This window comes from Hemitrygon akajei, unplaced genomic scaffold (assembly GCF_048418815.1).
Source record: "Hemitrygon akajei unplaced genomic scaffold, sHemAka1.3 Scf000066, whole genome shotgun sequence".
Lineage (NCBI taxonomy): Eukaryota > Metazoa > Chordata > Chondrichthyes > Myliobatiformes > Dasyatidae > Hemitrygon > Hemitrygon akajei.
The window spans coordinates 3204189-3276277 of record NW_027331952.1 but is presented as its reverse complement, the minus strand read 5'-3'; the positions used below and the strand labels follow the sequence as shown (position 1 = coordinate 3276277).

General features: G+C 43.6%; 3 protein-coding genes, 2 non-coding genes and 1 pseudogene across 6 annotated transcripts; 3 read left to right on the top strand and 3 right to left on the bottom strand.

Moving 5' to 3' along the window:
• The first annotated feature begins 9438 nt into the window (after positions 1-9438).
• trnal-caa (transfer RNA leucine (anticodon CAA)) lies at positions 9439-9552 on the top strand. The gene is made up of 2 exons: positions 9439-9476; positions 9518-9552. It is a non-coding gene; the product is annotated as a tRNA-Leu (tRNA).
• Positions 9553-10836: 1284 nt separating this feature from the next.
• On the top strand, positions 10837-10947 carry trnal-uaa (transfer RNA leucine (anticodon UAA)). Its single transcript has 2 exons — positions 10837-10874; positions 10907-10947. It is a non-coding gene; the product is annotated as a tRNA-Leu (tRNA).
• An 8693-nt stretch (positions 10948-19640) lies between these two features.
• Positions 19641-46761, bottom strand: LOC140721962 (uncharacterized). 2 transcript variants are annotated; one of them, XR_012097511.1, is made up of 3 exons: positions 46632-46761; positions 23096-26716; positions 19641-21017 (listed from the first exon to the last, which is right to left on the bottom strand). XR_012097511.1 is itself a non-coding variant. In XM_073036787.1 (2 exons), the coding sequence occupies exon 2, from the start codon at positions 26359-26361 to the stop codon at positions 24262-24264; it is 2100 nt and encodes a 699-aa protein (XP_072892888.1). In that variant the 5' UTR covers positions 26362-26716; positions 46632-46761; the 3' UTR covers positions 19641-24261. The 2 variants fall into 2 exon arrangements, 1 of the variants encoding a protein (XP_072892888.1); XM_073036787.1 differs by having other exon boundaries at positions 19641-26716.
• On the bottom strand, positions 33274-46769 carry LOC140721964 (uncharacterized). Its single transcript, XM_073036790.1, has 2 exons — positions 46632-46769; positions 33274-36239 (listed from the first exon to the last, which is right to left on the bottom strand). The coding sequence occupies exon 2, from the start codon at positions 35844-35846 to the stop codon at positions 34221-34223; it is 1626 nt and encodes a 541-aa protein (XP_072892891.1). The 5' UTR covers positions 35847-36239; positions 46632-46769; the 3' UTR covers positions 33274-34220.
• Positions 46770-55038: 8269 nt separating this feature from the next.
• Positions 55039-62847, top strand: LOC140721967 (uncharacterized). The gene is made up of 2 exons (XM_073036794.1): positions 55039-55126; positions 59011-62847. Exon 2 carries the CDS (start codon positions 59417-59419, stop codon positions 60806-60808), a length of 1392 nt encoding a protein of 463 aa, XP_072892895.1. The 5' UTR covers positions 55039-55126; positions 59011-59416; the 3' UTR covers positions 60809-62847.
• Positions 62848-70891: 8044 nt separating this feature from the next.
• The window catches only part of LOC140721983 (uncharacterized), a 1614-nt pseudogene continuing 416 nt past the window's right edge, over positions 70892-72089 (bottom strand).

Sequence of the window (72089 nt, the reverse complement as noted above, 5' to 3'; positions counted from 1 at the left end):
CCTCAGGGCAAAAGATACAAACGCCTGGAAGCACAAACCATCAAGCTAAAGGACAGCTTCAGTTTCTCTGTTTTCAGCCTATTGAACGGTCGCCCGGAGCGATCGCATGCTCTCTGGTAGTAAGGAGTAGTGAATTTATCTTCGGGGAAATTGACTTCCAGCATAGCAGAAAATATGGGGCATATAAATTGAACAGTACCAGGAAGTGAAACTCTATAACAAGCGACCCGAGCCACAGGCGGTAGGCGGAGAAAAGTGGCTCTTGAAATGTTTGCCTTGCTGAACCGGATGACCTTTGATCACGTGCTCACACAGAAACGTGTCACATGTGCTGTTAGGTGCAAGGAAAGCTGCACCGACCCACATTGCTGACGAGTCGAGGAAGACAATTCACCAGGAGGAATATGTTAAACAGTCGGTGGATAAGGTTTAGGCAGTGGGGGAAGGGGTGGATCTGTTACACTTTGGGTGAAGATGTTGGCGTTCCGGGGCACAAGGATGTTGGTGTGCTGTTGGACATTTGGTGACGGAACTATAATAACTGAGTGTGCTATAGATGAATACCTGTTTGATTTACAGCAGACGTTTGGTCGCGTACTTCAATGTTTGTCTACAAAAAAAAAAATAATGTGCATACTCGTAAACAGCTTTGTCTCTCCCACTTACTGATTCGGCGAATCTGCTTCCCTGAATCAATATCCACACATCCATCTCTCAAAAGTCGATCCACGTGCCCACCACTCGCTGTGAAAAACAGTCTCAGAGATCGCCTTTAAATTTACTTTCACATTTAATGCATGCATCTAGTTCGTATTCCGACACAGTGAGCAAAACGGATGTTTTCTTTTTCTGCTGATAAAACTTCACTGTACCCTCACTCAGCATCGGCCGCTCCAGAGAAAACAGAACATGTTTGTTCAACATCTCCTAATGACACACATCCTCTCATCTGATAGATTGTTTCTTCACCCTCTCCGGATCTTCCACTTACCTCCTGCAATGAAGCAGCAAGTTCTGCATACAACACTCCAAACACGGCCTGAGAGAGTTTTAGAAATCTTCAACTCAGCTTTACAACTCTTGAAACAGTGCCCGGGGCAATGATCAAGCAGGTCACAGGGCTTCTTTACCACCTATTACCCTGCACAAACATCTCCAAGGACCCGGTGAGCATCTGGTGAGGGAACCTGTACAATTCTCATTACAATCAATATAATCAATGAAGATTTGACCTGCGGCCAATCCGGACATCGGCAGATTGGAGAAAAGGAGACTCAAGAATTCCATCGTCCGAGAAGCAAATGCAAGAGTGGTCGCGGCAGCGTAATGAAGCTTTGACCAAAGCCCTATCTGGAGTAGAGAGGGCCTCAATCAGATTCTCCGCAAGGGGATAAAAACGCAGGAGCGATTCTACGAGGGTAATATATTTTTGACGAGTGACCAATAGGCGGTTGGGATTAATTAATAAGAGCAAATTAAAAGAGGTCAGGGGCAAGAGCAGCGGATATCGTCTGCTTGGCGATAGTCGGTGTGGTGGTCTTAAGGGTTTAACCGAGCCTTCAATGAAGAGAATTTTAACTCAAAGAAAGCAAAAGAAAGAAAAGCTCGAGGTTTTATTGTCACTTCTTTTCTGTATATCTGCTCAGCTATGTAGAGATGACAGTCAGGATTGTGCAATGCTCCCCTTGTGGGATGTAGGAAGACAGTAACACCTCTAGATTCGGTACCACTACAACTTCGAGATGTGCATCCAGCTGCAGGTTCTTCCAAACCGTATTAAGAAGATGGAGATGGTATTGGATGAAATCCGGATTATACAGGAGGCTGAATGGGTGGTAGATAGGAAATATAGAGAGGAAGTTACACTCCAGGTGCATAACACAAAGCACATGAGCGTCAAGACAGGCTAAGATATTAAGGAGCCAATGCAGAGTACCCGGCGGTCACCCTCCTCCCCCTCAACAACAGGGAATACTACTTTGGATACTGTCGATGAGTATGATTTAACAGAGAAATGTTACTGTGGTCTCGTCTCTGGCGCTGAGTCTGCCTCAGTGACTCAGAAGAGAAGGGGAAATAAAGCTACACTACCGTGACAGGGGATTCATTAGTTATGGAAACAGGAAGTAGGATTGTGAACAAGAACAAGTTTCCCGGATAGAGTGTTCCCTACATTCTCTCAGGATCAGGGTCTTCTGCATTCTAAAATGGGCGGCTGAACAGCCAGATGTCGTGTTCTATCAGGTCAATGGCATAGGTATGGCGATTGACGAGGTACTGCAGAGAGATTTCAGGGAATTGGGTGCTAAATTAGAAGGCAGGACATTCTGGATTGTGATATCAAGTTTGCCACGTACTATGAGGCAAGAACAAGGAAGTTTATACAGTTTAATGCTTGGCTGTTGAGATGGTGTAGGGCCGAGTGAATAAGATTGCTGGATCTCGATGGCTCTCTTCCAGAGAAGGTGGAAGAAAGGATCTTATGTGAAATGGATGGTGTTCACTTGAACGAAAGGGGTCTAATATCCTAGAAGGAAGGTTTGTTTGAGGGTTTTAAACTAGAGTTGCAGGGAGATTGGAATCAGAGTGCCAGAGCAGTTACATAGAGGAGAGGTTGTTCAGACAGATGTTGGGAAGACCTCAGACGATGTCAGGAATTAAAGTGTTGAGGATGGTGCGACAAAAGCGAACATGGCGAATGCAGGACCCTAAGTGTTGTAGTTGGATTCTGTGCAGAAAGCGGAATAAGGTAGACGAACTTGCAGCACAGTTACAGCTTGATGTTGTAGGCATCACTGAATCGTGACTGAAAGAAGATTATAGCTGGGAGCTCAATGTCCAAGGGTACACATTGTCTGGAAAGGATAGGCAGGAGGGCAGATCGTGCGGCGTCACTCTGTTGGTTCAACATGGTATCATTAAAAAGAGGGACATAGGGTTCCATTGTGTTGAATTATTTGTGATAGGGCGAAAGAATTGCAAGGTTAAAATCAAAACACTGCTAGGAGTTGTGTACAGACGCCGAAACAGTAGTAATGATGTGGCCTACAAATTACAACGGGAGGTAGAAGAGGCATTCAGGAAAGGCCATGTTACAATTGTCATGGAGATCTTCAATATGAGTGTAGATTGGTGGATATCAGGTGGGGGCTTCATTACGGGATCTATAATTTCTAGAATATCTACTAGATGGCTTATCAGAGCCCCTCGTGTTTGAGCTCAATGGATCGGCTCTTCTGGACTGGGAGATGAGCATTGAACCAAAATTGATAAGAGAGCTCCAGCTATCAGAATCCTTAGGAGAAAGTGATCATAACATGATCGAATTCCCCCTGAAATTTGCGAAGAAGCTAGAGCCAAACGTATCAGTATATCAGTGGAGTAATCGGAATTACAGAAGCTGAGTGAGGAGTTGGCCAGAACTGATTGAGAAAGAAAAAAAAACACTGGCAGGGATGACAGCTGAACTGCAATGCCTGGAATTCGCGGAAACAATCTGGAACGCACAAGATATATACATCTTAAAGAGAAAAAAATATTTTAAAGAAATGATGACACAACCATGGCTAATACCACGGCAGAGGATCTGAATGCGCATTTGGCATCAGTCTTCACAGTGGAAGACGTCTGCAGTGAACTGGACAGTCAAGAGTGTCCTGGAAGTGAAATTTGTGCAGGGAAAACTACGACTGAGAAGGTGGTCAGGAAGCTTCCTCGTCTGTGGGTGGATAAATCTTCTGAACTGATGGAAAGCACCCTCGGGATCTGAAGGGAGTAGCTGGAGAGATTGCGGAAGCATTAACAATGATCTTTCAAAAATCGATGAATTCTGGCATTGTACCGGATGACTGGAAATTTTCAAATTGCAAATGTTACTCCCCTATTTAAGAACGGTGGGAGGCAGCAGAACGGAAACTATAAACCAGTTAGCCTGATATCGGTGTTTGGAAAGTTGTTGGAATCGATTGAAAGGGATGAGATTACCGAGTATCTAGAGGCACATAGCAAGGTAGGCTAAAGCCTGAAAGGAAAATCCTGCCTGACAAACCTGTTGCGATTTTATTAGGAAATTACAAGCAGGGTAGTCAAAGGAGATGCAGTAGAAGTGGTGTACTTGGATTTTCAGAAAGCCTTTGACAAGGTGCTACACGTGAGGCTGCTTGACAAGTTAAGAGCCCGTAGAAATACAGGGAAGTTGCTGAAGCCAGGGAAGCATAGGTTGGACAAGAGGGCACGACTTCAGGATTGAAGAATGTCCATTTAGAATTGAGATGAGGACAAATTAATTTAGCCAGAGGGTGGTAAATCAGTGGAACTTGTTGCCACGAGCGTCTGTGGAGGCCGGGACATTGGATGTATTTAATTCAGGAATAGATAGGTTCATGATTAACTAGGTCATCAAAGTGTATGTGGTGAAGAGACAGGGAAGTGAGGATGACTGAAAGAGTTGGATCAACCTATGATTGACTGGTGTAGCAGACTCAACAGGCCGAATGGAATACTTTCACTTATATCTTATGGTTTTCTGGTCTTAATACGGGATTTCAAAACGAAAATAAAAAGCAAAAGAGAGGGCGAACAATTGAGCAAGATTACTGGGAAGTTGGAGCACTCGAAAGTGATTATGAAGGGAAAGATCGAGTACGAAAGTAAGATACCGAATAATATTAGTAAGGACATCAAACTCTTCTTCATATATAAAAGGTAAGAAAAATAGCGACACTGGACATCAGATCGCTGAACAACGATGCTGGAGATGTAGCAATGTGGGACCATCAAATACCGGAAGAACTAAATAAATATTTTGCATCAGCCTTCGCTGTGGAAGACACTAGCAGTGTGTTGGAAATTTGAGGTGTCATGGGTATGAAGTGTGTGAAGTTACCATGACGGGAGAGTAGGTTAGTGAGTAACTCAAATATCTGAAGGTAGATCAGATAGAACATACGGTGTACACGCCATAGTTGTGAAAGAGTTGGCTGAAGACATGGTTGAAGTATTATAAATGATCTTGCGACAACCACTCGGTCTGCAATGTTTCCGGAAGACAGGAAAATTGTAAATGTCACTTCACTCTTCAAGCAGGGAGAGACAGAAGAAAGGAAAATCTGAGCCATTTTGGTTGACCACAGGGGTTTGGAAGATGTCCGAGTTAATTATTACTGATGATGTCTCAGTGTACTTGGAGACACATGATAAACTAGGCCGGAGTCAGCATGGCTTCATCCAGGGAAAATCTTGCCTGAGAAATCTAATGGAATTCTTTCAAGGGAGAACAAGCCGGACAAATGAGATTTTCCGAATGGTTTTGAGAAGGTGCCACACATGAGACTGCTTGACAAGCTACATGGTAATACAGTGAAGGTTCTAGCATGGACAAAGCAGCGGCTGATGACTTGGGGGGGGGGGGGGGTAAATAGAGCGTTTTCTGACTGGTAGGCGTTGTCCAGTAGTTTTTAACAGAGGACTGTGTTGGGATCTATTCTTTTTTGCGTTATATGTCATTGATTTAGCGATGGAAATGGTGGTTTTGTTGGAACAATTGAAAAATCCTATGACTTCCGTAGCTCTGCCGATTAACGCACACTCTGTAGTTACTCGCTTTATCCTGATTTCCGTTCTGCAAGATGGAGCAACATAGCTATTCCCCTGTCCCACAGAGTCCTTGGCAATCCGGGGTATTGATACATTGGTTAAGACCCAGCAATCTCATCTCTGCCTCTCTATCCTCAGGTAAATCCCATCAGATGCTAGAGTCCATGATTAATATTACAAGTCCACTTTTATTTTAACTCCCTCTTTATTTTGTATTGTTTATTTGAATTAAGTTGACTTGATTAGTGACATCATTCAGAAACATGAGGGTAAAATTTTTTTCGAAACGTCTTCGTATAAATGAGCAACTTGCAATTGCTGTAATTTCTAAGCAGAAATATGTATGCCAGGATAATCATTATAACATAGAAATACAGTTGGGTCAGCATTAAGTAAACCACCTGATGGCCTGGTGGAAGATATCCCGGAGCTTTTGTTCGCGGCATTTAAAATGTGGTACAGTTTCACGGATGGTAGCAGCCGGAACAGTTTGTGATAGCGTGACCGGGGTCTCTTATGATCCTTCGGACCCTATTTACACACCTGTCTTTGTTTACGTCCTGAATAGTGGGAATTCCATATGTACAGATGCGCAAGGATGTTAGAGTCCTGCGATGGAGCGAAGTACAGTGTGCATACCAGGCAGTGATGCAGCCAGTCAGGATGCTCTCAATCGTGCCACCATGGAAAGATCTTAGAACTTGGAAACCCATACCAAACTTTTTCAAACGTCTCAGGTGAAGGAGGCGCTGTTGTGCCTTTTTCACCACAGAGCTGGCGTGTACAGACCACTCGAGATCCTCGGTGATGTTTATGCCGAGGAATTTGAAGCAGTTCACCCTCTCAACACCAGATCCATTAACGTCAATAGGAACTCAAAGTGAGAAACAATTCCACTGGTCAAATCAATCACTATGCCAAAAATCTTCTGTTTGGGCTTTCCCGAAGTTTCGTACTCCCCTCTACTTCTGGTGATCCCGATGGTGAATCCTCACTCTGATCTTCAACCCATCAGCGAGCGTCTTGGCAAAGGATGGGATTATAAGTCGACACTGAGACCCGTGTTTAGGAAGGCGGTAAGGAATAATTGTTAACATAATTAGCAAACACAGTAACGCCTCCAGCCTGGTTTTCATTTGAACATTCATGTTTTATTCAATATTTCTAATCATTTATCAATTGTATAGAACTCAATTTTTTCCCGATTATGGTGTGTGGACCAAGGTCCACAATATACACTATTGGGCTGCTTCTCAAATAAAACTATTGTATGTTTGCATGAATTTTGTGTATTAGTGTTTGTAAAAGAATGTCGATTTGAAACAGTGCAAGCCGAAGGAGAGTGATCATTCACTGAGTACATGTACAGACATTTGGCTCATTTCTGAACGCGTCCCACTTACCAGAAAACGTCCGTCCCCAACCGACACTTGTTAAGTGTTTTTGACACCGTCAAAACTGACCTTTCTCCAATGCAAATTCTCAACGCACGAACGACAACGAGCAAAAAGCTCGTTTACATATTTACATTGAAACCAATGGCATTGTGATCACGAGTTACAACGAGTTCGTTAAATCAAGCTTCTATCTCTTGCCCCGACTCATTAATTTCATAATAGTACATCAAGTATCGCACACGCTCTCGGCAGCTCGTAAACACACAAATTTAAAAAAAAATCCTGAACACATTGGACGATCTCCTACCCATATAGTCCTTTAAAAGTGTGGAATTAACAATCAACGTGCAGAATGTTAAAAACACCTACTCTAGCAACCGTACTGATTTGCAACAAACAGCGATATCTCCTCAACATTGGCCGTCTAAATACGATTGACTATTGGGTGGTTAGTAAACTATCCCCATTAACGTGATCATACCTTTCCTCTTTTTCAGTTTCACTTATAAAACCACAATAGTTTAATTCTTCATCTGTGCTGACTGAAGTCAGCAGTGACATTTTCGCTGACTATTAACGCTACTTTTCCTGCTTTAGTCCATCCCACTCTATCACTCTGAAACAAAGGAACTCAGGGTTACTGAAATGCCAGACCAGATTCTTCTGCAACCAAGTCTCATTAACGGCTAAGTTACCATGATTCCAGGTTCCAAGCCAAGAGTTCATCGAATTATTCTCCGATACTTCTGCTACTGAAGTATACGCAGTGCAGGGCACTAGTCGTACCTTCCTGCCATTGTGTGAGATCTTATCAAAATGTCGGTACAATCTCTCCACTAACTGTTCTGGCACGCTCCTTCCCATCTCCCGGCAAAAGTTGTTTAAACTTAATCATGCAGCGCTAGCTAACCTTCTGCAGGATATTAGCATTTCTAGTTCAAGTGCAAATCGTCTTTATCAATGGGTCTCAGGTTCCCTGGAAGAGAGATCAATGATCGAGAAATCGTATGGCCTCCCTCCTGCACCAGACCCTTAGCCACGTGTTAATCTGCATCATATTTCCTTTACTGGCCTGATCAGGACACGGCACGAGTCGCTGTCAGAACCCCGAAGATCCTGCCCTACACCTCAGCACCTAAATCTCTGAATTTCCATTGCAGAAATTCGTCACTGTTCCTGCCGATGTCATTGGCACCGAAATGGAGCCAACCCCTGCCGGCTCACGCTCCTACTGAAGAATGTTCAAGCCTTAATCCAAGTTGTCCCGGACCCTGGCACACGGGGGGCAACATACCATCCAGGAATCTGTTCTTCCCTTACCATTCTGAGTCACAGACCATACTCAGTGCCAAAGATCCGACCTCTATGTCTTTCCCCTGCTGGATCATCCAACCAGAAACGGAATCCAGGTGTTGCTGACGGTGATGGCCATAGAGATAGTCTGCACTGGGTCTTTAAAACCTTTTTCCTCCAGACTGTCACCCAGTTTTCTGTGTCTTGCACCCTGGCAGTCCTACCACTCTATATGTTCTGGTCCATCACGTCCGTGGCCCTGAAAGAACCGGAGTTCATCCAGATTCAACTCCAGCACCCTAGGACGGACTGTTACACGCTGCAGCTATGTGCACCTCCCGCAGGTGTCGTCATCATGAACTCTGGAGGCCTCCCCGTCTTCCACATCCCGCAAGGAGCCTTTTACTTAGTCGATGGCCTCCAGAGCCTGCCCCTGCATTATTTTAATGCATTCTGTGGTTTTAACACTGGATCAGAGAACCTGAGCGAATTACGTTCTCTTAAGCGTCTAATCTCTCAGAAAGGCCACTGCTCTATCGTCCAAAACACCCTGATTCTGTCTCCTCTCTCAGATTAAGCATTGACCTACAATCCTGAACAACATTCTGACTCATAACTCATCCATGATGGAATGATGAAGCAAACCCAGGAGACCGAACAGCCTTTCCGCACGATGTCTCATGTTCTTGTGAACCTTGTCACATCTTCGCTTTCTTCCACAATCATCAGATTATTGGGCCTTATAGTCTACTTATCAACATCCATCTGTAAAGCAGCGTTGCCCGGTATAATTGAACAACCTGTGTTCAGTTTCTGTTGACATTGTTGCGATCAACTCCCACCCAGTTTTCAGATTCAGTCTTGTCTATAAACGTTTATTTCTCTGCTTCCCTAAATGTAAAATTATTGAGTCTTCCAAGCGTTCTCATCCATCTCAGCAAACGTCCTTCACAAATTCTTGCCGAGACGCATCTCACGAGTCTTCGATTTGTATTTGTTTTACAGCTTCACTCTCCACAGAAGTTGCCTAACCTGAGAAAATTGTAACATTCTCTCTTTCATTTCAGATTGGCAGGATGATATGCGTGATTGTGTGTATATAACTGCTCACAAATCAGGCATTCATTCCGTTCTCAAACTCAACTCAAAAGTGGTCAGGGTGGCCGAGTGGTCTAAGGCGCCAGACTCAAGGAATGAAAGTCCTTCCGATAAACGGGAGTGTTCTGGTCTCCATCTGGGGTCGTGGGTTCGAATCCCACTCCTGACATAATTTCTGCAAACAAACCCTGGGTTGTTGAGGTGGATTAGAAAAACGGTTGGAATATAAGACTATGTTTTTGACACTGTTCATCGCATTACAACAGATCACCGTACACCGAATTGTGGGTAAGTGATTTATTCAGAAACAATTTTACGGTGAAGGATCTCGTCCCGAAACGCCGACTGTTTACGCCTGTCCACAGATGCTGCCTGGTCTGCTGAGCTCCTCCTGGCATACTCAGCTCTTCAATATAGTTTCTAAAGTGAAATGACTGGTTGTCGGAATATTCAATGGATGGGCGCGTAGTGTACACTATCACCTTTTGATCAAAAGTCCGGTGTCGGATGGGTAGTAACTGTTCTTGAACGTGGTGGTGCGAGTCCTGAGGCTCTTGTACCATCTACCCGATGGCAGCAGCGCAAAAAGAGCATGGCAGGATGGTGACGACCTCTGACAGTGGATGCTGTTTTCCGATGACATCGTTTTAATTGGATCTGTTTAATGTTTGGGAGTGCATTTCCCGTGATGGACTGGGCAGAATTCACTAACTTTTTAAAGATTTTCCTTCAAAGGTACGGTATTTCCGTACCACGTCTTGTTGCAGACAGACAATATACTCTCTACGACACATCTATAGAAGCTCATCAAGGTTTTTGATGTCATGCTGAATCTCCGCAGTCTCCTCAGAAAGCAGAGGAAAGAGTTATACCAACAATTTAAAGTTACTGACGCGCCCCGCCTCTGATCCTCCAAGGAGAACTGGCTCAAGGACCTCTGGTTTACCCTCTGCTGAAGACAACAATCAGTCCTTGGTCTTGCCGACATAGAGTGGTAGGGTGTTGGCATATCTTGTTTAAAACGATCCCCTCTTAGTTGAATTGTATGCCCTAAGAGGGGATCGTTTAAAGACATGTAAACCCTGGAATGGAGATAAGTTCTGCGTGCTCTACCATTATCTATGCCTCAAAATCTAAGAAACGTCTATTAGATTCCCCCTCACCTCTGATGCTCCAGAGAAAAATAAAAAGTTTGCCCAAACTCTCGTTATTGCACAAACCGTCTAATTCAGGTAGCATCTTGCTGATGCTCTTCTGCACACTCTCCAAATCCGCGTCATCCTTTCTCTGGAGGATGACCTGAACGGAGTGCAGCACAATTCCAGTGCTGTGATGCTGTACGCTCTGATTCCGCACATGCTCGGCAATCTGAGACCCTGTCATCAAAACTGTCATTCAGAATATTCCGAAATACAGCTGTTTATCTGGCATGTGGAGACAGTACTGCAGGGCGGTCAGGGTGGCCGAGTGGTCTAAGGCGCCAGACTTAAGGCGAGTAAGTCGCTTCCTAGTAAACGCGAGTGTTCTGGTCTCCAACGCGTGGGTTCGAACCCCACTCCTGGCAAATACTCTGTTTTTCACGTGCTGTTATTTATAATGCAATCACTGTAATTCTACTGCAGCGATCAAAGCGTAGTCTGTTTGGGAGTATGAGAAAGACGCAATTAAGATAAAGATTTTGTTTTAGTCACAACAGAGAACAGAACAACGGGTTACATGGGATTCAGGCTGTGGAGTTTGATGAGAAAAAGGCCTCGTTGAAGAGTGTCTGTGTCACCTTCTTAACCGTGGCTGTTGTTTGGACAGAATGACATTGGGGCCATTCAAACACGTTGTTGGTCTCTATATCGAAACGGCATTTTACATTGTCGTTCTTAAGCGTACATCTGCCGTGGAGCTCCATAACGTGTGTTTAACACCTTTCTGGATTTGGGAATATCGGATTGATCATTCCACGAAACACAATAAAATCCATGAAGGACCGCACTAACAGGACGGTCAAAACACTCAATGTGTACAATACAGCAATCTGTGCAAAGTCAAGTGAAAGAATAATGATAATAGCAATATTAATTGTTATTTTACGCAATAATCCAGGGCGACTATGAAGCTCACTGGAGTTTGTTTAAATTTAACCTCTCACAGAGACAACCAGATGAATTACACATTGACAGAGGATCGAATATGCACGATTTGAAATTATTCACGTAAAGCTGAAACACTTAATACAGATAGTAAATATGATTTCAAAAGTTATAAAAATAAAATCTGGACAAAATCAGCGTATTGGATTAAACGTAAAGAGAGTTGCAGTTGAGGTAGCATAATATATAACAGAACTGCAGGATACAGTACAACTGATGGATGAATACTCTTATTTTATATGTTAATGACTTGGATGCCGGAATTGCTGATCATACGGACAGGTTTGCGGTCCAGATGAAGATTGGTGGAGGTGCAGGAAATCTGGAGGAAGTAGAAAGTCTACAAAATGACAGGAAGATGAGGAAAATGGGCAAAGAAGTGGCAGACATAAAACACAGGCACGAAATGTATGGTGCTGCACTCGAGCAGAAGAAATAAAATGGAAGACTATTTTCTAATCGTAGAGAAAATTGTAAAATCTGAGGTGCAAAAGGACTCAACGTTGTTCGTCCAGCATTCCCTGAAGGTGAATATGCATGTTGCGAAAGTGGTGAGGAAGGCCAATGCGATGTTGGCGATCATTTCCAGAGGAATGGGGTATGGATGCAGCAATGGAATTTTCAGGGTTTAAAATGCACTGATGAGGTCTTACCTTGAGGATTGTGAGCAGTTTGGAGCCCCTTGTCTGAGACAGGTTGTGCTGTCACTGGAGACGGTTCAGAGGTGGTTTAGAAAATTATTCCCGGGTTGAAAGCTTTGCCATGCGAGAAGCATGTGCTGGTTCTGCGTCTCTACTCAGGGGAATTCAGGAGAGTGAGTGGTTCGCGCATCAAATCACCCCTTGGACAGTCTCTATCACTCGTGTCACCCAGCTGACTGCTGGACCGTCTCTCCCCGTGTCTATCACTGATGTCACCCAGCTGACTACGGGACCGTCTCTCCCCTTGTCTATCACTGATGTCACCCAGCTGACTACTGGACCGTCTCTCCCCGTGTCTATCAATCGTGTCTCCCGGCTGCTTAGGCGCTCCTGCTCCATGACTAAACTCTGTTTCATCATCTGCGGATGAATGTCAAGAACCCCCGCTGGAACCAATCGGCGAGACCCCTCTCGGAAAGGGATGCCCTCGGTTGCTCTAATACTGTGGCAAGTACTCTTGGAGAAATCAAACTCAGAACTGCCAGTGGAAAAGGCGTCTTCGCGTTCCAACACGTTATCAGTTAATCTCCATTTCCATTCCTCGAACATTTCAGCAAATGTAGGGTTTCCGGTCGCTCTAGCTGCTCCCAGAACGTAACATGACAGGTTTGGACGGGATGCACCTCACAGTTCTTTCTTTCCGCTCATCATCCTACTTAGCAGGAACTTGCACCTTCTTAAAAGTAGCTCTGAACACATGGTAAATGGACAAGGTGTTCAAAAAGTTCTCTCTACTTCTCTCTTTGCTTGCTCCTTGGAACCTTCTCACAGGAAAGAAAAAGTTCCATCCGTTTCAATAGTCTCAGTTACTCCAACATCTGCTTCCATACATGCCAGCTTCAACGAAAAGTAGCCATTGTATGGGTATTTATCAGTACTAAGCCCCGGAATTCCAAGGGCACTAACAGGCACCAATGGCAAGTACGTGGACACCGATTGTAAATGACACTAGAAGACACTAGACACCAGGATATGACAGCACAATACAGACCCTTCGGCGCTCGATTTTGAGCCAAACCATATATTTCTTCAATCCATTTGCCTGTGCAAGAGGCTCTTAAATACCCCTAATGTTTTAGCCTCCACCACAATCCCTGGCAAGTCATTCCAGGCACTCACAACCCTCTGCGTAAAAAAAATTACCCCGATGTCTCCCATAAACTTCTCTCCCTTAACTTAACTGTGTATGTATGCCCTCTGGTGTTTGCTATTCGTGCCCTGGGAAACAGGTACTGGCTAGCACCTTATCTATGCCTCTCATAATCATGTAGACCTCTATAAAGACCCCTCTCATCCTTCTATGCTCCAAAGAAAAAAGTCCTAGCTCTGCTAACCATGCCTCATAACACTTGTTTTCCAATCCAGGCAATTTCCCTGTAAATCTCCTCTGCACCCTCTCCATAGCTTCCACATCCTCCTATAATGAGGTGACCAGAATGGAAAACAATACCCTAAATGTAGTCTCACCAAAGTTTAGTAGAGTTGCAACATGACCTCTCTACTCTTGAAATCAATCACCCTATTAAAGAAGCCTAGCATCCCATAGGCCTTCTTAATTATTCTATTAATCTGTGCAGCGAACGTGAGGGATGAATGGATTTGAACCCCAATGTCCCTCTGTTCATACACACTCTTAAGTAACCGACCATTAACCCTGTACTCAGCCTTCTGGTTTGTCCTTCTAAATTGCATCACCGCACACTTAATCGGATTGAACTCCATCTGCCACTATTCTGGCCAACTCTGCATCCTGTACATACCCTCTTGTAACCTTCGACAACCTACAGCTCCAACCACAACTCCTCCAATCTTCGTGTTATTCCCAAACTTACTCACCCATCCTCCTGCGTCTTCATCCAGCTCATTTATAAACATCACAAAGAGCAGGGGTCCCAGGACTGATTCTTGCTAAGGAAGTACAGTCGACTCTGTGCCTTCCTGCACAAGGCATCTGTGTTGGCAGTCCAGTCTAGCTTCTCGTCTAACTGTACTCCCAGATACTTGTAGGTCTTAACCTGCTCCACACATTCTCCATTAATGATCACTGGCTCCATATGAGGCCGAGATCTCCTAAAGTCCACCACCATCTCCTTGGTCTTGGTGATATTGAGACGCAGGTAGTTTGATCGATGCAATGCTCCTCAGACAGGATGAAGAGGTCAATACTCCCCAATGCCATTCGGCTTTACAATTCAACCGCCAGGAGGAAGATATGTTAAAGTGCCGGGGTTGATTGTATTTAATGTATTTAAGTAAACTACTTAAGAACTTTTTAAAAGCTATTATTAATGCTTTTTGAGAGAGTGATTTTGATGCATATCATATTTTTACTGAGTTACGTATTGGTTTTGCTACAATAAGTGTATGGGACATTGGGAAAAAAATGTTGAATTGCCCCATGGGGATGAATAAAGTATCTATCTATCTATCCACTAGTCACCGACCTCCAGGCGGAATACTTTCCTTCCACAACTAACCCCTGCTTTCCTCCAGTAACCATTTTTTTATCCAAACAGCAAGGATCCACTGATCCCATGCCTCATGACTTTCTGGATGAGTCTCTCGCGGGGTACCTTGTCAAATGCCTTGTTAAATCGATGTAGACGATATCTACCGCCCTACCCTCATCAATTTATTTTGTTACCTCTTCAAAAAACTCAATTGGGCCCGTGAGGCACGATCTTCCCTTCATAAAGACATGTTGACTATCCTTGAGTAGACTGTACTTCTCCAAATGCTCGTAGATCCTATCCTTAAGAATCCTTTCCAATGGTTTGCAAACCACCGATGTAAGACTCTCCAGTCTATACCAGGTCTCACCAGGTTTCTCTGTTACCTTTTTTAACAAGGAAACTACATTAGCCGTTTTCCAATCCTCCGGCACCTCCCCTGCAGCCAAAGAGGATTCAAAGATCATAGCTACTGCTCCAGCGATCTCTTCTCTCACTTGCCACAGCAACCTGGGGTATATCTCGTCCGGACCTGGGGATTTGTGGTTTTTAAGAAGATCCAACACTTCTTCTTCCTTAATCTCCACATTCTCCAACACACAGGCCTGTTCTATTTCGACCTCACCCTGATCAAGATCCTTTTCACTTATGAATACTGAAGCAAAGCATCCATTTAGTAACTCTCCAACCTCCTGCGCCTCCAGGCACATGTTGACCTCTTTATCCTTTTGCGGCCCCATCTTCATTCTTGTCATCGTTGCTCTTCACATACGCATAGAACACCTTGGGGTTTTCCTTAATCCTAGATGCCAAGGCCTTTTTATGCCCCCTTCAAGCTCTCCTAAATCCTTTCTTAAGCTCCTCCCTGGCTATCCTATATTTCACATGAGCCTCTCCTGCTTCCTGCTTCTACTTTCTAACATATGCTTTCTTCTTTCTCTTGACGAGTTGCCTCACGTTTTGGCAGCCACGGTTCCCTTTTCCTACCACTTTTTCCTTGCCTCAGTGGGACAAACCTATCCTGAACCCAGCACAAGTGTTCCTTAAACTTCCTTCACATTACTTCTGTGCTTTCACCTTTGAAAATCTGTTTCCAATTTACTCCCGCTAGTTCCCGCCTCATCCCTTCAGTTAGCCATTCCCCAGTTAAGCACTTTCCCATTGCCTGTTTTTATCCTTTTCCATAGCAATGCTGAAGCTAAGGGAGTTGAGGTCACTCTCACCAAAATGCTCTGCCACCTGATCAGGTTCATTACCTAGAACTAGATCAGGTATGGCTTCTCCTTTCATCAGCCGGTCCACATACTGTATCAGGAATCCTCCTTGAACACACCTGACAAATTCAGCCCCATCTATCCCCCTTGCAGTCAGGTGGTGTCAGTCAATATGAGGAAAGTTGAAATCACCCATAACTACAACCCTGTATTTCTTGCACCATTCTAAAATCTGCCTGCTTATCTGCTCCTCGGTGTCCCGAGGGCTATTTGGGGGCATATAGACTACTCCAAGCACACGTGATTGTTCCCTTCCTAATTCTGACTTCCACCCTGACCGACTCAATGGACACGCCTTCTGCAGCGTCCTCCCTTTCTATAGACGTGAAACTATCCCTGACCAGTAATGCTGCTCCCCCCACCCTTTCTACCTCCCATCCTATTCCTTTTAAAACACCTCAACCTCGGTACCTCCATCAGCCAAGGCTGTCCTTCCTCCAGCCAGGTTTCAGTAACGGCCAGTGTCGTAACTCCACATACTGATCCATGCTCTAAGTTCATCCCCTTTATTATTAATACTCCTAGCGTTGAAATAGACACATTCAAACCCCTCTAATTGGCTACATTTATGTTTTATTGCCTGCCTGTCCTTCCTCACTAACTCAGAACACATAGCATCATGCCCTTGTCCTTGTACCCTAATCTCTGCACTCACATTCTGATTCCCACCCCCTGCCAAACTAATTTAAACCCTCTCCAACAGCTCTAACAAAACTGGCCGCCAGGTCCCTTTCCAGTTCATGTGCAGCCGGTCCACTTTGTACAGGTCAGACCTTTCCCAGAAGAGATCCCAATGTTCCAGAAGTCTGAACCCCTGTCCCCTGCACCAACTCTTCAGCCACCCATTCAACTGCCATGACTTCCAGTTCCTCCCCTCTCTGCCCCGTGGCACAGGCAGCAATCCTGAGATTACCACCCTTGCTTTTTAACTTTTATAATAACTCTCTATATTCCTTCTTCAGGACCTCATCCCTACTCCTATCTATGTCATTGGTCCCCACTTGGACCACAGCTGACTGCTCACCCTCTTTCCTGAGAATAACGAGAACTCGATCCAAGATATCACGGACCCTGGCACCAGGGAGGCAACACACCATCCAGGATTCTCGATCTTTCCCACAGAACCTCTTATCTGTCCCCCTAACTATCGAATCCCCAATCACTACTGCTCTCCTCTTTTCCCTCCTTCCTTTCTCAGCAAAGGGGCCAGTCACTGTGTCAGAGACACGACCACTACAACTTGTCCCTGGTAGGTCATCCCCACCAACAATATCCAAAACAGTAAACTTATTGTTGATGGGAACGGCCACAGGGGTGCTCTGCTCTCTCTGTCTATTCCCCCTCCCTCTCCGGACAGTCACCCAATTAGTTACCTGTCTCCTGACTTTTAGGGGAGACTGTCTCCCTGTAACTTCGAGCTATTACTGCCTCTGCCTCCCGAATGATCCAAAGTTCATCCAGCTCCAGTTCCCTAACTCAGTTTGACAAGAGCTGAAGCTGGATGCTTGTCTTGCTGGTGTAGTCATCAGAGACAACTGTGCTGTCCCTGACTCCTACATCCTACAATCAGAGCACTGGACTGCCCTATCTACTGCCTCCATCACCAACTCCTAAGTTAATTAGATTAATTAAAGAGCCTTATCCGGCCTCACCCACTGGGAGCAAGTTCGTCCTCCGCCTCTGCTCGCCAAAACCTCTCGAGTCAAAGCCTCAAAGCTCCACTGCTGCTCTGGCCCCACTCACTCACTGGCCGCTCCGCTTGAGCTACCCCTCTTTTTATTTGTTTGTTGAGCTATTCAATTTCCGATTGCCCAATCAGACTGCTTGGTCACCTGACCTCGATTGCCCAATCAACTGCTTTCTGCTGAGTCTGATCTATTCAAATCTTTTCATTATTATTGTCCAAAATAACAAGAGTACATCGAAGTAAATAACACTTACAATGTGTCAAGAAAAAAAAAACATTGTTTTAAAGATTGAAAAATATGGTAACACAAAAAAAGGGAAAAAAACATTAAAGCAAAGAAAAGTGAGGAAAAAAAATATTAAGAACTCAACCCCGGAGCCATGCATCATACAAAAAGCTTCTAAAGATAACCATCAAACCGCCAGCAAAGAAAAAAAATACAATTAGATCGTGGAGAAAATTATCAATTAACTCAAATGGTAATAATGAGAAAATGAACCCCTTCTTTTCTCAAAATCAAACACAGGTTCAAAGGTTCAACTTCTAATTTTCTCCAAACTAAGACATAGGATCACTTGGAAGAACCATTGTAACAGAGTGGGAGCCGACGTATCTTTCCACTTCAAAAGAATGGCCCTCCTAGCTATCAATGTAACAAACGCAATAGCACATTGGTCAGACAAAGAAATAGCATGGATATTTTGAGGAATTATTCCAAAAAGTACAGTTAATTTGTTAGGTTGTAAATTAATTTTAAGTGCTTTAGAAATTGTAGAAAAAAACTGACTTCCAGAACTGTTCCAGTGTAGAACAAGACAAAACATGTGTGTCAGTGCAGCTGTCTCAGTTTTACATCTATCACAATAACTATCAACATCAGGAAACATTTTAGACAATCTCTCCTTCGTCAAATAGTAATGATGTACAATTTTAAATTGAATCAGTGCATGACTAGCACAAATCGAAGAAGAGTTAACCAACTTCAGAATCCATGTCCAGTCCTTCGTCATAAAAGTCAAATTAAGTTCCAATCTTGTTTAATCTTAAATAAAGGACACTTATCCCATTGTGATAGTAATTTATAAGTTCTTCCAATGGAACCCTTCATCAAAGGGTTCATACTCGTAATAGTACCTAACAAGCCGGCATTCAATATGTAAGGAAAATTAGTTAAATGTTTTTGTAAGAAATGTCTAACTTGAAGGTATTGTAAAAAGTGTGAGTACGAAAGAGAATATTTATCAACTAATTGTCTATCTTCTTTAAATAGATCCAAAAAAGAATTAATACCTTTATTTTCCAAAGTAAAAAAATTGGATCACTCAAAGAATGCTTTAAAAAATTATAATAAATTAAACTACAAAGTTTAAATTTTTTAAGATTAAAAAATTACGGAACTGGAGCCAAATTTGTAAAGAATACTTAATCACAGGGTATAAATTTAAATTAGCAACTTTAGCTAATTGTATAGCTAATTGTAAAGCAGCTCCCAATAACGAGGTTAAATAAAACTGTTTCTCAGCTTTCAATTCCAAATCTACCCAAATTGGCCGTTCATTCTTATCAACCCAGTGCAACCAAAAGGACATATATTGCACATTAACAGCCCAGTAATACATTCTTAAATTAGGCGAAGTAAGACCTCCATCCTTTTTCAATTTTTGTAAGTGACATTTACTAATTCTTGGTCTTTTATCATTCCATATAAAAGATGAGATAATAGAATCAATCTGATCAAAAAACATCTTCGTCAAAAAAACAGGATTATTCTGAAATAAATATAACAATTTTGGTAAAATCAACATTTTGACTATATGGATGTGACCAACAAGTGAAAATGTAAGTGGGTTCCATCCACTAAATAAATACTTCACAGAATCTACTCAGGGAACAAAATTAGCTTTGTAAAGATCCTTATATTTTTTAGAGATTATAACGCATAAATATCTAAAAGAATCCATAATGTTGAAAGGAGTATTACCATATATAGAAACAGATTCATTTAAAGGAAACAGTTCATTTTTATTAAAAATTATTTTATATCCTGAAAAATCTCCAAATTCATTAAATAATTTTAGCAAGGCAGGGAGATTCCTCGGGATTAGATACATAAACCAGAAAATCATCAGCGTAAAGAGAAATCTCATTCACAAGAATCCCATGAATATCTTTAGCTTCACGAAGAGTGATACCAAGGGATTCTAATTTTAAGTTAAATTACAAAGGACTTAATAGACAACTTTGTCTTGTCCTCCGTGAAAGCTGAAAGAAGAGATCTACAATTATTAGTAATAACAGAGGCAATAGGAGTTTTATATATTATTCTAATCCAATTATTTAAATTAACACCAAAACCAAATTTCTCTAAAACATTAAATAAATATTTCCATGCAACTCAATCGAACGCTTTTTCAGCATCGAAAGAGAAGACTCATGGTGGAGTTTTAAAAGAAGATGGGTATATAATGTTAAATAATCTCCAAACATTTGAAAAGGAATAACGGCTGTCTATAAAGCCTGTTTGATCTTTAAAAATAACTTTACCCAAAAATTTTCCAACCAATTGGCCATTATCTTTGACAGGATCTGAGCATCAACATTCAAAAATGAAATAGGCACAATCCAATTTTTTTATAAAATTCTACAGGGTACCCATCAAGTCCAGGGGCCTTACCAGATGGCATTGAAAAAATTGCTTTATGAATTTTGGCTTCGGTAATTTGGGCATCAAGAGTTTTTTGACCCTTAACAGAAATTCGAGGAAAAACAATCCTTCATAAAATAAAATCATTTTAGAAGAATCTACTGGAAATTTAGATTTATAAAGTTGTATAAAAATCTTGAAAATTCTTATTAATGTCTTCATATTCCCAAGCCAGGGTACCATCTTTCCTACAGATTTTCAAAATTTGCCTTTTGGCTCTGGCCGTTTTTAATTGAGATGCAAGCAGTTTGTTATTTTTATCTCAAAACATATAAAATTGACTTTTTAGCTTAAGCAAATAGCCTTCAATAGGATGAATTAATAATAAATTATATTGTGATTGAAGTTCCATCCTTTGTTTAAATGTCAATATTAGGGGAAATCACATAAATAATATCTAAGTCTTTAACTTGTTTGGTAATCTTATCTAATTCTACTTTAGTCTGTTTTTTCAGGTTAGCAGAATAAGAAATGATCTGACCACCTAAAAATGCTTTAAATGTATCCCATATGATTAATTTAGATGTACCCCCTATAACATTAAAAAGAAAAAAATTATTTTACCTGGTTTTCAATGAAGCTAACAAAGTCTGAATTCTGCAATGATGTCTGAGACAGGCGCCAAGGTGGGTGGGCAAGGATGGCATCATCAAATTCGAAAGACAAACTGAAAGCTGCATGAGCAGATACAGCGATAGTGTCATATTCACAATTCTTAACACTAGGCAAGAAGTAAGGGTCAACTATAATATAATCTATCCTTGAATATTTTCTATAAACATGTGACAAAAAAGAATATTCTCTATCATCAGGGTGTAAATACCTGCATAACTCAATCAATCCAAAAATCAGTCAAAAAGGAATCAATAAGTAATGCGGAGTGATTTGGAAGTTGCTGGTTGGTTGAGCTCTTGTCAATCAAAGGATTTAAACAAATTAAAATCCCCACCCATTATCAACATATATTCATTTAAATGAGGCAGTAAAGCAAATACATTTTTTTTTAAAAAATCATCTAAGTTAGGACCGTACAAATTGACCAAAACAGCTTTTCTGTTACAAATTACTCCTTTAACAATTAAAAATCGACAACAGAATCTGACTTAATGTCCTCTTGAATGAATGAAATATTGGATTTAATAAAAATAGACACTCCCTTAGTTTTACTTTGAGAAGTGGAGTGAAATTGCAAACTCTTCCATGATCCAAAAAACCTATTTTGATCTCCCGCCCTGATATGTGTCTCCTGGGCAAAAATTGTATCAGGTTGAAATCGATTAATGATTTTAAAAGTCTTTTTTCATTTGATAAGATGATTTCAACCACATACATTTTAACTTATTACATTGATCTGTTTAGATTCCATACTATAATTTTATTCTACTTTACACATGCGCCGAGCACATACCAATACGGGATGATCAAAAATGGTGGCGATGGAGAATACAACCACACAGAAAACACACATGCTCCGGAACCACCCAATGGGAAAAAAAACCCTAATTCTAACCCCATCCCACTCCCCCCACAGCCCTGAAAAAGCAGGCAACCTATGATAGAAAACACAGCCAAGACTGCTCTGTCCGTCTGAAAAATAAGATTAAAAAAGGTTCTCTATCCCTCCCCCAGTTAAAAAATGAAACCCACTGACCTTGTAAGAGGAACGGCAAAGTCTCAACAAAGGAAAATGTTTACATTCCAGCATCTACAAACTATCCCATGTTTATATTTAATCTTTTTTTAAACAAAGAGGAAACCAAAAAATTGTTATTTCTTAAAAAGTAAAAAACAGCTCCATCTTAAACTTAACATTAAATCCCCTAAAAAAGCTTTAAATTCAGTTATAAGATGCAATAATATTCATTATATTAAAAACATACCAATATATTGAAAATAATTTAAAAAGTAAGCAGTTATCAAAATCTAAAACATATTACCTAGAGAAACCAAGCATAGTGTTTAATAACAGATCAACACAATCTTTAAAACTAATATTATACAAATTGAAACCTCTGCTAAGTATATATAAGAGAAGGAAATAGCCCCATTAGTAGAAAAAACTACCAGTTAGTTAATTAAGAAAAAAACACAAAAAATATCAAACCAGATATTAGGTTAAAGGAGTAAGTCCTTTTATGTTCTTTTTCTCCGTCGAATGTCCAAATAACCATTTAAAAAGTCATACCTGAACCATAAATCTTCTTACCAAAAAAACAATGATATGCAGTAATAAACAAGTCCCCTAATCTTCTTTTAATAGTCTCTCAATGAAATGTCCAAGTAGCCTTCATAAATCTTCTTTCCGAAATGCTATTATGCAGATAATATGCCAGACAGTTCAATCGGCAGTCACAGCAGGTATAGTTTAAACAAACGGCAGGGCAACTTTAGGATCACAAAATGTACGAGGAGGAGAATCAGGAGGAAAAACTTTAATCCTTGTTGGGTGACGCAAGGAAGGAAACAATTTCTTATCATATGCCTGTTTCATTACCAGAGCAAATTTTAATCTTTGTTCCATTACCTCCTTAGAAAAATCTTCATAAAAACCGAGCTCAGTTGTCTCAAATCTAAAAACTCTGTTTTCTTGCCTGTCGCATTATTTGACCTTTAATCCTAAAATAATGAGAACAAACCAGAACAGCCCTTGGTTTATTTGGATCTTGAGACCTCGAAGTAAAAGTTCTGTCTGCTCTTTCTACAGTAGGCGGCTGTGATAATATAGAAAGAAATAAGGTATGAAAAAGCTTACCAATGTAAGCAGTTAAATCTCCATTTTCAACTCCTTCCTGCAGCCCAACAATTTGTGTATTCCTTCGGCGAGACCTAGTTTCCAGGTCTATAATCTTATTTCGATATCATTCCAAGAGTTTTACTGTATTTTACTTTCAAGCAATTTTTGCTTAATTATCTTCAATTCCTCTTTGTGTGTAGTGACTTGAGCTTCCAGATCCTTAAGTTTTCCCAGAAATGACATCATTTCATTACTATTCTTTTCAAGTTAGTCTTTAAATGAACTGTGTCCAAGCCATATCTTCAGCCCACAATGGCATTTCATCAGATCCTTCCTTTTGCATCTTTCCTTTCCCGTTGCCTTTATCACTAGGTTCACACAAATATTTCCCACTCCTCAAAGACATATTGTTCCCCTTCAAGAATCAGCAACTGAAGATATTAAATTCGGTTTAAACTAGGGGGAAAGGGACAAAACTAGGAGCAGCTCAGAAACTGCTGTTACTCCATTCACAGACAGGCGCAGCCTCCAGGAGCTAATGGTTTCTCTGCAGCAGCAAAGTTTAGCTTATGACTGGAAATAACAGGGTTTTGGAGTGCCTAGCTATCCAATGAGAGAGATATTGTTCTTTCCTGTGAGTCTGGAAGGTAGATTTTCACGGTCTTTTGCCAGGGAGAGATGCGAAGACACGAATGGAGAGAAAGGGCTCTTTTTCTTTTTTTTTGTTTCCTTTACTAATCCTATAGTCAAAGTAAGAATTAAATAGCTCAATTGTTTAATCGCATATTGTGTACCATTTGTTATTTTTGGGGTACTGATTTGTAACAGGGGACACATCATGCAGCATTCACACAAACGAGATTGCTTAGGTTTGGCCAAGCTCAGGGGCTATCTCCCCCTATATTAAGTTGCTAGCTGAAGCAAGAGTTACATAAGGTTAAATGACCTGAGTGAATCGCTCCCCACATTCACAGCAGGTGAACGGCCTCTCCCCACTGTGCACTCAATGATACACATTTGGTTGATTTTGCTGACAGAATTACTTCCCAAAGTCTCAGCAGCTGATCGGCCTCTCTCCTGTGTGAACTCGATTGTGTGTCTGTAGATGAGATGACTGAGTCAATCCCTTCCCACACACTGAGCTGGTGAACGGCCTCTCCCAGTGTCAACTCGCTGATGTACCTTCAGTTGAGATGAACAAGTGAATCCCTTCCCACAGTCTGAGCAGGTGAACGGCCTCTCCCACTGTGAACTTGCTGGTGTGCCAATAGGGTCGATGATCGAGTGAATCCTTTCCCACAGTCTGAGCAGGTGAACGGCCAGTCCCTAGTGTGAACTCGCTGATGTCTCTGTAGATGAGATGACCGAGTGAATCCCTTCCCACAGTCTGAGCAGGTGAAACGTCGCTCCCCACTGTGAACTTGCTGGTGTGCCATTAGGAAGGATGACTGACTGAATCCCTTCCCACAATCTGAGCAGGTAAAAGGTCTCTCCCCAGTGTGAATTCTCTGATGTACCTTCAGTTTAGATGACTGAGAGAATCCCTTCCCACAGTCTGAGCAGGTGAATGGCCACTCACAAGTGTGAACTCGCTGATGTACCTTCAGTTCAGATGACTGAGTGAATCCCTTCCCACAGTCTGAGCAGGTGAACGGCCTCTCCCCAGTGTGAACTCGCTGATGTACCTTCAGATCAGATGATCGAGTGAATCCCTTCCCACAGTCTGAGCAGGTGAACGGCCTCTCTCCAGTGTGAACTCGCTGATGTACCTTCAGTTCAGATGACTGAGTGAATCCCTTCCCACAGTCTGAGCAGGTGAACGGCCTCTCTCCAGTGTGAACTCGCTGATGTACCTTCAGTTCAGATGACTGAGTGAATCCCTTCCCACAGTCCGAGCAGTTGAATGGCCTCTCCCCAGTGTGACCTCTCTGATGTACCTTCAGATGGGACGAACAAGTGAATCCCTTCCCACACACTGAGCAAGTGAACGGCCTCTCTCCAGTGTGAACTCGATGATGTACCTTCAGTTCAGATGACTGAGTGAATCCCTTCCCACAGTCCGAGCAGGTGAATGGCCTCTCTCCAGTGTGAACTCGCTGATGTACCTTCAGTTTAGATGAGCAAGTGAATCCCTTCCCACAGTCTGAGCAGGTGAATAGCCTCTCTCCAGTGTGAACTGACTGGTGTACCTTCAGTATAGATGAGCGAGTGAATCCCTTCCCACAGTCTGAGCAAGTGAATGGCCTCTCTCCAGTGTGAGCTCTCTGATGTACCTTCAGTTTAGTTGAGCAAGTGAATCTCTTCCCACAGTCCGAGCAGGTGAATGGCCTCTCTCCAGTGTGAGCTCTCTGATGTACATTCAGTATAGATGAGCGAGTGAATCCCTTCCCACAGTCTGAGCAGGTGAATGGCCTCTCTCCAGTGTGAGCTCTCTGATGTACCTTCAGTTTAGATGAGCAAGTGAATCCCTTCCCACAGTCTGAGCAGGTGAACGGCCACTCCCCAGTGTGAACTGACTGGTGTCTCAGTAGGTGAGATGATCTAGTGAATCCCTTCCCACAGTCTGAGCAGGTGAACGGCCTCTCCCCAGTGTGAACTCGCTGATGTACCTTCAGTTCAGATGACTGAGTGAATCCCTTCCCACACACTGAGCAGGTGAATGGCCTCTCTCCAGTGTGAACTCGCTGATGTACCTTCAGTTGGGACGAACAAGTGAATCCCATCCCACAGTCTGAGCAGGTGAACGGCCTCTCCCCAGTGTGAATAGCCCTGTGCAAGTGTAGGTGGGATGATCGAGTGAATCCCTTCCCACAGATTGAGCAGGTGAACGGTCTCTCCCCAGTGTGAACTCGCTGATGTACCTTCAGTAAAGATGAGCAAGTGAATCCCTTCCCGCAGTCTGAGCAGGTGAACGGCCTCTCTCCTGTGTGAACTCGCTGATGTACCTTCAGTTGAGATGAGTAAGTGAATCCCCTCCCACATTCTGAGCAGGTGAATGGCCTCTCTCCAATGTGAGCTTTCTGATGTTCCTTCAGTTTAGATGAGCAAGTGAATCCCTTCCCACAGTCCGAGCAGGTGAAGGGCCTCTCTCCAGTGTGAACTCGCTGATGTACCTTCAGTTTAGATGAGCAAGTGAATCCCTTCCCACAGTCCGAGCAGGTGAATGGCCTCTCTCCAGTGTGAACTGACTGGTGTCTCAGTAGGTGAGATGAATTAGTGAATCCCTTCCCACAGTCTGAGCAGGTGAACGGCCGCTCGCCAGTGTGGGCCTGCTGGTGTGCCATTCTGTCAGATGATCAAGTGAATCATTCCCCACAAATTCAGCAAATGACCAGCATCTGCCCAGTCTGAACTGACTGGTGTGTCCACAGGTGGGATAACTGACTGAATCCCTTCTCACACTTACAACAGGTGAATGGCCTTGTCCAGTGATGTACCTTCAGTTGAAATGACCGAGTGAATCCGTTCCCACTGTCTGAGCAGATGAATGCATTCCCCCCGTGTAAAATGACGGGCACGCCAGTTGGTCTGATGATCGAGTGAATCCCTTGCTCCTCTTCTTAAATATCTGGACAGAGACAGCAAAACTGGCGTGTTGTGTTCGAGATTCCCGGAGACAAATTCCTTGTCATATTTAACCTGTAAAAAGATTTACAAAATCAATCAATGGGTGTGGGACAACATTTCAGATGAGATCACTTGAGTTGGCAAGGTGTGAGCTGACATCACACTGTTACAGTGAAGTTCAACCCAAGTTGGAGAGAGAAATCATCTTCTAACTGGGCACAGTGCTGGTATCTGGAATGACAATCAAACTCTCTGATGCTCTTCCTGTCTCTATAACATAGGGGCAGTTCTGCCATCTCCAACCTGTGATCTGGCTCAGTTGTCTCTCTCCATTGGTATTATTCCCTGTTCCCAATGAGCTGCATGGGTGCCTGGTCCCACAGGAACTGAAACACTCTCTACGCACCCACCACTCTCTGTGTAAAAATACTTACCCCTGACATCCCCTCGGTATCTACTTCAAAGCACCTTAAAACTATGCCCCCTTGTGTTAGCCATTTCAGCCCTGGGAACGAAACCTCTGACTATCCACACGATCAATGCCCCTCATCATCTTATCCACCTAAAAAAGAGGCTCTAAACATAAACAAGGAAATTATACATTGCTTTGAGGATTTATTAGAAGTGTACAAAACTTTGAGGAAAACGATAGGTTAAATGCCAGCAGCTCTTTCCACTGAGGTTTGTGGGACGACAACCAGAGCTCGTGGGTCAGTGGGGAAGGTGAAAATGTAACAGGAACATGTGGAAAAGCCGTTCACTGAAATGGTCGCGAGAGTGTGGAATGAGATGTCAGCACAAGTGATGAATGTGAGCTCGGTTTCACCATTTAAAAGAAGTTTGGATGGGAGCCTGGATGGTAGGAGTATGGAGGACAATGGTCCCAGTGCAGGTGGATGCATTAGACAGCTTAAATGTTTTTTTTGGCATTGACTATATGGGCCAAATAGCCTGTTTCTGTGCTGAACTTCTCCACATTTCTATGATGGAGAAGCTGGTCTAACTTGCTTCGAAGGGAAAACCAGTAGGAGTGACAATGGAACAGCAATGGCTGGAGTTTCTGGAAGCAACTCGGGAGTTGAGTGATCGATACTTATGAAAGAAGTGGAAGCATTGGAAAGGCAGGAGGACACAACCATGGCTGAAATGAGAAGCCAAAGAGAGGGCAAACAAAAGAGCAAAAACTATTGGGAAGCTTTTAGGAACCAACAGAAGACGACTAAAAAAAAAGTCAGATGAGCTCAGGAATTGGAATGATGATTAATGAGTCAGTCGTTAATGAGTCTTGGCAGCACCCAACAGTCTGAGGCATTTAGAGGAACAAAATATCCGGGGCCTCAATATCTCTTGAGAACCAAGGTTCCCTGCATCAGTTACCTTTCAACTTTTATTTTGACAGGCACATACAAACTCCACACCCTCAAAATTTCACTTCTAAAGGCCTCCCACTTACCAAGTACTCCTTTGCCAGAAAACAGCCTGTCCCAAACCACACTTGTCAGATCCTTTCTGATACCATCAAAATTCACCTTTCTCCAATTGAGAATATCAACCCCGTGGTCCAGACCTCTTTTTTTCCATATTTACTTTTGAATCTCATGGCATTATGATCACTAATTTCTGTCATCAGCCCTGGAGCATTTCCTAACAGCTTATTGCACACTTTACATCAGGAATTCTACGTCCTGATTATGGGGACATTTGACAAACTCTACCCCATCCAGTCCTTTCACAGTGTGGGAATCCCACTCAATATCTGGGAAGTTAAAATCACCAACTGAATCAACCTTTGTTTCTTGGCATGGTCTGTGATCTCTCTACAAATTTGTTCCTCTAAATCTCTCAGACTGTTGGGTGTAACCAAGTCCCAGTGATGGCTACAACATCATAATTCCCTGTCTTGAGCTCATCTGGCTTTCCTACGATGCTTCTTGCATTGTGATATACACAGCTCAGCACTTTCATCGCACCATGCTCAACCATTTGATTGCTGACTCTATCTGAGGTATGAACAACATCTGACTGGTGTCCAGAAAACAACCTCTCAATCATTGTCACAAAACCAAAGGAGCTAATTGTGGATAACAAAAGGAATGGAGACAGGCAACCCCTATTGGCATCAATGGATCTGGGGTTGAGAGGGTCACCAAGGATCTGACATGGTCTGTATATACTAGCTGTATTGTGATAAAAACACAACAGCACCTCTTTCACCTCAGACGGTTGAAGTTTGGGATGGGGACCCAAATCCTAAGGACTTTCTACTGGAACACAAATGAGAGCATCCTGACTGGCTGAATCACTGCCTGGTAAACTGCACGTTCCTTAATTGCAGGAACCTACAGAGAGGGGTGCACACAGCCCAGCACATCTCTAGATGTGAACTTCCCACTATTCAGGACATTTGCAGAGGCAGCTGTGATAAAAGGGCCCGGAGGATATTGAGGACCCAATTCACCACAACCACAAACTGATCCTGCTGCTACCATCCAGGAAACGGTACCACTGTTGCTTTGGCTGCAGATGAGCCAACTTGTTATCAATGTTTTCTTGAACAACCGAGTTCATTAGCCTAACTGGGACCATATTTAGCTTGTGAAAAGTCTCAGATGAGTCAATTGTTTCATTCTCAGGGTTGCCAGATTCATATGATTTGATAACAACACCCACAGATGGTGCCTGCTTGTCAAAATAAGTCTGTATCATATTTATGTGTACGAGCTGTGTTGGTTTGTGTCGGTCGGGTGTCTTAGTAACATAATTCACGTCATTAACTTGAGAGACTATTTCATACGGTCCACTGAATTTCGCCTTAACTGGATTCATCCACATTGGAAATAAGGCAAGCACCTTACCCCCCACCTGGTATTTTCTTTCACAAGCCTGCTTATCAAACCAAAACTTCATTTTGCTTTGAGAAATCTATAAGTTTTGTCTTGCTAGGCTACAGGACTGGTGTAGTTTGTTTTTGAACTTCAAAACATAGTCTAAGAAGTTAACGTGTACATCCCATCAATCCACTGTTCCTTTAACAAGGTCAAATACAAATTTAAATAGACTAAAGCCCAGTGATTCCTGTACTGACTCTCTTACTGTGAACAAAAACAAATATATTCCTTCATCCCAGTATTTTCCATTTTCAACACAGTATGTCTTATTCATTGTTCTGAGGGTAGAATGAAATCTATCTAAAGCCCCTTGTGATTCCGGATGGTATGCAGATGATGTAATTCATTTAGCTCCCAGTTCATAAACCACCTGCTGGAATAAACCAGATGTAAAATTACTTCCTTGATCAGACTGGATTGCTTTAGGCAAACCAAATAGAGTAAAAAACTTGGTAAGAGCCTTCGTCACAGTTTGAGCTTTAATATTCCTGAGAGGTATTGCCTCTGGGAATCTGGATGAGGTACTCATAATAGTTAGCAAATACCGATGGCCAGCTTTAGTCTTTGGCAATGGGCCAACACAATCCACTATAACTTTGGAAAAGGGTTCACTGAATGCAGGTATAGGCCGGAGTGGGGCCACTGGGGTGACCTGATTAGGTTTATCCACAACTTGACAAGGGTGACAGGTTCTGCAAAAGGTCATAACATCTTTCCTCAAATTAGGCAGTAAATTTCCTTCATAATCCTGTTTAGTTTTATTCACTCCAAAATGGCCACCTAAGGGCATACTGTGGGCCAAAGTTAACATTTTTATCTTATAAACTTTAGGAACTACAATTCGGTGAACAACTGTCCGTTCCTCACTCACAGGTATAGCAGGTGGCCTCCACTTCCTGATTAACACTCCATCCTTGAGATAATACCCGACTTGCATTTTCTTAATCTCATCATCTCAGAGAGCGGTTTCTTTTAAAACTTCAATCTCAGTGTCTCGGTTCTGTTCTGCTATAAACTCCTTCCTAGACAGGGATAGGTCTTTCTCATCAGACTTGCTACCTGAATCCTGTTGAAACATCGAAGGCAAAAAAGTCCCTGACAGGTCAGCATTACCTGAATCCCGATTTTGGCTATCATGGGTATCAGAATCATGTTGCAGAGAACTGTCTGCATTGGCAGACTTTTTAGCCACACTTGGGAGTTACTGCACAGGAAGGATAAATGTTAAAATCCATCTGTCGGTCACCAGTGGTTGGCTTAGTTGTCAACTGCACTGCCAGAACTACTTTACCATCTGCCAGGTCATTCCCTAACAGCAAAGTAACATCTTTCACTGGTAAACTGGAGCATAATCCAATCTTAACAGGTCTGGAAACCAACCCTGACTGTAAAGTTACCTTGTGCAACGGCACAGAAGCCCCAATGCCTTTAATAAAATGCCGCTCCCAATGCCTTTAATAAGATTTACCTCACCAGTGTTAGTCTCATCACCAAACTTTAGAACGCTAATATAAGTGACAGAGAAGCCCCAGTATCTCAAAGAATTTTCACTAGTACTGGGGTTGACCGTTCCTTTACTTATACAAACCCATCTAACATAAAATGATCGAATCCCTTCTTAACTTGGTCAGACCTCTCAGTTCTTAACTGAGCTTCAACAGAATGTTCAGAACCCTGTGGGGTTATAGGTGCTTCAACATATTGTACACAGGCATTTGGGACTGCCTCCTTTTTCTTTTTCTTATTCAGGATAGAACAGTTAGCCATCATATGAGCAGCTTCTTACAATAGTAACAAGACAGACCAGAATATTTCTCCTTCAACTGCTTCCCTTCATTCTTACTCGTGTCACTAGTCCCAGCTTTAATTTCTGGTTTACCCTGGTGATCCCTGCTACTCTTTTGGAAACTCTTATTCTGGGTAAATTTAACATTATGAGTTAAAGCGAACACATCTGCTAATCTAGCAGACTCCTGCAATGTAGCAGCATCCTTTTCATCTAAATACGTCTTTATGTCATCAGGGACGCACCTTTTGAATTCTTCAATTACAACCAACTCTTTCAAGCTGTTAAAATCATCATTTATATTTTTATATCTGCACCAGCCAAAACACAAACTTCTCACAAGAAAATTCCATATAAGTCTGGTTCACAGATTTCCTTTAATTTCTAAACTTTTGCCTGTATGATTCTGGGACCAACTTGTAAGGTGAGCACAGCCTGTTTCACTATGTCATAATCAGCTGCTTCATCAACTGTCAAAGCAGAATATGCTTGCTGATCCTTCCCGTTAATTACACATTGTAAGAGAATAGGCCAACCCTTTTCTGGCCACTTTAACCTCCGAGCAACCATCTCAAAATGCTGAAAGTATTTATCAACCTCTGCCTCGTCAAGTGGAGGTACCAATTTAACTTCCCGCCTGTCCTCAAACTTATCACCAGAGTCTAACGCTAGACCCCTTTGCTGCAATCTCTCTATCTTTTCCAGCTCAAACACCCTCTGTCTTTCTGCTTCCTCCCTCTATTTTTCTGCCTCTCTAGCCTCAAACTGCTTCTGCCTTTCCGCAGCCTCCATCTTTAACTTTTCTAACTTGTAATGGAGCTCAAGCTCACTAGGTTTACTTTCAGGAAACACCTCCAACTCCTCCACTTTAAACACACCTCAGATACATGATGTTCAGCTATAATCCTCTGCATCTGTGCCTTCCTCATTGTCAATTTCACCTTAGCAAGTTTAAACCTTTTCACAATACACAACAACACGATCCTTCTGGCGTCCTCTAATGCCTCAGAGGTTGGTGCTTCCAGACATTTATCAACATCCATTGCTGCTGATTTTGCACACACAAATAAATCAAAATGGATTTCCCCAATGAAATCAATAATTAATTAATCAACCAACACGCCCTCAAATTTGTTCATATCCCAGATGCAGGCCCCAATTTTGTTGTGAACAAATATTTAGAAACTAAAGCTTTAGAAATTAAACAGCAGCAATAGACTACTCCTGGAGTCTAGTTTTGATGTTAAAACCACTATCTTTATTAGTATCTACTTATAATAAAGTAAATTAAGCAAGATAAACAAAAGATAACAGTGTTATGTGTATATATGTGTGTAAATTGTTACGTACCCCATAACTGGGTCATTTACCAGCAAAGATAGAGAGGTCCGTTGAAGTCTGATGGTACTATTTTTAACAGTATTTATTGATAAAAATACACAAAAATAATATCAATGCAAACATACAGATAATATACGTCATCAATACCAAATCTAAAAGCGCGGGTATAATAATAATCAATAAGAAATAACTCTATCGTTGTGTAGGGGATAATGTATTGTCCGATGGAAATATAAAAGTCACTCAAGTTCATGCAGGCTGCAGCCTTTTGTTGGAGTCAAGAGAGACAGATGTTTTAAACTTGCCTGATTTCCTTTTTATGATGTCGATCCTTCGAGAGTTCCGTTTTTGTAGTCGGTCCTTTAGCTAAGCCGTTCCGTGGAAAACTCGTCATCCGGACAAGGATGGACACACACACACGAGTCACCACCGGCAGTCGCTATTAAACGCTGTCACGGGATTTCTATCGTTTCTCCTGGTGCGTCTAAAGGGGTTGTTCCCCAGACCCTCTTTTATCCTTACTCACGGGGTCTCAGATGTCAATCAGGTTGGGATGATGCAATCCCTCAGCCAGCCCCCTCGGCTCATTCCCTGAGGGCTTCAAATAAATAGTACAGTACTCAATACACAATTCCGTCTCCAAGAGACAATGGCCGTTTCCCGTGGCTTTGTATCGCTGAAGGGCCAGGACATTCCAAACCCCATGTGGATTTTGCGTGTCTTTCTCTCATTTCCTGCGTCTCCTGACCTGAATTAATAGCGATCTTGCAATTCTCAAAAAGGTGGGGGCTACTTTGTACCCTTCAGCCCCTCAGAGTTGGGGCACAGGCGTAACAAAATATAACTCCCAAACTATTGAGCTCGGTGGAAACAAGGCTTAGAGTCTTGAGATGGTAAAGTATGGAAGTTCAGTTCATCCACGGAATAGGTGATGAGAGAGAGATATTTGTAATCCAGGGTAAATGTCGAGAGAAGGCAATTACGTCAAATTCCAAAGGTTCCATTGTGGTGAAACGAGAGAACAGTTGCTGTAGATTTTATGCTTCATCGTTTCAAATCCACATACGAATTATCACCGAAAGTGACTTGTCACAAGGGGTATCGCCTTCAAGTGAATTATCACACCACATCCAGCCAAGCGTTAACACATAAGTAGTCTTCACAGGATACCCCAAATCCGATCCACACCTATGGATCAAATGAGGTGATAACCACACATTCGATGTATGGTGAATCAACACTTAACCCACCCTTGTGGGCATAGGAAAGCTCTAAACAGTGACCCTTGGCCACTAGTTCCCTGGTTTCGATCCTTCCATTTTTCCTCCTTCATCTCCGCCTGACTCTGAGTGTCTGAGTCCTCGGTTAAAACTAAACAAGCTGTGAGCGATGTAAACAAGCTGCAAGCCCGACTGATTTGCCTTCTTAATCACTCTCTCTCTTAAAATGAATGTCCTCAGCAAGCAAAAGCAAGGAATTAATAAGAATGTGAACTGACTGGTGTGCCAGTAGTTGGGATGACTGAATGAATCCTTTCCAACATTCTGAGCAGGTGAATAGTTCAAAATGTGTGAACTGACTGGTGTTTCTGTAGGGTGGAGGACTGAGTGAATCCCTTCCCACAGACTGAGCAGGTGAATGGTTTCTCCCCAGTGTGAACTCGCTGATGTACCTTCAGTTTAGATGACCGAATGAATCCCTTTCCACAGACTGAGCAGGTGAACGGTTTCTCCCCAGTGTGAACTGACTGATGACTCAGCAGGTTGGATGATGAAGTGAATCCCTTCCCACAGACTGAGCAGGTGAATGGTTTCTCCCCGGTGTGAACTGACTGATGTCTCTGCAGGTTGGATGAATCAGTGAATCTCTTCCCACAGACTGAGCAGGTGAATGGCTTCTCCCCAGAGTGAACTCGCTGGTGTGTCAGCAGGTGAAATGACCGAGTGAATCCCTTCCCACAGACTGAGCAGGTGAACGGTTTCTCCCCAGTGTGAACTCGCTGATGTACCTTCAGTTTAGATGATTGAGTGAATCCCTTCCCACAGACTGAGCAGGTGAACAGTTTCTCCCCGGTGTGAACTGACTGATGTCTCTGCAGGTTGGATGACGAAGTGAATTTCTTCCCACAGACTGAGCAGGTGAATGGCTTCTCCCCAGTGTGAACTCGCTGGTGTGTCAGTAGGTGAGATGACCGAGTGAATCCCTTCCCACAGACTGAGCAGGTGAATGGCTTCTCCCCAGTGTGAACTTTCTGGTGACTCTGTAGGGTGGATGAATCAGTGAATCTCTTCCCACATTCTGAGCAGGTGAATGGCTTCTCCCCAGTGTGAACTTTCTGGTGACTCTGTAGGTGGGATGACTGAGTAAATCCCTTCCCGCAGACTGAGCAGGTGAATGGCTTCTCCCCAGTGTGAACTCGCTGGTGTGTCAGTAGGCTGGAAGAGTTGATGAATCTCTTCTCACAGACTGAGCAGTTGAACGGCTTCTCCCCAGTGTGAAGTCGCTGGTGTCTCACTAGTATTGATGCCAAAGTGAATCCCTTCCCACAGTCTGAGCAGGTAAACGGCCGCTCCCCGGTGTGAACTCGCTGGTGAGCCATTAGGTCAAATGACCGAGTGAATCCCTTCCCACAGTCTGAGCAGATGAACGGCTTCTCCCCAGTGTGAACATGCTGATGACTCTGCAGGCTGGATAACCGAGTGAATCCCTTCCCACATTCTGAGCAGGTGAATGGCTTCTCACCAGTGTGAACTCGCTGGTGTGTCAGTAGGCTGGAAGAGTTGATGAATCCCTTCCCACAGACTGAGCAGGTGAACGGCCTCTCCCCAGTGTGAACTCGCTGGTGTCTCTGTAGGGTGGATGAATCAGTGAATCTCTTCCCACATTCTGAGCAGATGAATGGCTTCTCCCCAGTGTGAACTCGCTGATGTATCTGTAGGTGGGATGACTGAGTGAATCTCTTCCCACAGACTGAGCAGGTGAACGGCTTCTCTCCAGTGTGAACTCGCTGGTGTGTCAGTAGGTGAGATGACAAAGTGAATCCCTTCCCACAGTCTGAGCAGGTGAATGGCTTCTCCCCAGTGTGAACTCGCTGGTGACTCTGTAGGGTGGATGACCGAGTGAATCTCATCCCACAGTCCGAGCAAGTGAATGGCCGCACCCCAGTCTGAACTCGCTGGTGTGCCATCAGGTCAGATGACCGAGTGAATCCTTTCCCAGAAATTCAGCAGATGACCAGCTTCTGACTGGTGTGTCCACAGGTGGGATGACAGACTAAGTGCTTTCTTACACACAGAACAGGTGAATGACCTTGCCCAGTGTGAACTTGCTGATGTACCTTCAGTTGAGATGACTGACTGAATCCATTCCCAATGTCTGAGCAGAAGAATGGGCTCTCCCCTGTGTAAAATGACGGGCGTGCCAGTTGGTCAAATGACTGAGTGAATCCTGCCCCGTAGTCTGATCAGGTAGGATGGTCGATTGAATCCCTTGCTTCACTTCTTAAATATCTAGACAGAGACAGCAAAACTGGTGTGCCATGTCTGAGCTTCCGGGAGACAAATTCCTTCTCGTTTTTAACCTGTAAAAAGATTTACAAAATCCATCACTGGGTGTAGGACAACACTTCGGATGAGATTACTTGAGTTGCCAAGGTCTGATCCAGCATCACACTGTTACAGTGAGGTTCCACCCAAGTTGGACAGAGAAATCATCTTCTAACTGGGCACAGTGCTGGTATCTGGAATGACCATCAATTCTCTGATGCTCTTCTTGTTTCTATAGGAATGGGGCATTTCTGCGGTCTCCAATTTGTGCCTTGGATCAGTTTGGCTCCCTCCATTTGTATTATTCCCTGTTCCTGCTGAGCTGCATGGGTGCCTGGCCCCACAGTAACTGAAAATTTCTCACACAAATAGTCTTTCTTGACGTGCCGCTGGGATTTTCTTATATGTATTATTAACTTAAAGTGCCAGTTGCCTTATAAAAATTTCTTGCTGAGATGAATGGTTGGTCCGCACAGCTGTTAAAGGCTCTTGCAGAAAAGTACCAACAAAGAAACAGGCCCTTTGGGCTATCTAGCTTGTGCTAAACTATTTAAACTTCCCATTCTCACACCCCTACCATTCAGGTCCCTACACAAAACTCCTTAAATGTTGAAATCCAGCTCGCATTCACCATTTGTGTTGGCTGCTCATTTCGCACCCAGATGACCATCTGTGTGAAGAAGTTTCCCCTCATGTTCCCCTTAACATTTCACCTTTCACCCTTAACCCATGGCCTCTGGTTGTAGTTCCACACCATCTCCGTGGTTAAAGCCAGCTTGCATTTTATCTATGCCCCTCTATCACAATTAAATCTCCCCTCAATCTTCTACATTCCAAGGAATAAAGTCCTAACCTGTTCAATTTTTCCTCGTAACCCAAGTCCTCCAGACCTGGCAAAATCCTTGTGAATTTTCTCTGAACTCTCGGAACCTCTTTTACAACTTTCATCTATCTACTGTTGTCAGTGCTTTGGTTCATGAAGGCCAATGGGATGAAATCTTTCTTTCCGTCTCTATCTAACTGTGATACCACTTTCAGTGAATTACAGACTTGTATTCCCAGGTCCCTTTCCTCTAAAACACTCCTCAGTGCCCAACCAGTCACTGTGTAAGACCTACACTGGTAGGTCCTACCAAAGTGCAACACCTCACACTTGTCTGCATTAAGTTCCATTTTCCATTTCTCAAACCATTTTTCCAGCTGGTCCAGGTCGCACTGTAAGCCATGATAGTCTCCCTCGCTGTCCACTACACCCCAATCTTGGTGTCATCCACAAATTTACTGATCCAGTTAACCACACTATCATCCAGATTACTGATATAGATGACAAACAACAACAGATCAAGCACTGATCCCTATGACACACAACTAGTCACAGGCCTCCAGTCAGAGAGGCAACCATCTGCTACCACACTCTGGCTTCTCCCAAAGACAGTGTCTCGTCCAATTTACTATCTCAACTTGAATGCTGAGTGACTGAACCTTCTTGACCAACCTCCCATATGAGACTTTGTCAAGTGCATTGCCGAAGTCCATGTAGACAACATCCACTGCCTTGCCTTCATCCACTTTCCTGATAACTTCCTCGAGAAACTCTATAAGATTGGTGCCATGAACTACCAAGCACAAAGTCATGTTGTCTATCCTTAATCAATTCACATCTATCCAAATACTTATATATCCGGTTCCTGCACATAAGTTCCAATAACTTTCCCCCTACTGATGTCAAGCACACCAATGTACAATTTCTTAGTTTATTTTTAGAGCCTTTCTTGAACAGCGGAACAACATTGGTTGTCCTCCAATCCTCCACTACCTCACCTGTCACTAAGGATGATTTAAATATCTGTGCTTGGGCCCCGACAACTTCTGCACTTGTCTTCCAAAGGGTCCCAGGGAACAATTTGTCAGGCCCTGGGGATTTATCCATGGCAATTTGCCTTCAGACGGCAAACACCTCCACCTCTGTAATCTGTACAGTGTCCATGAACTTGATGCTGCTTTGCCTCACTTCTATAGACTCTGTATCCACCTCCTGAGTAAATACGAGTGCAGAAAAAATCTCCCCCATCTATTTTGTCTCCTCGTATGGATTACCATTCTGATTTTGTAAAGGATTATTTTTTTCCCTTGCAATCTTTTTGCACTTAACATATCTGCAGAATCCATGAGGATTCTCCTTCACCTTGCCTGCTGGGGCAACCTCATGCCTTCTTTCATCAGTGTTCACTTGAATTTCCTGTATCTCATAAGTAGCCCATTTGTTCCTATCTGCCTGTATGCACCTCCTTTTTATTGATCTGGGAGATGAAAACCAAAGGGGTGATAGAGCTGCATGGTGGGGGGTGGGGGTAAGGGGGGTTAAACTAACGTCTCAAGGGGAATGGATGCCTGAATAACAGAACAGATAGTGGAGGTGTTGTGGAGACAGGTGTTGTTCAGACCTCAGACAAGGTCAGGAATGAAAAACGTTGAGCATGGTGCAGTGAATATACTGAACCCTGTATATCTCAATGCAAGGAGCATGATAGGAAAGGTGGATGTGTTCAGGGAATGGATCAACACCTGGAATTAAGATACCAGGATCTGGCAACTGTGGACTGGGACAGGCTGCTTTATGGCAAAGGTGTGTTTGGTAAATGGGAGGCCTTCAAAGTGAAATTTTGAAAGTACAAAGCGGGTATGTGCTTGTCAGAATAAAAGGTAAAGATAGAAACTGCAGGGAACCTTGGATTTCAAGAGATATTGAGACCCTGGTGAAGCACAAAATGGAGTTTCATAACAGGGATAGGCAGGCAGGTTCTTATGAAGTATAAAATATACAAGAGAACACATAAGAGATAAATCAGGATGGCTAAAAGCAGGCATGAGGTTGCCATTGCAGAAAAGATTAATCATCAGGGATTCCAGAGATAGATTAAGAGCAAAAGGATTTTAAGGCACAAAGTTGGTTCTCTGTAAGACCAGAATGGCAATCCACGTATGGAACCAAAGCAGATGGGGAGATCTTAAATATGTTTTCATCTCTATTTACTCAGGAGATGGACAAAGGTTCTATTGGAGTGTGAAAAGGCCACATTAAAATTGTGGACCCTGTACAGATTAAAGAAGAGATGTTATTTCACTGTTCAATATAGATCATTGAGCATAGAAATCTACATCATATTCCAGGCCATTCAGCCTATAATGTTGTGCCAACCACGTAACTTACTCTAGAAACTGCCTAGAATTTCCCTAGCACGGAGCCCTCTATTTCTCTAAGCTCCATGTGCCTATGTAAGAGGCTGTTAAAAAACCCTATTGTATCTGCTTCAACCACCACTGCTGGCAGTGGATTACATGCACACACTATTTTCTAAGTAAAAAACTTACCCTTGCCAACCCCTCGGTAACTATTTCCAAGCACCTTAAAACTATGCCCCCTCGTGTTAGCCATTTCAACCCTGGGGGTAAAACCTCTGGCTATCCACACGATCAATGCCCCTCATCACTTTATAGCCCTAAAAAAGGGTCTAAACATCAGAAAGTAAATTATACATTGCTTTGAGGATCTGTTAGAATTATGAGGGTATAGAGAGGGTAAATGCAAACAGCTTTTTCCACTGAGGTTGGGTAGGATGACAACCAGAGGTCATGGGTAAGTGGGGAAGGTGAAAATTTAATGGGAACATTTGGGAAATCTCTTTAATGAAATGGTCGTGAGAGTGTGGAATGAGATGCCAGCAAAAGTGGTGAATATAAGCCCAGTTTCAACAATAAGAGAAGTTTGATAGGTATTTTGATGGTAGGGGCATGAAGGGTGATTGTCCCTGTGCAAGTAGTTGCATTAGACAGCTTAAATGTGTTCTCAGCATTGACTAGGTGGGCTAAACAGCCTGTTTCTGTACTGAACTTCTCCATGTTTCTATGACAGAGAAGCTGGCCAAACTTGTAAGGGGAAAGGTAGGAGTGACAATGGAGCAGCAATGGCTGGAATTTCTGGGAGCAATTCGGGAGCTGAGTGATCAATACATCCCAAAGAAGTGGAAGCATTGGAAAGGCAGAATGACACAACCATGGCTGAAATGAGAAGCCAAAACCAACATAAAGACCAAAGATAGAGCAAACAAAAGAGCAAAAACTATTGGGAAGCTTTTAGAAACCAACAGAAGATGACAAAAAACAAGTCAGATGAGCTTGCATGGATTTATGATTTGTAGTCATTAATGAGTCTTGGTAGCACGCAACTGTCTGAGGCATTCAGAAGAATAAAATATCCGGGGCCTCAATATCTCTTGAAAACCAAGGTTCCCTGCACCATTTACCTTTCAACTTTTATTTTGGCAGGCACATACAAACTCAACACCCTCAAAATTTCACTTCTGAAGGCCTCACACTTACCAAGTCCTCCTTGGCCAGAAAACAGCCTGTCAGATCCTTTCTGATACCATCAAAATTGACCTTTCTCCAATTTAGAATATCAATCCATGGTCCAGACCTCTCTTTTTCCATATTTACTTTTGAATCTCATGGCATTATGATCACTAATTTCTGTCATCAGCCCTGGATCATTTCCTAACAGCTTATTGCACACTTCTACGTCGGGATTCCTACGTACTGATTAAGGGCACATTTGACAAACTTTACCCCATTTAGTCCTTTTACATTCTGGGAGTCCTAGTCAATATATGGAAAGTTAAAATCACTTACTGCATCAAGTTTTGTTTCTTGGCATGGTCTGTGATCTCTCTAAAAATTTGTTCCTCTAAATCCCTCAGACTATTGGGTGCAACAATGTCCCAAACATGGCTACAATATTGTAATTCCCTGCCCTGAGCTCATCTGGCTTTCCTACGATGCTTCTTGCATTGTGATATACACAGCTCAGCACATTCATCGCACCATGCTCAGCCATTTGATTGCTGACTCCATCTGAGGTCTGAACAACTTCTGACCAAGCCTGTAAAGATGGGAATCTGTCCCCCCAGTTTAACGCCCTCCTGCTCCAATACTATCCAACTAAATTAGCCAACATGATTAAAACAAATAATATGGATTGGCCTGACAGTGACCAAAATCGAATGTGACGAGCTTTGACATATTGTTGGGACCTGACTTTCAAATCCCAATCAACCCTGAAGGGAACTAATATTAAAGGTGAAGATGTTCAGTGGGAAGAAGGATGTGAGAGGGCTATATCTGGGGATCAGAGATGGGAACAAAAACCTACCAAGGGACAGGTGGGGACAACAACCCGTTTTCAAATTAACAAGAAAGGATGCTTCCTGCCGTGAGTACCACCCCTCAGGAAGAGCCCGATGGAACATTGCAAGTTGCTGGAATTCCAATTCCATTTATGATTGATATGCCAGCAACCACAAACACTCTCAATCAGGAAATAATATCGGAAAATGGATTCCAGCTATCAAACACTACAATCACTCTGTCTGGGTTCGAAGGCACGGAACGCACGTATTCACATACACAGCCACTACAGGTGGAATTCCAGGGGGATTGAGAAAAGCCAGTATTATGCACCCCTCTAGGGACAAAGTTCCCGGTCACATTAGAGAGGTTAAAGGAAGAGAGAACAGTGCATTACTGGCCGAAGTTCCGGATTTCCTTTGGCGACAGACAGGACAGGTGGTTCCCCATACCACCGTGAGGGTTTGCCTTGGGTTCAAGCCAAAGAGCCTAGGGTTCCTTGCCTACACCCTGATAAAACAAGCCTCCAGCACCAAGGGAGGCTGGCCAGACTTGGCCGCATGCCAACTCTGATACTGGAAGGACTCAGGTGAAGATAGGACATCTGGTAAGACACTCTTTTAATATTGACCGAACCCAAGAGGCTGTACCCCATCTCTTGGCAATCTCAGGCCATGAAATTGGCCTAGCTTGTTAATTTCTAAAACTGCCCCCCATCCGGATCACCATGAAAGAAGGACAGACTTTCCCATCCACTCTGCAATATCCCCTCAAGCCCGAGGCAATGTTTTATGAGAATGGAAGCCCTTTTGTGGATCCAGCAGGGAAACAATATTCTGGCGATGCGATAGTAACTGACAGTGAAGTAATTGAGCAGGCCTCTTTTGAAGCAGCTGTCTCGTCCAGAAGGCTGAGCTGTTTGCTCGGACTCGTGCCTGTATCCTAGCAACAGATAAAAGTGCGAACAATTACACGGACTCCCGTTATGCATTTGGAGTTGTACATGACTACCGGGCTCTCTGGGAACATGGGGATTCCTGATTTGCTCTGGCCACCCCATTAGTAATGCCTCCTTTGTAAACAACTTACTCACCGCTCAACAGCTACCTCGAGTTTTGGCTTTAATTAAATGTGCGGCCCACACCCACATGTCCAACCAGGTCACTAAACTCAATGCTTCAGCAGATTAGACAGCGAAAAGTGCTGCACAATCCTCGATAGTTGTAGTCTCCTCGGGTTCCCATCAAGCAATCCTCAGATGGATTGAAGCTATTCCAACTACCAATAATACTGTTATGACTGTTGTGAAGGTATTATTACGGGATATAATTCCCAGGTACGGCCTGCCAGAGATGATGAGCTCTGACAATGGCCCACATTTTGTGGCTAAAGCAAGCGAAGGGGTGTGTAACAAGCTAGCTATCAAGCAACAATTCCACTGTGTACACCACTCATGGGCCGCTGGCTTAGTGGAAAGTGTCAATGGCACTCTGAAGAGTAAACTGGCCAAACTAACAGCGGAGACTGGACTCACTTGGTTGAAGGTCCCACTGTTAGACCTATTCCACATGAGGGTCACCCCACAGGGGAAAACAGTGCTGTCACCAGCTGAAATCATTTATGGACGGCCCATGAGGACACCCTGTGGACCAAGACCTTGTGTACCATTGTTTCCAGAAAGTCTACCAGGTACATTGGATATGCATACCCTCGGGGAAGAGATGGGGAAATACATATGCCAACTTAACAAAATTTTCCAAGCATTACATTCACAGGTACGACAGGCTTACAAGGAAGAGAACAACCGCGCAGAGAGCAGTGACTGTCCCACCCAAGAACCTGGGAATTTTGTCCTGACCAAGAACTGGAATTGAGGGAAACTCAGACCTCGGTGGAGAGGACCATATTAGATGTTACTGACCACTCCAGGGCTCTGAGACTGAAGGGGCAATCTCGGTGGATACATCGAACAGACTACAAACGTGTTACTGAAGGAACAGAGTAGAAGGACTCTCTTGGACTAAAGGAAAAAGTATTGGTTGATCGTGGTGTGATGAACCTCTAGGCTTCTTGTCACTCAGAGAGTGCCTGAGTGACGTCAGCCGCCGGCTTTCTCAGCTCCTGTTTGATTCTTACTGAGAGAGGGAGGGGTGGAACTATTTGACTCTGCAGCGTGTTTACACTTGCTCACAGCTTGTGTTTACATAGCTCGCAATTTGCTTTATTTAAGCAAGGACAGTCAGAGACAGACAGTCAGATGGAGAGAAAGAAAGAAGATGGAAGGTTCGAAACAAAGGACCTAGTGGCTGAAGTTCGCTGTTTGAACTCTCCTGTGCCCACAAGGGTGGGTTGATTATTGATCCAGCAAATACTGAATGTGTAATTGTCACATTGTTTGATCCACTGGAGTGAATCTTTAGGTTTGGCAGTGTCCTGTGAAGACCACTTGTGCTAACCCTTGCCTGGGGGTGGTAATTCACTTGTACAGGGTACCCCGTGACAAATCACTGTTGGTGATAATTCCTATAATCCATATGGGGATTTTGATGGAGTATCCCATGGCTACCACATTTGTTAACTCTTAGCTGGATTCGGGTGTGTTATGTGGTAACCACTTGTGAGAGGGGATATTCTGTGGAAATCACTGTCGGTAATACTTTGTGTGTTGGATCTGGATTGGGAGTACCTTGTGGAATCTACCTGTGTGTTAACCCTTGCCTGGGTGGTAGTTCCCTTTGAAGACGGTACACATGTTATAAGCTAGTTTTGGTGATAATTCATATGTGGATTTGGAACGAAGATGGATAAGATCTTCGGCGACTGTTATCCTGTTTTACCACCGTGGAACTTGTGGAATTGGAAGCAATTGCCTACTCTCGACATTCACCTTCGATTACAAATATCTCTCTCTCATCATTTATTCCGTGGATGAGCTGAACTTTCATACTTTACCATCTTAAGACTCTAAGCTTGGTATTCCTTGAGCTCAATGGTTTGGGAGTTATATTTACACATATGTATACACATAACACTGTTAACCATAGAACACTGCAGCACAGTACAGGCCCTTCAGCCCTCCATGTTGTGCTGACCCATATAATCCTTTAAAAACATGTACTAAATCCACACTACCACATAACCCTCTATTTTTCTTTCATCCATGTGCCTGTCCAAGAGGCTCTTAAATAGCCCTAATGTTATAGCCTCCACCACCATCCCAGGCAAGTCATTCCAGGCACCCACAACCCTCTGTGTAAAAAAACTTACCACTGATGTCTCCCCTAGACTTCCCTCCCTTAATTTTGTACATATGCCCTCTGGTATTTGCTATTGCTGCCCTGGGAAACAGATACTGACTATCCACCCTGTCTATGCTTCTCATAAACTTGTAGACCTCTATCAAGTCCCCTCTCATTCTTCTACTCTCCAAAGAGAAAAGTCCCAGCTCTGCGAACCTTGATTCATATGACTTGTTCTCCAAACCAGGCAACATCCTGGTAAATCTCCTCTTCACCCTCTCCATAGCGTCCACATCCTTCCTATAATGAGGTGACCAGAATTAAACATTAAGAGCAGTCTCACCAGAGATTTGTAGAGTTGCAACATGACCTCTCTACTCTTGAACTCAATCCCCCTGTTAATGAAGCCTAGCATACCATAGGCCTTCTTAACCACCCTATCAACCTGTGCAGCAACCATGAGGAATGTATGGATTTGAACCCCAAGGTCCCTTTTGATTGTTTTGCTTAAGTTGTTATATTATAAGTAGATACAAATAAAGATAGTGGTGTTAACATCAAAACCAAACTCCATGTGTGGTCTATTGCTGCTGGTTCATTTAAATTGTTACAGGTATGTTAACAGTGGTGTTCGTGTTTATGTCTTTGAGAGGGATCACCCCACAATCCGGGGTCCCCATGTTAACACATTTCTGTGTCTCTGTCACACCGATGCCAAACAGGTAGAACTAGGGGCCACCAAACGCAACTTCCCCGACTGGGAAACATGCATCCTGGCCATACTTGCAGGTGCCCAGCAGCGGAGAGGAATAACTGAGACTGAGTGATTTTGGATGATCACTTTTCTCTCCTATGTAGTAGCCAGGAATCCACCAAAGATAATCAATTTGGCTACAGCACTTGAGGAGCTGGACACAATACTGCAGGGGCCCTGACAGAAACAAAGGCCCAAGTAACAGAAATATCCACTGAAATGATTGCAATCCGGCAAACAGTCGTACAGAATCATATGGCTTTAGATTTTATCCAAGCTGCGAAAGGGGGAACCTGTGTTATTATTGACACAGAATGCTGCACCTATATCCCTGATGAGTCTACTAACATTACATCCCTCTCCAAGCACACTGCCAGGGAGATTGACAGCATCAAGAAAGTAGGGCAGGATTTACACAGGTTCACCGAAGGGTCGAAATGGTAGTATTTGAAGGCCTGTTTGGTAATATGTGAGGCATGATATTGCATTATGGCTTAATAGTTGTGCATATCATTGTTATAATTACTGTTGTGCATTGTTTTTATTCATTGATAAAAATGAATCAAAAGGAGGGAGTGGTAAAGTATGTAAAAGGGTTAACACTTTCTTAAACAATAGCCGCCTGTTCTTCTGAAAGAAATTGCTGATGATTAGCCAATGTACTAAGCCATGCTGAGCCATATTTCTTCTTGAGGGTAGCTAGCTAGGGTTTCTGGATGTTTATCTGAATTGTGCACTCATGCGTAGAGATAGGACAGCTTCAGTCCGTTCTGTGTGTGTAAGCCATTATGACTATTTTGTAATTTATCTTAAGGGGCTGTAATATAGTAAATAACTTTGGCTCCAGCCTGCCTTGTGTGGTGGGTATCTGGACAGATATATCTGTGGTGTAAGGGGAATTGTTAGTCAGTTAGTGGATTGGATACTAACGACACTAACGACATAAACAGTCTATGACTGTTCCTGTTTGAGCGACTAACTGAGTAAGCCCCAGGTGCTTGGAGTAAAGAGTTTGTATTTATACGGTCTCTGAGTGACTTTATCCGGACTCGACTTCCACAGAATGGGAGTGGTTTTAAAGGACTGGGCTGCTGGAAGCACATTACCAGACCTGGAGTGATTGCAACTGGATCTGACAGAGGCATAACTGGCTCCTCTGGGCACATTCAGTCTCACTCCAACAATTTCCTACCTTCCTTTTACAGGTATGTAATGTCTAAAGGACCAGTGTTTCAGTAAATGAGACTCACCAAACTTTCTCCTGACTGAATCACTGGATTCTCTGAGTCAGATGGGTTCTCTCCAGTTGACGCTCTCAATCCTCGGGCTGGTTCACTTGTTGATGTTCCACTGTCTTCAGTTGTGGTTTGCTTCCAGTTGGGTTTTTCTTCCAATAAATCTCTCACCGCAGGTCTAACTTTAACATGAAAGATAATGAAGCACATTGACAATAGAAAGGAGAACCAAACATTTCTGCTTAATGTTACTAAGAGCAAAACTCAATGAAATTTAAATGTTGAAGGTAGATATAATGATCTCAGTGAATAATCTTTTATTGTCCCTCACAAGTCACAAAACGATATGGGATAAGAAGGAGCCATCATTCAGTTATGGTAAGACATAAGACACAGGAACAGAATTAGGTGATTCGATCAATCTGGTCTGCCCCACCACTCAACCATGGCTGATTTTCATTCCAACACCATATTCCTGCCTTCCTCCAGTAACCCTGAAGCTACTTAGCAATCATCAATATATTAATCTCTGTCATAAACATACCCAAATGGAGCCTCAACCACCCTCTACAGCAACAAATTCCACAAATCAGACTTCCTTTGGCTGAAGAAATTTTCTCACCTCAATTTTAAAGGGAAGCATCTTTATTCTGAGCCTGTGCTGTCAGATCACAGATTCTCTGTCTAATGGAAACATCCTTTCCATGTCCATTTTATCCAGGCTTTTCAGCATTCGGTAAGTTTACTTAACCATACATCCCTACACCACCCCCCACTCTGAACTCCATTGAGCACAGGTCCAGAACCATCAAATACTTTTCATACATAAAGCCGATCATTCCTGAGATTATTCTTGTAAACATTGTTAGCAACACACCACGTGATCGTGCGTCACAAAGCAGATCTGCGGCGCACAGCCTCACGTGACCTGTTGGCGGGACTCCCCTTTCAATTCCGCGGAAATAGGCAGCCTGGGCTCCTGGTTTGGATCGCTCAATGCAGATTCAGTGAAGTCAACACATTCCTGACGAGCCCAGATAACTGGGTACTAAATGAGTAATTGGCCCTCGGTTCGGAGCTCAAGGCCAATATCGGATCTCCCCGCTCGGGATCGGTCTCAATACTCACCGATGGGAAAGTGATATCTTCGGCCCGCAGACAGTGATCCCGAATCCGCAGAACGGCGCCCGCCTGGAGACTGTGAGCATGCGCAAAGTGATTGGTGCATCATCCGGAGGGCGGGGCCTCGGAAGCGACGCACAGATGCTGCCCATCTGTGGTTAAATGGGAGGGGAAAATGGGATCACCTGACTCCTCCTTCCCCCCCGGCTGTGACTCCAGCTATCCATTACTCTGTGGAAAGAAGCAAACTTGCCACTCACATCTCCTCTCACCCTAAATGTATTAGACATTTCACCCCCAGGAAAAATATATCGTCTTTCCACTATTTATTCCTCTCGTAATCTTATAAATGTCCATCCAGTCTCACCCCAGTCTGCGCCGCTCTGGAGTAAACAACACAAGTTTGTGCAACCTCTCGTTACAGCTCATGCCTCTAATCCAGGCAATATTCTGGTAAACCTCTTCTGCGAACAAAACTGTATGAAATACTTCAGATGTGGTCTAACTAGTTGAATAAAACTGTGTTACGAACTGTAACGTTTTAGAAACGAACCAGCAGCAATAGAGTTCACATTGGTGTCTGGTTTTGATGTTAAAACCACTTCTTTATTAGTATCTACTTATAGTAACAACGAAATAAAGGAAAGGTAACAGTGTTATGTGTAAATATAACTCCCAAACTATCGAGCCTGAGGGAACAAAGCTTAGAGTCTTGAGATGGTAAAGTAGGAAAATTCAGTAATCCCCGGAATAAATGGGAGAGAGATATTTGTAATCCAGGGTGAAACGTAGAGAAAAGGCCGTTACTTCGAAATAACCGTCGTCGAAATTTTTATCCGTTGAATCTGTCCATATACGAGTTATCAGCGAAAGTGACCTGTCACAGTAATACCGTCTATCAGGGGTTACCACACAACATACCCAGGCAAGGGTTAACACAAGTAACAACCACACACATTCGTTGTGGTTCTGTGCACCGATGATCAACCCACTCTTCTGGGCATCGGAGAGTTCCAAGCCTCAGCTGCGACAAACTGAAGCTATCAGCTTTTCCACTCACACACACACACTCTCTCTCTCTCTCTCCCTCTCTCTTCTCCCCCCCCCCCCCCCTCTCTCTCTCTCTTCTCCCCCCCCCCCCCTCTCTCTCTCTCTTCAGACTGGCCGACAGCCTGTCTGCAGATCGCTCTCTCTCTCTTATGGATAATCCACAGTTAGTGCTGTCAGCCTGTGACTGACGTCATAGTCCCGCCTCCTCCCGCCGGCGCTCTTAAAGAAACAGTCACAGTACGACCGCAGGCTCGTAACAGCTGCAACACAACTTCCCGACTTTTGAACTCAATGCTTCAACTAATAAAGACAACCACGCCATTTGCCATCTAACCACCCGATCAATCTGTGCAGTCTCTTTCAGGAGCGGAGCGATGAACTTTGAGTCTGAGATCCCTCTGATCATCAACACTGTTCAGGGTTTTGCATTTAACAGTGTACTGTCTCATACATTTGACCTACCGAGCTGCCAAGATGATCATCACTGATCAAATCTCACTGAGATTTCTCAGGTCCTGTTGAATTTATTGCCAAGTGCACAAGTACGGGAAGGTACAGGTACAGAGAAACACTGACTTGTGGCAGCATCACAGGCAAGTACATTCGGATAACACACGGAACACAGATTATACGATTCTCTGTCAGTAACAATCTATTATCTATAAACATGTCATTAACCGTATTTTATATACAGTACGTTCTGTCATGATCAATATTTAAATGTGCAATAACGGACTTGGAAATGTTGAATTTGGTCCATGTTTCCATTCCTCCTGTAATCCACAACCAGCTCCTTTGTTTTTGACACAATGAGGGAGAGGTTGTTTTCTTGACACCACTGTGTCGGGGTGATGACTTCTTCTCTGTCGGCTGTCTCGTTATTATTTGAGATTAGGCCAGTCAGTGTAGTGTCCTCAGCAAATTTAATAAGCTGATTGGAGCTGTGGGTGACGACACAAGTCATGGATATACAGAGAGTAAAGGAGGGGGCAAGGAGACACCTCTGTGGGGTATGTGTGCTGGGGTTCAGAGAGACAGAGGTGAGGGAGCCCACTCTCGCGATCTGACAGGAAGTCCAGGATCCAGCTACACAAGGCAGGGTGAAGGCCGAGGTCTCTGAGATTCTTGTCGATACTTCTCGCCTTCGTATGGCTACTGCTCTGCCCATGACTGCAAGGAACTGCAGAGAACTTTGGAGAGCGGAGAACATCAGAGAAACAAGCCTCCCCTCCATGGACTCTTCCTACACTTCCCCTGCCTCGGAAAAGCAGGCCATGTACTCAAAGATCCTCACAACCTGGACATTCTTGCTGCAAACACGCTCCCCCATCGGGGAAGAGATACAAATGCCTTAAAGTGTGTACCACCGGGCTCAAGGTCGGCTTCCTGTCTGCGGTTATAAGCCAAATGAATGATAAAATGGACTCGACCTCACAGTGTAACTCGACGTGACCCTGCACCATATGTCTATCTACACTGCACTTGCTCTGCAGCCATAATGCTTTGTTACAGTTATTGTCTTGTCGTATATCAACTCAATGTACTGTCGTAATGTATTGATCTGTGTGGCTGGTAGGTCAGGCAAGATTTTCACTGTAGCTCAGTACATGATGATAATAAACAATATCCCCATTTTAATTGTGTGGAAACATTAGACAGACTGAGCTCCTGCTTTGGAAACTCAGAAGGACACTTAACTGACTGCTGTAATTTCTGAGGAATGCAAATAAACGGAAAAGGCTTCAATCTCGCATTACGATCTGCGGTAACTGGGATCAGGTGACCGGTGGTGGGTCTCCCATATCACTATCAGAATCTGGTTTAATAGCACCGGCATATGTCCTGAAATCTGTTGTCTCTGCGGCAACAGGAGAACCTAATTCATAACAATAGATTTTAACAACTATGAATTACAATAATATATATATTAAATCGTTAAATTATATAAGTAGTGCAAAAAGAAACATAAAAACTGAACTAAACTCTTAATTGTGGAAATTCTGGAGCAAAGCTTAACTGAACTGTTCACATTGATGAGAAGCTCAGGAAAATAAAAAATAAAAAATAAAATATAAAATAAAAAAAACTCATCTCCACTCCTCTGACTTCACCCCATACCCTTTGATGCGCTGGCTAATCAAGAAGCTATCTATCTCTGCCTTAAATACACCCAATGACTTGGCTCCACAGCCACTCATGGCAACAAATTCCACAGATTTACCACCCACTGACTGAAGTAATTGATCTGCATCTCTATTCCAAATGGACGTCCTTCAATGCTGAAGACATGCCCTCTTGTCCTAGTATCCCCTACCATTGGAAATTTACTTTGCCATATCTAATCTGTAAAGGCCTTTTAACATTCAGAATATTTCTATGAGATCCCTATTATTCTCCTGAACTCCAGGGGACACAACCCATGAACTGTCAGACCCTTCTCATATGGTAAACCTTTCATTGCTGGAATAATTCTAGTGAATCTTCTCTGAACCCTCTCCAATGCCAGTATATCATTTCTGAAATAAGGATCCCAAAACTGCACACAATGTGTCATCTCACGAGTGCCTTACAGAGCTGCACCATCGCATCCCTGCTCTTAATTCAACCCATAGAGACTCTACCATCCAATCATATGTCATCTCCTTCCAATGATTTAATACTGTACACAGGGCCACATCACTTCCTGTGCCTACTCACCTCTCTTTCAGATACACAGTACATCGTTGGACTTTCAGCTCCCAATGGCAGCCACTCTTTAGCCAAGTCTCACAGATAGCTACAGCGTCATGTTTGCCAATCTGTAGCTGGATTTCAAGAGTGTCCATTTTATTCCTGATGCTGCGTGCTTTCAAATACAACACTCAGTCCAGCATTTGTTGCTTTCTGTTTTAATTGCACGTTGACTCTAATGCCCTGTAACTCATGCCATTGGTTTTGATTAAGCTTCATCTCCTGACTGTTCTTTCTATAATCTCTGTTGCACGCCATCTTTGATTTATTTCTGTTTTCCCCTTCCTCTGCCCAATCACTCCGGTTCCCATCTCTCTGTCAAATTCGTTTGAACCCTCACTAACAGCTTTATTCAATATGGCTGCTAGGATATTGCACCCCTTTGTATTCAGGTGTAACACGTCCTTTTTGTACTGGTCGTACCTCCCCCGGAAGAGGCTCCAATGATCCAGGAATCTGAAGCCCTGCCCCCTACACTAGTCTCTCAGCCACACATTAATACACCTGATCATGCTATTCTTTCGTCGCTAGCACGTGGTGCAGGCAGCAATCCTGAGATTACTACCCCAGAGGTCCACAGGGGTAACGTTTCTGTTTACGTTCTATGTTGGCAACGTTTCTGTTTACGTTCTATGTCAATGCATCGGATGAAAGTATTGATGGCCCTGTGGCCAAACTTACGAATGAAGTCGAATATTGAAAGGACCAGATAGAGAGGTCGTGGAGGGCTATAGTATCTGGTTATCACAATGCCATAAATACAATATAAATGTACAAACGATAGGCTTGCTCCGCGGCTGGAGATTCTAAATTGGAGAATGGCGCTTTATTCACAAAATCCTCATAGCCCACTTTGACTGTGCACTGATCCCAGCAATGGAACCCGCCACTGCAGCCCCACAGTGCACTACGTACTGATTGCAAAGCTACGAAATTTCATATGAATAGCCTCCCCTACCCCAACTCCACTCTTTCTGCGTCACCAGCAGACTGGGACATCTCATATCTCGCTGCCTCCGCCAAGACATTAAACTGTGAACAACTGTGGTCAGGGACTGATCTCTGGGATTCTCCAAACGCTACCTCCTTCCAGTCTGAAAACGACCCACTCATCCAGCCACACACTACCGGCAGTTTATCGATCTCCAACGAAAAAGCCTAATCACCTAATCCTGAGGTTCAATACCATTGCTGACTCTGACTTTACCACCGATAGATACCAGGAGGGACATAATAATCTGAAAGTCTCTAGTCACAGCCGTGTAAATAAAATGTGATCTCAGTAGGTGTGTCGCGCATGCTCAGAATGCGAAGGAGATAGACAAACTGAGCCAGGCCACAGACTGACGAAGGGGAGCAATGATCCATTTTGATACAGACGGAAGCAGAGAGTTTAATATTGTGCCTGATGCCGGAACTGTGGCCAGTTAGAAGATAAAGTCTTGTTCCTCCAAACTATTTTGAGCTGTGACAGTGCTTTTTATCAGAAGGCACCATGGGGCCTAAAATTACCTGAGTTGAAATGTTGCCCTTCACCCACTGACGTGCTTTTGTAAACTTTTAGCAGTGTAGAAAAGTCAAAGGATTTGTGATTGGGAATCACAAACACAACAGGAATTAATTCTTACTCTCAATAATTTCTCCTTTGGCTCCTCCCACTTCCTCCAAACCAAAGGCGTAGCCATGGGCACCGGCATGGGTCGCAGTTATGCCTACCTTTTTGTTGGCTTTGTGGAACAGTTCATTTTCCAAGCCTATATGGGCATCCATCCCCCTCTTTTCCTTCGCTACATAGACGACTGCATGGGAGCTGCCTCCTGCACGCATGCTGAGCTCGTTGACTTCTTTAACTTTGCCTCCAATTTTCACCCTGCCCTCAAATTTACCTGGTCCATTTCTGACACCTCCCTCCCCTTTCTTGATCTTTTTGTCTCCATCTCTAGAGACGGCTTATCTACTGATATATACTATAAACCTACAGACTCTCACAGCTACCTGGACTGTAGCTTCCCATCTTCGCACCCTGTCTCTTACAAAAATGCTATCCCCTTCTAACAATTCCTCCGTCTCCGCCGCATCTGCTCTCAGGATGAGGCTTTTCGTTCCAGGACGAAGGAGATGTCTTCCTTTTTTAAACAAAGGGGCTTCCCTTCCTCCACCATCAACTATCAAGCTTGGGAAACAATGTTTAAAGTCTTACGATGGTAAAGTAGAAAAGTTCAGTAATCCACGGAATAAGTGAGTGAGAGGAGAGATTTGTAAATCCACACGAACATGTAGAGAGAAGGCAATTACGCAGAATTCCACACACATTCCACGCTGGGTAAACGAAATAACTGTCGCCGAAGATCTTATCCGTTGATTCGTTCCGAAATCCACTTCGAAATATCACCAGGTGACAGTGACAGGAATATCGTCTTCAAGTGGTTACCACAGAACACCCCGATTCCAGGTAAGGGCCAACAGAAGTGATAGCACGGGATACTCCAACAAATCCACACGTATGGATTATACGAAGTGACAGACACACATCCGTTGTACACTGCGTGCCGATGATCAACCCGACCTTCTGGGCATGGAAGAGCTCCAACCCATAGCAGTGACAAGCTGAAGTTCCAACAGTCTCAGTCTCTCCCTCTCCCTCTCCCTCTCCCTCTCTCTCTCTCTCTCTCTCTCTCTCTCTCTCTGTCTCTCTCTCTGTCTCTCTCTCGCAGGCTGCCGCCCCTTGTCTCTGACGTCATAGTCCCGCCTCTCACAGTGAACGAACCTCAAACAACACACACAAAATGCTGGTGGAACACAGCAGGCCAGGCAGCATCTATACGGAGAAGCACTGTCGACGTTTCGGGCCGAGACCCTTCGTCAGGACTCTGATCAGCCTCTGTCTTCAAACGAGCCAGCGGTCTTGTAACACAATGCACCTCTAAAGTCTGACAGAAGACGAGCTACGATGGAGCAGAGTCAGAAACCAGAGTTGCCAGACTGAATCAGGGCTTTGGGGCTCCAGAGAGAGATGGGGTCTGGAGTTTACGAGGAGGAGGAGGAATCAGACCAGCAGGATGTGGCTAAAAATGAAAGATTAGAAACATTTGGAAACCGGTTGACCGAAAAAACGTGGTTAATTTCTGCAAAATACTGGTGGAAATCAACAGATCAGGCAGCAAATGTGGAGAGGAATAAATGGACAACGTTTAGGCCGACTCACTTCAGCATGCCGAGTCTGTGTACTCCTCTGCTTAGTTGCTGCCTGAACTGCAGAGCTCCTCCAGCATTGTGTGTGTGTGTGTCTCTGTATTTCCAGCAACTGCAGAATCTCTTGTCTGCATTTCTGCATTTGTAAGAGGATTTTACTTTGCCATTAGATACACATTGATATTGATTATCTTCTTATGGGAGCCGCTTTCTGCATTAAAACAGCTGCTGAGTTTTCTATACACACAGAAAAAAGCTGAGGTATGGACGTTGAACCAGTACTTGCAGAAACTTTTAACTGCAGCGTGATTACCCGTGAAGCACCGATCAAATGCGCAGGCGTCAGGGCTGCAGCGGTCTCCGGATATCACGCATGCGCGCAGTGCACAAAAAGCCTCGGAAAATGTCGGAAGCAGGTAAGAGCGATTCTTCGTGATATTATCTTAAGTTCCGACCTCGGGACAATTGCTGTGAGTTCCGAACATTACACCCCGCAATCCCGGGACAGTCCTGCCCTCTTCCATCTCTCCAGCCCCACGACCCGTACACCAGCCCCGGGGAGCTTCCGTCTGATGAGGGAGTGGGAGCCGATGGATCTCTCAGACAGAGCTGAGCTCCAGCTATCTGAATGCAAGGACTGGGAACTCGGAGAAAGGGAACAAAATCGTTTCCATCACCAGCTGAGAAAATCACCTTTGTTCTACCTGCAATTACAAACACTTATCCACTTGGCGCGTGGCCAAGTGATCTGAAGGTCACTAGTTCGGGCCTCAGCTGAGGCAACGCGTTGTGTCCTTGAGCAATGCACTTAACAACACATTGCTCTGCGACGACACCGGTGCCAAGCTGTATGGGTCCTAATGCCCTTGGACAACATCGGGGGCGTGGAGAGGGGAGACTTGCAGCATGGGCAGCTGCTGGTCTCCCATACAACCCTGCCCAGGCCTGCATCCTGGAAACCTTCCAAGGCACAAATCCATGGTCTCATGAGACTAGCGGATGCCTATATAATCAAAAACAAGAGAAAATCTGCAGATGCTGGAAATCAAAGCAACACACACAAAATGCCAGAGGAACTCAGCATTAGTACTCTTTTACATAGATTTTGCCTGGCCTGCTGAGTTCCTCCAGCATTTTGTGTGTGTTGCTTGTTCTATTTCCTCTTGCTCTGGACTTTTCTACCAGTGAGAACATGTTTTGTCCCCTTTTCTCTTGGTACATAATGATATCAAACTCCTTTGCCCTGGGCATCATGTAGCTTTCACGTCACAGAATCCAGTGAGACAGACTACTGCCCTTCCCTTCACATTCATTGGCATTTCCATCAATGAATTCACCACCATCTATCACCAGGGGGAGGGTTCAGAGGGAATATTTATGTACAATACAAAAACTGGTGTTACCTGCATGTATTGTAGTGATGCAAAAGTTGCTGGAAAATTTGCATGTGGGAAGAAGTGGAGTGATATTTGGAAATTTGACTGTTTAAAGCGTTGCTTAGCAAGCAAATCACATATGGATGGTGTCCAAATGCTCTGACGAGAATATCCTTAATTATCCACTATAGGCCTGCTACATAGGTTGTGTGAGAGTGCAGATGAACTCGATCAAACCCAGAGGAGATAGAAGTTCTTATTGACATTGTTAAAATGAATACCTCTCTATATAAAATTCAATGTGCATATGCTGCTGTCACTGGGTCAAAATTGCACAGCATAAGATTTTTGCACACACTGGTCTTCACAAATCAGAAGGGACTGGTGGGAAGGTGAAGTGACCTCCAGTGTCCCTGACACCCTCACCTACAAGATGTGCACCCAGCTGCAGCTTGTAAACCTGCACTTTAAGGAGTTGGAACTGGAAATGGATGAATTTCAGATCATCCGGGATTCAGAGGGGGTGATAGGTATGACATGAAGAGAGGTGTTACACCCAGGTTGCAGGACACAGGAAACTGGGTGAAAGTCAGGAAGGGGAACGATGTTAAATAGCCATTGTAGAGTACTTTTGTGGCCATCCCCCACAACAATAGATGGACCACTTTAGAAAGTGTTGGAGGGAATTAGCTGGCAGTGGAATGTCAAAGTGGTGATACATGATTTGTTACTGAGGGGAACAGAACTAGAAGGGGACTAATAGCCTAGGGGTGAGGCTTGCTACTGCTAGTGGGCGGGGGGGGTTAGAGGTTAAACTAAAGTTTCAAGGGGTATGGACCAGAATGCCAGAACAGATACTGGAGAGGGTGAATTGAATTGATTTTCTTACTTATATCCTTCATATACATGAGGAGTACAAATCTTTATGTTGCATCTCCATCTAAATGTGCAATGTCCAATTTATAGTAATTTACAATAAATTGTATGTACAACAGCACAGTCAATATTACACAGAAATACAATCCTTTCAGCATTGAATTAAAGTCTGGTAGACTGGTGGAAGAAGCTGTCCCAGAGAGTTTGTTTTGACACCGGACAGATGTTGTTCAGACCTCAGACAAAGTCATCAATCAAGAGGTTGAGCATGGTGTGAAGACTGTCCTGAGCTGTGTATATCACAATGCAAGAATTATCATAGGAAAGCCTGATGAGCTCAGGACAGGGAATTATGATATTGTAGCCATTACCGGGACTTGGTTGCACCCAACAGTCTGAGGGATTGAGAGGAACAAATTTGTAGAGAAATCACCGACTATGCCAAGAAACAAAGGTTGATTCAGTAAGTCATTTTAACTTTCCAAATATTGACTGAGACTCCCATAATGTAAAAGGACTAAATGGGGTAGAGTTTATCAAATATGCCCTTAATCAGCACATAGAATTCCAGACATAAAAGTATGCAAAAAGGTATTAGGAAATGATCCAGGACTAGTGACAGAAATTAGTGTATGAGAACACTTTGTATCTAGTGATCATAAGGCCATGAGGTTCCAAGTAAATATGGAAAAAGAGAGGTCTGGACCATGGGTTGAGATTCGAAGTTGGAGAATGGTCAATTTTGATGGTATCAGAAAGGATCTGACAAGTGTGGCTTGGGACAGGCTGTTTTCTGGCAAAGGAGTACTTGGTAAGTGGCAGTTGTTCAGGTGAAGTTTTGAGAATGTAGAGTGTGTATGTACTTGTAGAAATAAATGTTGAAGTGTAATTGGTGCAGGCAACATTGGTTTCCAAGAGATATTGTGTTCCTCTAAATGCCTCGGACTGTTGGGTGCTACCAAGACTCATTGATGACTATAATATCATAATTTCATGCCCTGAGTTCATTTGACTTATTTTTTAGTCGTCTTCTGTTGGTTTCTAAAAGCTTCCCAATAGTTTTTACTCTTTTGTTTGCCCTCTCGTTGGCTTTTATGTTGGCTTTGGCTTCTTATTTTAGCCACTGTTGTGTCATCCTGCATTTCCAATGCTTCCACTTCTTTGAGATGTATCGATCACTCAGTTCCTGCATTGCTCCCAGAAACTCCAGCCATTGCTGATCCAATGTCAGTCCTAACTTTTCCCTTCCAAACAAGTTTGGCCAGCTTCTCTGTCATAGAATCATGGAGAAGTTCAGTTTGAAAACAGGTTATTTGGCCCATTGTGCCAATGCTGAAAAAAGATTTAAGCTGCCTGATGCAACTACCTGCACCGGGACCATCACCCTCCATACCCCTACCATCCAGGCTCCCATCCAAAACTTTTTTAAATGCTGAAATTAAGCTCATTTTCACCACGTGCTAGCATCTCATACCACTCTCTCATGACCATTTCAGTAAAGATCTTTTCCCAAAGGTTTCCATTAAATTTTCACCTTCCCTCTTATCCATGATCCTCTGGTTCTCATCCCACCCAACCTCAGTGGAAAACCTGTTTGCATTTACCCTCATACCCTCATAATTTTGTATACTTCCAACAAATCCTCAAAACAATGTATAATTTCCTTGTTTATGTTTAGAGTTTTTTTAGGTGTATAAGCTGTTGAGGGGCATTGATCATGTGGATAGCCAGAGTATTATTCCCAGAGTGTTTCAGTTACTGTGGGGCCAGGCACCCATGCAGCTCAGTGGGAACAGGGAATACCAATGGACAGAGACAAACTGAGCCAGGTCACATATTGGAGATGGCAGAAATGCCCCATTCTTACAGAGACAGGAAGAGCATCAGCGATACCAGCATTGTGCCAAGTTAGAAGATGACTTCTCACTCCAACTTGGGTTGAAACTCACTGTAACAGTGTGATGCCAGATCACACCTTAGCAAATCAAGTGATTTTATCTGAAATGTTGTCCTACACCCATTGATGGATTTTATAAATCTTTTTACAGGTTAAAAATGAAAAGGAATGCAGGAATCTGCAGGAATCTTGAACACGACACACCAGTTTTGATGCCTCTGTCCAGATATTTAAGAAGTGGAGCAAGGGATTCAATCGATCATCCTTCCTACTCAGAATATGTGGAGCGATATACTCCATCATCTGACTGACTGACATACCAGTCATTTTACACAGGGGGAACCCGTTCATCTGCTCAGACAGTGTGGAGGGATTCACTTGGTCATCTCAATTTAAGGTACATCAGCGAATTCACACTGGGCAAAGCTATTCAGCTATTCTGTGTGTGAGAAGGGACTCAGTCGGTCATCCCACCTGTGGACACACCAGTCAGTTCACACTGCACAGAGGCTGGTCATCTGAATTTGTGGGGAAGGATTCACTCAGTCATCTGACTAATGGCTCACCAGCGAGTTCACACAGCGGAGCGGCCATACACCTGCTCAGAATGTGGGAAGGGATTCATTCGGTCATCTAAACTGAAGGTACATCAGCGAGTTCACACTGGCGAGAGGCCATTCTCCTGCTCGGACTGTGGGAAGGGATTCAATGAATCATCTCAACTGAAGGTGCATCAGAGAGTTCACACTGGGGAGCGGCCATTCACCTGCTCAGTCTGTTGGAAGGGATTCACTTGTTCATCTAAACTGATGGTACATCAGCGAGTTCACACTGGGGAGAGGCCGTTCACCTGCTTGGACTGTGGGAAGACATTCACTTGCTCATCCCAACTGAAGGTACACCAGCGAGTTCACACTGGGGAGTGGCCGTTCACCTGCTCAGACTGTGGGAAGGGATTCACTCAGTCATCTAAACTGAAGGTACATCAGCGAGTTCACACTGGGGAGAGGCCATTCACCTGCTCGGACTGTGGGAAGGGATACACTTGCTCATCCCAACTGAAGGTACATCAGAGAGCTCACACTGGAGAAAGGCCGTTCACCTGCTCCGTCTGTGGGAAAGGATTCACTCGGTCATCCGAACTACTGGTACACCAGCGAGTTCACACTGGGGAGAGGCCATTCACCTGCTCAGATTGTGGGAAGGGATTCACTCGGTCATCCGAACTACTGGTACATCAACGAATTCACACCGGGGAGTGGCCTTTCACCTGCTTGGACTGTGGGAAAGGATTCACTTGCTCATCCCAACTGAAGGTACATCAACGAGTTCACACCGGGGAGAGACCATTCACCTGCTTGGACTGTGGGAAAGGAATCACTTGCTCATCCCAACTGAAGGTACATCAGAGAATTCACACTGGGGAGCAGCCGTTCAATTGCTCGGACTGTGGGAAAGGATTCACTTGCTCATTTAAACTGATGGTACATCAGCGAGTTCACACTGGAGAGAGGCCATTCACCTGCTCAGACTGTGGGAAGGGATTCACTTGCTCATCCCAATTGAAGGTACATCAGAGAGTTCACACTGGGGAGAGGCCGTTCACCTGCTCAGACTGTGGGAAGGGATTCACTTTGTCATCGCAGCTACTGAGGCACCAGTCAGTTCACACTGGGGAGAGGCCTTTCACCTGCTCAAACTGTGGGAAGGGATTCACTCAGTCATACACACTAAAGGCACACCAGTCAGTTCACACTGGGGAGAGGCCGTTCACCTGCTTGGACTGTGGGAAGGGATTCACTTGCTCATCTAAACTGAAGTTACATCAGCGAGTTCACACTGGAGAAAGGCCATTCACCTGCTCAGACTGTGGAAAGGGATTCACTTGTTCATCTAAGCTGAAGGTACATCAGCGAGTTCATACTGGGGAGAGGCCATTCATATGCTGAGACTGTGGGAAAGGATTCAGTCGGTCATCTTAACTACGGAGACACCAGCAATTTCACACTGGGTAGATGCCGATCACCAGCTCAGACTTTCAGAAGAGATTCTTTCAATCAAATCAACCAAATGTGCATCATTGAGTTCACACTGGTGAGAGGCCGTTCACCTGCTGTGAATGTGGGAAGCAATTTACTCAGTCATTAAACCTCATGTAACTCTTGCTTTGGCTAGCAGATTTATATAGGGGGTGATAGACCCCTGGCCCAGCCAAATATAAGGAATCTTGTTTGGGTGGGTGCTATGTGATGACCCCTGTTACAAATCAGTACCCCGAAATAACAAATGGTACACAATAGTGATTAAACAATTGAGCTTTATAATTCTTACTTTGACGATATAGTTAGTGAAATAAACCAAAAGAAAAGAGAAAGGGCTCACTCTCACCATTCGAGTTTTCCCATCTCTCCCCATCAAAAGACCACGAAAATCTCTCTTTCAGACTCACAAGAAAGAACATTGCTGTCATTGGATAGCCTTGCACTCCAAACCCTTTTATCTCTAGTTGTAACCTAAACAATGCTGCTACATAGAAACCTTTACCTCAGCAGTGAAAAATTACATAGAGGCCATTACATTAGCAGTAATGTAACTGTAGCAGTAGTGAAACCTTACAGCATGTTACACTTGTGACACACTACCGGGTTCACACTGGGAAGAAAGTTTCAATGAGCTGCATGCTGGAGATTTGTCCATCACCGTTGCTGAATGCAATTTCGAGAGTGACTGTCAGTGTTGAACTCTGCAATTATTGCTGCTGCTCACCACACCCAGTTCTGCACCCTGGTCACTGGGAATGGGAGGAGTTTCTTCTGCTGCACATTCACTTTTAATGGGACTGGAGTTTAATGTTCTGGATCTGAGACAAATAAATCAGTTTATTTTAAACTCTGTCTCCAGTACTTAGTGAATTTATAACACACCTAGTGTGAGTCAACTCAGGCCTGCTGGACCCGGCCAGTGATTCTGTTCCACGACAGTCCTTTTAAATCCTCCCCTTTTGTTCCCCTCTCGCTCTCCCTGTTGTGATGGGTTCCAAACAGTCACCACTCTGTGGGTGAAGAGGTTTCCCTTGAATTTTCTGCAGACTGAAGAAGTCGAGCTGACTGCAGTTCTGTCTGAGATGTCCCTTGGCCCTCTAATTTCTGGACTGAGGAAGAATGCCATTCGTAGTTAATCTCCTTATTCAGGGCTCATTTCCACATTATGTGCAATTTTCCCTGCTTCTTAAGATAACACCACTGTCCTCCAAAGACTGAAAGCAGAATGGGAAACGAAGCAGGGTCAGAAGCCAGAGGCGGGTCTGCAAAGGGCAGAGTTTGGGGCTCTGGATGATGGTTGGTGTAAGAATGTATGATCAGGAGAAGGGATTCAGCAGGACGTGGCAACGAATGACACAGTAGCAACATTTGGAAGCTGATTGGCAGAGAAAATCTTTTGGTTGTCTGATAATACAAACAATAGCTGTGGTGAGGTGCTTCACTGGTCAAGGAACATTTGTGTGTTGGGAATGGTTTTATCTATTGAGCGAGTTGTTCCTGCTTATTTATCCTGTAATATTATATCCAGATAATTATTATGAATTGTCCTATCTGACATAATGTATTGATTATCATATAATGTTAGATTTTAACTCTAAAACTGGATCAGGCTTGAATTTATGGTGCCTTGATGAAGTGCTGGAGGTCATTGATGAGTTTGTATTTTAAAGCAAGATGTTGGTGAATGATATTTAGAACTTCATTGTACCTGCACAAGTGATCAGATTGAGTTCAACTACTGCAGAATCCTGGAATGTGTTGGATTGTGTCTGGTTTCTCTTGGCATTTTCTGCACTTACTGCTTTGTTTTTTATTTGTATTTCATGTATTTTTGATTTTTTTTTCATTTTGTTAACCACCTTGTCCTGTATTTCTGCAAGGAACCCCTCTGTTTGTGGGAAGAAGTCTCGAACTCTCAGTGGAGTGCTCGATGCTTCTTTGTCAACATCTGATCTGCTTAGATTGTTGGGATGTCTCCCATGGAGGGTCATACTCATTCCAATGGTTAATGCTTTCTTCCATAGTGGTAATTCATTTTTCTGAGTTGGTCTTTCATTTAAGTTTTCTGGTCTGTATTGCTTATCACGATTGCATATACACACATGGAGTGCTGAATCCTGTTCATTTTTGATGAAAATATATACTTAGTTTTATCTGACTGTTGTGTGATTTTTTATCATGTGTGTTATATCTCTTCCTCGTTCTGTCCAAGCTGGTGTTAATCTAAGTGGGTTTGGGTGTAAATAGTCTTTTCTAAAGTTTTCTAAAGTTCTTATTTATCTTTGTAAATTCTACTGATTGAAATGGGACCAAGATATCTTTGTAAAAAATAATTCAATGTCAGTGTTGATGGAAGTGTTTATTGCCTTTGTTGTGGTTGTTAACTATTGAGCTCTGACAGGTTTTTTTAAAGCCTTGAACTAAATTTTTCAAAGGTTTTCCTATTTTGCACTACTTCCTATTTTCTTAGCTTCTTGATATTCCAGATACGTGGGTATCAAGAGTCCTGATAAGGGGTCTTGGCCCAAAAATTTGATTCCCATCATTAGATGCTGCCTGACATGCTGAGCCCCTCCAGCACATTGTGTGTATTACTCTAGATTTCTAGCATCTTCAGGTCCTCTTGTTTCCCAGATACTTACATGTTTCTTGAAAGAACAAGCCAGGAACAAGCTGGCCATGGGGTTGTGTGGAACCTGTTGTTAAAATATTCAATAAAATCATTAGAAAGAGATGGCATAGTGTTGGGAGTTGTAGAATCTGTGGGTAGAATTAAGAAACAGCAATTGTAAAAAAAAAATCCCTGATGGGAATTGTATAGAGACCTCCAAACAGTAGTAAGTATGTGGTCCACAAATCAGAATGGGAGATAGAAAATGCGTGTCAAAAGGGCAATGTTATGGGGGATTGTCATGTAGGTGATTCGGAAAATTAGGATGGTGTTGGTCTCAAGAGGAAGTACTCCTAGAATGCCTATGAGATGCTTTTTGGAGCAGCTCGTGTTTGAGGCCACTTGGGGATCAGCTATTCTGGATTGGGTGTTGTAATGAACTGGAATTAATTAGGTTACTCAGGTTCAAAGAACCCTCAGGGGCAAGGGATCTTAATGTGATCAAATTTCCCCGACATTAGAGAAGGAGAAGCTAAAGTCAGATGTGGAATACAGAGAATTAGAGAGGCATGAGAGAAAAATTGGTCAAAATTGATTTGAAAAGAACACAGGCAAGGTTGAAAACAGAGCAGCAATGGCTGGAATTTCTGGAAGCAATTCGGAATGCAAGGATATACACATCACAAAAAGGAAGTAGTATTCTAAAGGTAAGGTGACAAAACTGTGGCTGATAAGAGAAACCAAAGACAACATAAAAACCAAAGAGATGGCTTAGAGCAAAAATTACTAGGAAGCTAGATGATTGGGAAGCTTTTAAGAACAAACAGAATGCAACTAAAATAATTGAGAAGGAAAAGATGGAATACATCGATGAGCTAGGCAGCAATATTAAAGGGGATAACAATTTTTTCTTCAGGTAATAGTGTAAACGAGAGGCTGAAGTGAATATCAAACCTCTGAAAAATGATGCTGGAGAGGTAGTAATGGGGTGGGTGCGGAAGGTGATGGCAGATGAACTGAATAAGTATTGTGCATCACTCTTATCTGTCGAAGACACTTGCAGGAATATGGAAGTCCCTAATGTTAGTGGTCAGAATGTTTAAAGTTATGTTACCTGGGAGATGGTTCTTGGGAAACAGATGGTCTGAAGGTAAATAGGTCACCTGGACCAGGTGGTACTCCAACCAGAGATGGCTGAAGAGATATGAATGCATTAGCAATGATCTTTCGAGAATCGTTAAGGAAATTTTCAGAAGTTTTCTGATGACTCTGCCATAGCTGGATGCATCAGCACCGCAGATGAGGCTGAGTACAGGGCTACGGTGGGAAACTTTGTCACATGGTGTGAACAGAATCATCTACAGCTTAAAGTGAAAAAGACTAAGGAGCTGGTGGTGGACCTGAGGAGAGCTAAGGCACCGGTGACCCCTGTTTCCATTCAAGGGGTCAGTGTGGACATGGTGGAGGATTGCAAATACCTGGGGATATGAATTGAAAATAAACTGGACTGGTCAAAGAACACTGAGGCTGTCTACAAGAAGGGTCAGAGCCGTCTCTATATCATGAGGAGACTGAGGTCCTTTAACATCTGCCGAGGATGTTCTACGAGTCTGTAGTGGCCAGTGCTATCCTGTTTGCTGTTGTGTGCTGGGGCAGCAGGCTGAGGGTAGCAGACACCAACAAAATTAACAAACTCATTCGTAAAGCCAGTTATGTTGTGGGGATGGAACTGGACTCTCTGATAGTGCTGTCTGAAAGGAGGATGCTGTCCAAGTTGCATGCCATCTTGGACAATGTCTCCCATCCACTCCATAATGTACTGATTAGGCACAGGAGTACATTCAGCCAGAGACTCATTCCACCGAGATGCAACACTGAGTTTCATAGGAAGTCATTCCTACCTGTGCCTATCAAACTTTACAACACCTCCCTCGGAGTGTCAGACACCCTGAGCCAATAGGCTGGTGTTGGACTAATTTCCACTTGGCATAATTTACTTATTATTATTTAAATATTTATGATTTTATATTGCTATATTTCTACACTATTCTTGGTTGGTGCGACTGTAACAAAACCAAATTTCCCTCAGGATCAATAAAGTATGTCTGTCTGTTTGTCATTATATCCCAAGAAGTTTCTTCCTTCACTACTCTCCCTCTCTCAGTTTTTGCCCATTCTTCAAATTTGTCTGTCCTGCTGCAGTCGCATTGCTTCCCTAGCACTAATAGCGCCTCCATCTATCTTTGAATCATCCGCATACCTTGACACAAAGCCAGCAATTCCATTATCCAAATCATTGACAAATAATTTGAAAAGCAGCGGACAGACTACTGCCCCATGACCACTATTCACTGCTAGCCAACCAGAAAAGGCTTCTTTAATTCCCACTCGCTCCCTCTTGGCTGTTAGCCATTCCTCCCATCCATGCCAGTATATCTACTGATTTTTATCCTGTTAAACAGTCTCATGTGTGACACCTTATCAGATGCCTTCTGAAAACCCAAGTAAATTATATCCACTGCCTCTCGGTTGTCCATCATGCTTATGACTTCCTCGAAGAACTCTAACAGATTTGTCAGGCAAGATTTCCCTGTACAGAAGCTATGCTGGCTTTGACTTATTTTATCATTAGTCTCCGAGTACCCCAAAACCTCATCTCTAATAATAGACTCAAACACTTCCCCAGCATGAGGTGAGGCTAACTGGACTATGATTTGCTTTCCTCTGCCTTCCTCCCTTCTCAAATAGTCGATTGTCATTTGCAATCTTCCTGTCCTCCGGGACCATGCCAGAAGCAAGTGATTCATGAACTCATCATCCGAAAATCCAAGCAAAATACATCCACTGCTTCTGCTTTATCTATCTTGCCTGTTGCTTCCTCAAAGTATTGCAAGTGATTTGTCAGATACAATTTCCTTTAAAGGTATCCTGCTGACTTTGGCCTACTTCATTATGCGTCCCCAATTACAGTATCCAAAAACACACACCCTTAATACACTCCAACATATTCCTGACCACTGAGGTCAGACTAACTGTCCTATAATTTTCTTCTGCCCTCTCTCACTTCTTAAAGTGTGGAGTGTGGTTTGCAACTTTCCAGTTTGCCAGAACCGTTCCAAAATCTAGTGATTCGTGATAGATCATTACTCATTACTTTAAGAGAAAACTTAGGGGGAGCTTCTTCATTCAGAGTCGGGGAGAGTGTGCAACGAGCTGCCAGGGCAAGTGGCAGGGACGATTTCAACCTTTAAGAGAAGTTTGCCTATGTCCATGGATGAGGAGGGCTATGGTCCAGGTGGAAGTTGTTTGAATTCGGCAGATTAATGCTTTAGCACGGACAAGATTTTTCTGTGCTGTAGTATTCTATGACTATAATGCCTTCATAATCTCTTCAGCTACCTCTTTCCGCACCCTGGTGTGTTCACCTTCAGGCTTTTCAGCTTCCAAAACACGTTCTCTCCTTTGTAAAAACAGTGGGTGGCTTCAATCTGCAGGAGAATTGGGAAAGTCAGATTGGTGTGAGATCACAACAGAGGGAATGTACTGAATGCTTACGAAATGGATTTTTAGAGCAACTGATTGTTGAGCCTACTCGTGGAACTACTAACTTAGATTGGGTGTTGTGCAATAACTCAGCTCTTATTAGGGAGGTTAATGTAAAGGAACCATCAGAAGGCAGTGACCATACTGATTGAATTCCTACTGCAATCTGTGAGGGAGAAGCATAGGTGATGCACCATCAATAACTCACGCTGAGACTTAGGAAGCGAGATATCGGCTTTTATTGACTGGAAGAATAAACAACACTACATCCTGGGGAAAATGAGGGAGAGCAGCAGCCCACAGTCGCCTTTATACAGGGGTCTGTGGGAGGAGCCACAGGAGCAGTCAGACAGGTATATCTAGTTCACCACAATAGGTCACATGCATAGTATCACAATGGAATGAAGGGAATTACAGAGGCATGAGAGAGGTGATTCCCCAGGTGGATTTGAGAAGGATACTGGTGAGGATGACGTCAAAGCAGAAGTTGCTGACGTTTCTGGGAATAGTTCATAATGTACAGAATAGGTCATAATGTCCCACAGTAGTAGTTCACAAATGGCGCGGCTAGGCTACCGTGGCTGACAAAGGAAGTTATGGACTTCAGGTAGCAATAGTGAGTAGGAAGTTAGATAATTGGGTACCTTTGAAAATCCAACAACAGGCAACTGCAAAAAGCTATATGAAGGGGAAAGGTGAAATATCAGAGCAAACTAGACAATAATATGCACCATTATAAAAATGCGCAAGGGAGGCGATAGTTTATTTCGGACCTCTGGAAAATGATGCTCATGGGGTAGAAATGGGGAAGAGATGGTAGATGAACTCGATAGGTACTTTGCATCTGTCTTCTCTGTGGAAGACACAGCAGTGTGCCAGAGATCCGTGAGAGTCAGGGAGCAGGAGTGAATGTCATTGTTATTACAAAGGAAAACGTGCGAGGCAAACTCAGGTTCTTTAAGTGGATAAGTCACCTGAACTAGATGGAGCATATCCCAGAGTCCTATGTAACGTTTTAGAAACAAACCAGCAGCAATACAGTTCACACCGGAGTCCGGTTTTGATGTTAAAACCATTATCTTTATTAGTAACTACTTATAATATTGTAAGTTAAACAAATTAAGCAAAAGTTAACAGTGTTACGCGTATAAATATGGGTAAATATAACTCCTAAACTATCGAGCCTGGGGGATCAAGGCTTAGAGTCTTGAGATGGTAACGTAGGAAAGTTCAGTAATCGGAGAAATAAATGATCAGAGAGAGATACTTGTAGTCCAGGGTAATTGTAGAGAGAAGGCAATTATGTCGAATTCCACAGGTAAACGCAAACCGTCGTCCAAGATCTTGTCCGTTGAATCGATTCAAAATCCAGTTCGATATATCAGACGAATGTCGTCTTCAAGTGAGTACCACATAACATATCCAGGTAAGGGTTAACTTCAAGTGGTCCCACATTACATTCCTAAATCTACTCCTTTGGATTATACGAAGTGACAGACACACATTCTGGAGCAAACCTTGCCCTGGCAGTTATTAAATAAAAGTCTTAGACTACGAGAGTGGCTGTTCTGTCTCCCTCGTTCCGAGAGTGTGAGTGTGTGTGTGTGTGTGTGTGTGTGTGTGTGTGTGTGTGTGTGTGTGTGTGTGTGTGTGTGTGTGTGTGTGTGTGTGTGTGTGTGTGTGTGTGTGTGTGTGTGTGTGTGTGTGTGTCTCATATCTATCTATATATATCGCTCTCTCTAAATCTCTATCTCGCTCTCTCTCTGAGCTGAGAAAGCTGCCGGCTGACGTCACTGTTAGTCCCGCCTCACTCAGGAACTTTCTTAAAGTGACAGTCCACAGCAAACGAAACCGAGGGATTCGTAACACCTGAGAGAGGCTGCTGAAGAGATAACAGATGCAATGGTCATGACCTGTCAAAAATCACTTGACAAGGGGTTCCTTGCAGAAATACACATCAATGTGGTCAACAAAAGGAAAGAAAAATCGAAAGTACATGAAATACAAACAATAAGGCAGTAAGTAATTTTTACACTCTTCTTGGTTGGTGTGACTGTAACGAAACCCGATTTCCCTCGGGATCAATAAAGTATGTCTGTCTGTCTGTCTGTGTAGAAAATGCCAAGAGAAATCAGACACAATCCAACACATTTCAGGACCCGACAGCAGTTTAACTCAATCTGATTACTTACAAAGGTACAATCAGTGGCAAATATGATTCACCAAAACCTTGCTTTAAAATACAAACGCATGAATGCCCTCATCACTTCATCGAGGCACCGTAAGTTCAAGCCTGATCCACGTTTAGAGTCAAAATCTTACAAATTATATGATAATCAATACATTATATCAGATAGGACAATCTATAATAACCATCCGGATATAATATTACAGGATAAACAAGCAGGAACAACTCCCTCAATAGACAAAACCATTCCCAACACACACACGTTCCTCGGCCAGTGCAGCACCTCACAACAGGCATTGTTTGTGTCATCAGTCAGATAACTGAATTATCTTCTCTGTCATCTTCCAAATGTTACTAATCTGTCATTCGTTGCCACACCCTGTTGCTGATTCCCTTCTCCTCATCATACGTTCTTACCCCGACCATCGTTCAGAACCTCAAACAATGCCCTGTGTGGACCCGCCTCTGGTTTCTGACCCTGCTCCGTTGAACACCCAACTAATGGTTTCCCATTCTGCTTTCAGTGTTTAGAGGACAGTGGTGTTTTCTAACAACCCTTTAGAAGCAGAGAAAATGACCCATAATGTGGAAATGAGCCCTGAATAGGGAGGTTAACAACCAATGCCATTCTTCCTCAGCCCAGAGATTTGAGGGGCGAAGAACATCTCAGACAGAACTGCAGACAGCTCGACTTCTTCAGTCTGCAGAAAATTCAAGGGAAACCTCTTCACCCACAGAGTGAGTGGAGAGTGAGGGAGATGAGAATGGAGTGAATGGAGAGTGAGAGATGAACAACAGGGGAGGATTTAAAAGGACTGTTGCAAACAGTATCACTGGCAGGGTCCAGCCGGCATGAGTTAACTCTCTACTGTACACTAGGTGTGTTATAAATTCACTAAATACCGGAGAGTTTAAAATAGAACTGATTTATTTGTCACAGATCCAGTCCCATTAAAGGTGAATATGCAGCAGAAGGAACTCCTCCCATGCCCAGTGACCAGGGTGCAGAACTGGGTGTGGTGAGCAGCAGCAATAATTGCAGAGTTCAGCACCGACAGTCACTCTCGAAATTGCATTCAGCAATGGTGATGGACAAATATCCAGCATGCAGCTTATTGAAACTTTCTCCCCAGTGTGAACCTGGTAGTGTGTCACAAGTGTAACACGCTGCAATGTTTCACTGCTAATGTAATGACCTCTCTGTAATGTTTCACTGCTGAGGTAACGGTTTCTATGTAGCAGAGATAACAGGGTTTTGGAGTGCGGTGCTATCCAATGAGAGAAATGTTCTTTCATTGAGTCTGGAAGAGAGATTTTCACGGTCACTTGCCGGGACAGATGAGAAAACACAAATGGAGAAAATGGGCCCTTATTTTTTCTTTACTAACCCTATAGTGAAAGTAAGAATTATAGAGCCCAGTCCTTTAATAACATATTGTGTATTGTTTGTTATTTCGGGGTACTGATTTGTAACAGGGGACACATCACGCAGCATCCACCCAAACAAGATTTCTTAAGTTTGGCCGTGCTGGGGGGGGGGGGGTGGGGGCGAACACCCCCTATATTAAGCTGCTAGGCGAATTGAGAGTTACATATGGTTACATGACTGAGTGAATCCCTTTCCACATACACAGCAGGAGAAAGGACTCTACCCAGTGTGAACTCGCTGGTGTCTCTGTAGTTGAGATGACGAAGCGAATCCCTTCCCACAGTCTAAGCAGGTGTATGGTCTCTCCCCAGTGTGAACTGACCGGTGCGCTTGCAGGTGGGATGACTGAGTGAATCCTTTCCCACACTCTGAGCAGGTGAATGGCTTCTCCCCAGTGTGAACTCGCTGATGTTCCTTCAGTTGAGATGATGAAGTGAATCCCTTCCCACAGTCCGTGCAGGTGAATGGTCTCTCCCCAGTGTGAACTCGCTGGTGTTCTATTAGGGTGGATGATTGAATGAATCCCTTCCCACAGTCGGAGCAGGTGAACGGCCTCTCTCCAGTGTGAACTCGCTGATGTACCTTCAGTTTATATGACCGAGTGAATCCCTTCCCACACACTGAGCAGGTGAATGGCCTCTCCCCTGTGTGAACTGACTGGTGTGCTTGTAGGTTGGATGACTGACTGAACCCCTTCCCACACTCTGAGCAGGTGAATGGCCTCTCCCCAGTGTGAACTCGCTGATGTACCTTCAGTTGAGATGATGAAGTGAATCCCTTCCCACAGTCCGAGCAGTTGAACAGCCACTCCCTGTTGTGAACTCGCTGGTGAGCAATTAAGGTGGATGACTGAGTGAATCCCTTCCCACACTCTGAGCAGGTGAATGGCCTCTCTCCAGTGTGAACTCTCTGATGTACCTTCACTTGAGATGACCGAGCGAATCCCTTCCCACAGTCTGAGCAGGTGAATGGCCTCTCTCCAGTGTGAACTCTCTGATGTATCTTCAGTTTAGATGACTGAGTGAATCCCTTCCCACAGTCTGAGCAGGTAAATGGTCTCTCTCTCGTGTGAACAGACTGGTGTACCTTCAGATTAGATGAGCAAGTGAATCCCATCCCACAGTTTGAGCAGGTGAACGGCCTCTCTCCAGTGTGAAGTCTCTGATGTACCTTCAGTTTAGATGACAGAGTGAATCCCTTCCCGCAGTCTGAGCAGGTGAATGGTCTCTCCCCAGTGTGGACTCGTTGATGTACTTTCAGTTGAGATGAGCAACTGAATTTCTTCCCACAGTCTGAGCAGGTGAACGGCCTCTCTCCAGTGTGAACTCTCTGATGTACCTTCAGTTGAGACGAGCAAGTGAATCCCTTCCCACAGTCTGAGCAGGTAAACGGCCTCTCTCCAGTGTGAACTCGCTGA

Coding starts and splice junctions, on each gene's coding strand:
- LOC140721962 (XM_073036787.1), bottom strand. CDS start 26,361: ATGGCACACCAGCAGGCCCACACTGGCGAGCGGCCGTTCACCTGCTCA.
- LOC140721964 (XM_073036790.1), bottom strand. CDS start 35,846: ATGGCACACCAGCGAGTTCAGACTGGGGTGCGGCCATTCACTTGCTCG.
- LOC140721967 (XM_073036794.1), top strand. CDS start 59,417: ATGGCTCACCAGCGAGTTCACACAGCGGAGCGGCCATACACCTGCTCA.